The sequence below is a fragment of the Musa acuminata genome, chromosome BXJ3-11 (assembly GCF_036884655.1).
Source record: "Musa acuminata AAA Group cultivar baxijiao chromosome BXJ3-11, Cavendish_Baxijiao_AAA, whole genome shotgun sequence".
Taxonomy (NCBI): domain Eukaryota; kingdom Viridiplantae; phylum Streptophyta; class Magnoliopsida; order Zingiberales; family Musaceae; genus Musa; species Musa acuminata.
In genome coordinates this window covers 24,998,324-25,070,412 of record NC_088359.1, presented here as the reverse complement: position 1 = coordinate 25,070,412, position 72,089 = coordinate 24,998,324, and the positions used below count along the sequence as shown (strand labels likewise).

At 35.6% G+C, this 72,089-nt stretch overlaps 6 protein-coding genes and 1 non-coding gene across 11 annotated transcripts in view; 4 read left to right on the top strand and 3 right to left on the bottom strand.

The window, feature by feature from the left end:
- The first annotated feature begins 14,543 nt into the window (after positions 1 to 14,543).
- On the top strand, positions 14,544 to 14,615 carry TRNAQ-UUG (transfer RNA glutamine (anticodon UUG)). Its single transcript has one exon. It is a non-coding gene; the product is annotated as a tRNA-Gln (tRNA).
- Positions 14,616 to 14,698: 83 nt separating this feature from the next.
- Positions 14,699 to 18,379, top strand: LOC103973749 (BTB/POZ domain-containing protein At1g21780). The gene is made up of 4 exons (XM_009388395.3): positions 14,699 to 15,023; positions 15,105 to 15,250; positions 17,225 to 17,340; positions 17,506 to 18,379. Exons 1-4 carry the CDS (start codon positions 14,890 to 14,892, stop codon positions 18,106 to 18,108), a joined length of 999 nt encoding a protein of 332 aa, XP_009386670.1. The 5' UTR covers positions 14,699 to 14,889; the 3' UTR covers positions 18,109 to 18,379.
- A 930-nt stretch (positions 18,380 to 19,309) lies between these two features.
- On the top strand, positions 19,310 to 31,871 carry LOC103973748 (uncharacterized). 2 transcript variants are annotated; one of them, XM_009388393.3, is made up of 11 exons: positions 19,310 to 19,605; positions 19,688 to 19,922; positions 20,038 to 20,185; positions 20,503 to 20,607; positions 23,251 to 23,408; positions 23,654 to 23,816; positions 25,769 to 25,905; positions 26,508 to 27,195; positions 29,264 to 29,376; positions 30,192 to 30,447; positions 31,422 to 31,871. In XM_009388393.3, exons 1-11 carry the CDS (start codon positions 19,398 to 19,400, stop codon positions 31,722 to 31,724), a joined length of 2,514 nt encoding a protein of 837 aa, XP_009386668.2. In that variant the 5' UTR covers positions 19,310 to 19,397; the 3' UTR covers positions 31,725 to 31,871. The 2 variants fall into 2 exon arrangements, with proteins under 2 accessions (XP_009386668.2, XP_009386669.2); XM_009388394.3 differs by lacking the exon at positions 19,310 to 19,605 and having other exon boundaries at positions 19,784 to 19,922; positions 20,027 to 20,185.
- Positions 31,872 to 38,587: 6,716 nt separating this feature from the next.
- LOC103973746 (small ribosomal subunit protein eS10z) lies at positions 38,588 to 42,107 on the bottom strand. Of its 3 annotated transcripts, none has more exons than XM_009388391.3 (7): positions 41,988 to 42,107; positions 41,839 to 41,887; positions 41,457 to 41,742; positions 41,235 to 41,370; positions 39,465 to 39,516; positions 39,086 to 39,164; positions 38,588 to 39,015 (listed from the first exon to the last, which is right to left on the bottom strand). In XM_009388391.3, the coding sequence occupies exons 1-7, from the start codon at positions 41,988 to 41,990 to the stop codon at positions 38,979 to 38,981; spliced, it is 642 nt and encodes a 213-aa protein (XP_009386666.2). In that variant the 5' UTR covers positions 41,991 to 42,107; the 3' UTR covers positions 38,588 to 38,978. The 3 variants fall into 3 exon arrangements, with proteins under 3 accessions (XP_009386666.2, XP_065029720.1, XP_009386667.2); XM_065173648.1 differs by having other exon boundaries at positions 38,588 to 39,000; XM_009388392.3 differs by lacking the exon at positions 39,086 to 39,164.
- A 1,352-nt stretch (positions 42,108 to 43,459) lies between these two features.
- Positions 43,460 to 48,000, bottom strand: LOC103973745 (VAMP-like protein YKT61). Of its 2 annotated transcripts, XM_065173417.1 has the most exons (7): positions 47,684 to 48,000; positions 47,164 to 47,261; positions 46,021 to 46,125; positions 45,616 to 45,681; positions 44,226 to 44,312; positions 44,049 to 44,095; positions 43,460 to 43,727 (listed from the first exon to the last, which is right to left on the bottom strand). In XM_065173417.1, the coding sequence occupies exons 1-7, from the start codon at positions 47,892 to 47,894 to the stop codon at positions 43,658 to 43,660; spliced, it is 684 nt and encodes a 227-aa protein (XP_065029489.1). In that variant the 5' UTR covers positions 47,895 to 48,000; the 3' UTR covers positions 43,460 to 43,657. The 2 variants fall into 2 exon arrangements, with proteins under 2 accessions (XP_065029489.1, XP_009386665.1); XM_009388390.3 differs by lacking the exon at positions 44,049 to 44,095.
- Positions 48,001 to 51,237: 3,237 nt separating this feature from the next.
- LOC103973754 (NDR1/HIN1-like protein 10) lies at positions 51,238 to 51,906 on the top strand. The gene has a single exon (XM_009388401.2). The coding sequence runs from the start codon at positions 51,238 to 51,240 to the stop codon at positions 51,904 to 51,906; it is 669 nt and encodes a 222-aa protein (XP_009386676.2).
- Positions 51,907 to 64,601: 12,695 nt separating this feature from the next.
- The window catches only part of LOC103973744 (mRNA-decapping enzyme-like protein), an 8,935-nt gene continuing 1,447 nt past the window's right edge, over positions 64,602 to 72,089 (bottom strand). The window contains exons 4-8 of the mRNA XM_009388389.3: positions 70,411 to 70,555; positions 69,461 to 69,517; positions 66,199 to 66,322; positions 65,519 to 65,992; positions 64,602 to 64,981 (exon numbers count right to left, since the gene is read on the bottom strand). Coding sequence (XP_009386664.2) covers positions 64,925 to 64,981; positions 65,519 to 65,992; positions 66,199 to 66,322; positions 69,461 to 69,517; positions 70,411 to 70,555 — 857 coding nt within the window. The 3' untranslated portion in view covers positions 64,602 to 64,924. The remainder of the gene's footprint in view (positions 64,982 to 65,518; positions 65,993 to 66,198; positions 66,323 to 69,460; positions 69,518 to 70,410; positions 70,556 to 72,089) is intronic.

Here is a 72,089-nt window from a genome sequence, read left to right as displayed (position 1 = left end):
ATTATTATTGAAATCATATGCATGAAACTCATATGAGAAAGTATCTGACCGTATAAATAAACTCTTACATTAGTTGACTTCTTTTTTCATGTTTACATAAATAATACCATCATAATTAAAATACCCAAAGATTCTGTATTTTAAATATGATAATGTCAAAAGTCCATCCTTCTCTTAGTAGCCATTTTGCCAACTTCTCTTTAACATTCGTTATTTATTGTTTACCACCTTTGTTTGTGCTCTATCTCTCATTGTTCTCTTATCCTTCTTCTCACTCAAACCCTCCAATACCGTCAACCGTGCATTATCCATCTGAACTCGACGATATTTTTGAAGATATCATCAATGATGACCTATAAGAAGTTGACTATAAAGGATCATATGTGCCCGACATCACTATCGAAGAAGTTGTTAGATTTTGTGCCCCTTTATAATTGGATATGATATATTATGTAACTAATTGGATTCTGATGACATATATTGGCCAATAAAAAAAAATTATATTAAAATAGAATTCCTTACGGGATACCTTTGATGGGAGGAACTCTCTTGATAACTTATCCTAGACCCTCTGCTCTCGTCTTTAAATAGATAGAACCTTTAGGGACTAGACAAGAGATGTTATGCATCTCATAGAGGATTCAGTTGAAGGATTATAGTCTCTCTCTCAACTCTCATCTTCTTAACCATCAATTTAAGTGGTCTTGTGAAAGGATAGGAAGAGAGGAGAATAATCTAGTTCTTTTTGTAAATTAATAGCGATCTTGGATCTAAAGACGGTGTTTTGCAGATCACACAGAGATCTCTTTTTCAGATGGCATCAAAAGGTATGCATCGTAAAACCAAATCTAATTTTATTTTATTTCAATCCTAATATAAAAGATTGTTTCCTCATTTAATATAGCATATTATAGATTTTATGCTAATAATTGGTATTAGAGCCTAGGTTTTTAAGATCAAATATATTAGATATATTATTTTTATTAACGAAGCTTGAGTGATCCATATTTCATTGATCTGAACTCCTATCTATTATGTTTTATTGCTTGCTTGCTGGCAATGTTAGATTTGTTGTAAACACGATCTCCATGACCGTGAAGCAACAATGGTCAACCGCCGACCTTGTTGTGTACGACCAGTGAATCTGTTGGCGGCAACGGCTATGCCAAGCAGCGTGCGCACTGCAGCAGTCGTCACAGCAGGCGGCAACCGTGTCTAAGCGGCACACGCACGTGAACATCACAGCGCCCATGCGATGATCGCACACGGGCAGAGCTCACATCCATGTAGCGGCTGTATGAGGGCAGACAACCGCCCAGGTGGTGGCAGCGCATAGGTAGGCTACGCCCAAGTGGCAACCATGCATGGGCACAAGCCACACTTAGGCAACGGTTGCGTGCGGGTAGGTCGTGCCCAAGTGACGACCACGCATGTGCAAAGGCAACGCCGCGGCATGGAAACCGTGAATGCGCAAGCGACAGCGGCACAATTAGTAGGATTTTTGACATATTTACAATTTTGCCCTCGAGGCTATTTTATCAAATTACAGTTTTGCCCTTTATAAACTTCATAATTCCAATTTATGTCTTGTCAATATATTTACAGTTTTACCCTTATAAAATTAGAAATTCTAATTTATATCCTTAATTATAAAATTGATAAATGTGATTTATTATAATTATGATTGAATTTGATCATGATTATATTTTTTTATTCTTTGATTGGATTTAATTTTTGATTAAAAATCTATAAATTATGGTTTACTTTTATAGTTTTCTCATATGAAATTATTGATTATATTTTTACATGTGATAAATAAAATATAATTATTATTCTTGGATATTCATTTGGTTATTCACATGTATATATTTGAAATTATGAAATAATGTTTATCTTTCACATAAAGGCATGATTTATATATTATCACGATTATCATATAAGTTTTTTTTTTTTGCTGATTAATGTTCAATAATTATTATGGTTGTTATTCTATTATTAAACTACTTAGAATAAATTAAATTAAAAAAATTTGATGAATATTATTTGTAACTCATCTCCCTAAGTTTTATCTGACTTGTAACTACCAAAGTAACTTGGGATGATAGGCTTTTAGGATGTGAATTACAATAAATATTTTATCATTTATATGATATTTTAAATTATATTTTATATTATTGTATTGGTCTTATAGCCACCAAAGTGACTTAGACCAATAACTTACAAAATAACATTAAGGAATCAGTCCTAAATGACATCAAATAAATAATATTCACAATTGTACATATAATTAAGAGATTTAGATAATCCTAAAAGAGAATCTATTTTAAATAATTATGTGATAAGGTAGGATGATATTGTTTTAGATATCCTTCCAATTTAGGGTTATATACCCAAAGATAACAATATTATTATATAAGGATGGTATCAGTCCTCCATAGATGATCTTGAGTTAACACTAGATATATCAATATTTACCCAAAGGTGTAATATAGATGAAATCAATAGTTAATCAAATTTTGAAAAACTTAAAGCATTAATGTTATTTTATATTTTATAATGATACTCATGTCCATATATTCTTATGCTTTTAGTATCCATGTACTCTTTGGATCAAATTATTCATAATGGTTAGAGCATGTGTCATTTACATTGGGCATATTAGATCTTAACTTAGCATTATTTGTTAAAAAGCCTATAGACTTGACTGATGAAAATACTATAGAATAAGTTAATAAAATAAAGGCTTGGGAAAAATATGATAGGCTTAATTTAATGTTCATAAGAATGATGATTGCAAATAACATAAAAACTTCACTACCGATTGCAACTAGTGCACGAGAATATTTAAAGGTTATTGAAGACAGATTTAAATCTGCTGATAAGTCATTGGTTGACACACTAATGAAACAACTGACTATGGCTCGTTATGATGACACTCAAGGATTTAGGATCACATCTTCAATATGGCAGATAAAGCTTCAAAACTTAAAGCATTAGGCATGAATGTTAATGAGTTTTTCCTTGTGCAGTTTTATTCTCAATCCTCTTCCTTATTAGTTTGGCCCATTCAAGATTTACTATAATACAAATAAGGATAAGTGGGACTTGAATGAGTTAACTAGTATGTGTGTTCAGGAAGAATTGAGATTAAAGCAGGAAAGTTCATATAATGTCATAACTAATACTCAAGGAGTTGATAACAAGAAAAAAAAATTGAAACATCATCCATCAAAGAAATTTATTGGGTCTAGAAATGTTAAACAAATAAAAGCTTTTATGATAAAGTGTTTCTTTTATGGCAAGAAAGGACTTGTGAAGAAGAATTGCATTAAACACAAGACTTGGCTTAAAAAGAAATATATTAACTCGATCTTTGTATGTTTCAAATCAAACATTATAGAAGTTCCTTCTAATACTTGGTGGATTGATTTTGGTGGTTCAACTCATATTACTAATAATATGTAGAAATTTTTTTCAACTCAAAATCCAAAAGAACATGAAAGATTCATTATTATAGGAAATCGTCTCAAACTAAAAGTCATATCAGTGGGGACTTATCATCTACGCTTAGAGATGGGTCATCTAATGGATCTTGTTGACACATGTTATGTTCCTACTATTTCTAGAAATTTAGTTTCTCTATCTAGAATTGATGAGTTAGGATATTGTCTTTCTTTTGGTAATAGTAAACTCAGTATATTTTATGATTCAATAAAAGTTCGATTCTGGAATTCTATGTGATGGTTTATATAGAATTAATTTGAATATTGAGTTTGCAAACACATTATTGACCATACAATTAAATATTAGATTAAAACATAGTTTTAATAATGAAAGATTTTCTATATTGTGGCATAGACGATTGGGGCATATCTCCAAGAAAAGAATTAAAAAATTAGTGAGATAATATTTTGAAACATTTAGACTTCACTGATTTTGATGTTTGTATAGATTACAGTAAAGAACTCCTTGAGATTATTCATACTGATATCTGCGGACCATTTAGTGGAGAAAGGTATTTCATCATATTTATAGATGACCTATCTAGATATGACTATGTTTATCTAATACATGAAAAGTCTCAAGTTGTTGACACTTTTAAAGTGTACATAAATGAGGTCGAGAAACAATTAGATAGAAAAGTTAAAATTGTTAGATTTGACAGGGGTGATGAATTTTATGGCAGATATGATGAATCTGGTCAAAACATTGGTTCTTTTGATATATTCTTAGAACAATGGGGTATTTGTACTCAATATGTATTATCAGGTGTGCCATAGCAGAACGGTGTTGCTGAAAGGTGAAATCATACTCTTATGGATATAGTTAGGAGCATGACGAGTTATTCTTCTGTACTTGAGTCAATGTGGAGTGAAACTCTTGGGATAGCTATGTATATCTTGAACAAATTTCCTAGTACGTCAGTTCCATTAACTTCATTCAAGTTATGGATGGGTAGGAAGCCCAGTCTGAGATATTTATATATTTGAGGGTCTCCTGAAGAGATAAAAGTATTCAATCCATATGAAAAATCTCAAGTCGTTAACACTTTTGAAATGTACATAAATGAGGTTAAGAGACAATTAGGTAGAAAAATTAAAATTGTCAGATCTGATAGGGGTGATGCATTTTATGGCAGATATGATAAATCTTGTCAGAATATTGGTCATTTTGCTATATTCTTATAACAATGGGGTATTTGTGCTCAATATGCATTACCAAGTATGCCACAACAGAACAGTATTGCTAAAAGGTGAAATCGTACTCTTATGGATATGGTTAGGAGTATGACGAGTTATTCCTCTATACTTGAGTTAATGTGGAGTGAAACTCTTAGAATAGCTATGTATATCTTGAATAGGTTTCCTAATAAGTTAGTTCCATCAACTTCATTCGAGTTATGGATGGGTAGGAAGCCCAGTCTGAGATAATTACATATTTGGGGGTGTCCTGAAGAGATAAAACTATTCAATCCACATGAAAAGAAATTGGATCTAAGAACTATTTTTGGATAGTTTATTGGTTATTTAGAAAAATCCAAGGAATACATATTTTATTATCTTAATCATAGTATGATGATAGTAGAATCTAGTAATGCAAGATTCTTAGAAATTGATGAAATAAGTGGGAGTGAAAAATCTCGAAGGATCAATTTTGATATTGAGGATATTCAGGTTAATTCTCTCATATCATCTCCTATTCGAGAAATTATTATTTCTCAAATCAATAAAAGTATTGACGAGGGTGAACAACAAAATAACATCGAAGAACTCTCACATGATGTTGATGTCACCACTGATGATCTTGTAGAATAATAACAATTGACAACTTTGAGAAGATCTCAAAATAAAAGGAAACATGTAATTTCTGATGATTATATGGTATATCTATAAGAATTAGTTTATGATATAGGAATAAAAAGAGACCCCTTATCATTTTCACAAGCCATAGAAAGTAACGATTCTGAAAAATAATATGATGTAATAAAAGAAGAGTTAAAATTAATGGTCTAGAACGGTGTTTGGGAACTTATTGAATTGCCCAATAATTATAAAAGAGTCGGTTGTCAATTGGTTTTTAGGACAAAATATGACTTAATAGGCAATATCAAACGATATAAAGTCATACTTGTGGCCAAGGTTTTTCTCAAAAAGAAGGTATCGACTATGACGAGACATTTTCTCCGGTTTCTAGAAAGGACTCATTAAGAATTGTCATGGCATTAGTAGCTCAATATGATCTTAAGTTACATCAAATGGATGTGAAAATAGTATTTCTGAACATGGATCTCCTAAATGATTCATAGAAAAGGAAAAAGAAAGTTTTATGGCCTTAAACAAGCTTCTAGATAATGATATATAAAGTTTTATAATACCATTACTTCATTCAGATTTTAAAAAAAAATACTATTGATTAGTGCATATAACTGAAGGTAAGTGGGAGCAAGTTTATTATATTAGTCTTATATGTGGATGATATTTTACTTATTAGTAGTGATCTTAGTTTATTGCACAAAACCAAGATATTTCTCAACAAGAACTTTAAGATGGTTGATATGAATGAGACAGCTTATGTTATTAGCATTGAGATATTCAGGGATAGATCTCAATGATTATTAGGATTATCTTAGAAAGAATATATTAATCATATCTTGGAGAGATTTAATATGCAGTTTTGCTCAACCAATATATATATGAAAATTTTAGCCAAAACCAATGCCCAAAAAATGACTTAGAAAAATATCAAATGAAGAATATTCCTTATGGGTGCATAGTTGGAAGTCTATTATATGCTCAAACCTATATAAGACCAGATATCAGTTTTGTAATTGCAACGCTGAGAAGATGCCAAAGCAATCCAGGAATGGAATGTTAGAAAGCTGTAAAGAAAGTAATGAGATATTTGTAGGGGACGAATGATTATATGCTCACATATAAGAGATCATATCAGCTTGAAGTGATAGGATATTTAGATGCTGATTTTGTAAATTGCCTTGACAACAGGAAGTCCACTTCATGATTTATATTTATGTTAGCTAGTGGGGTAATTTCTTGAAAAAGTGTAACAACTAAATTTGTGGCATCCTTTGAAGCCACAAATCAAGCTTTATGGCTATGAAATTTTATCTTAGGACTTGGTGTGGTTAACTCAATTGTTATACCCTTAAATATATTTTATGATAATGTTGCAGTAGTTTTCTTCTCTAAGAATGACAAGTACTCTAGTGGTTCTAAACACATCGAGATAAAGTACTTGGTGGTTCGAGAAAAAGTCTAGAAACAATAAGTATCAATTAAGAACCTGAGCACCACTACAATGATTGTTGATCTATTTACTAAAGCTTTACAATATAAATTATTTATAGAATATATTGTTAGAATAGAGCTCGTAAGCAAGCTATAAAAGATATAGTGATACATGTTTAGATGGATGCTATTATTGATTTTTTTTGCTTAATTAAAGTTATTTGTTTCTGCTATCCTATTTATATTTATGTTTATACATATTATAGTTGAATATAATAATAAAATTTTCTTAACAAGATAAATTATAAGGGTCATTATGAATTATATTAGGAAAGACTAACAATGTTATGGTACATATTATGTTTATTGGACTTAATGGCTTATTTTAAAATTTATGGTCATGTATAAAATGCTTTTCAAAATTCTTTGGAATCCAATTAGGTAAAATTATTTTCAAACAAATTTTATTTTATTTTGAATATCTTTTATATCTTACTAGAAAGTGAGAGAATATTAGATTTTATGGTCCTTTATAATTGGATAAGATATATAATGTAACTAATTGGATTCTGATGACATACATTGGTCAATAGAAAAGAAGTCAATATTAAAATAGGATTCCTTAGGGGATACTCTTAGACATGAGTAACTCTCCTAATAAGACACTCTACTCTCGCTTATAAATAGACAGGACCTCTAAGGATTGGACGAGAGATGTTACGCATCTCATAGAGGATTTAGTTGAGAGATTAAAGGATAGAAATAGAGGAGAAAGAATTAGTTTTGTTTGCATATTGATAGTGATCTTGGATCTAAAGAGGGTGCCTTTGCAGATCACACAGAAATCTCTTTTTCAAATGGCATCAAAATGTACGTATCATAAAATCAGATCTAATTTTATTTGATTTCAATTCTGATGTAAAAGATTATTTTTATATTTAATATAATATATTATATATTTTATGCTACTAGCATTATTTTTAAACGGTGATCCGTGGCACAATACGCTGACGACTCATGAACAAGACGAAGATCAAGGAGGACCTTTTGAAGATTTTATTTGGAGGAGGATGCCTCTGAGGCAAAGTACCAAGCAATTTTTTTTGGCAAAAGGTCATGGTCTACGCACCCTCCGATGAGGTTCTTCAAGACGAAGAAGAAGTGCATGCGCTGTGGGGCATTCAAGACTCCAAGATGGAAGAAAGGACCCATCGGACCGACGCAACGCTTGTGGGATTCGCTTCGAGTATGGTCGCCTACGACCTTAAATGTCATTTTGATGTCTTTGTAAAGCGTCTACAAAACAATCAAGAAGTTAGTTCTATTCAATTTGATGTCCGTCTCTTATACTATTCTAAACAAATTGTCATAGTATTTATGCTTTATCATGGCTGAGTTTTCTAAGTGGGAAGTCTTTAAGTCGACTACTATCTTTATGCACTATCTCTTATGGTAACATCTTTGTTTCACATTTTCTCAATATAACATTTATATGTCTCATTGATATGTCACCATACTATCTTAAACTATTCCTTCATATTTTATTTTCTATGAAAATTATACCTGATTATTCACCAGTGAGATTATTTCTTATCTTATGTTTTCTAGTAATTTCATACATCCACTCAATGTTTTCATTTTAGTGACACAATTTGTTTTTAGATATTATTTCTTGAATATCCAACACAATGATCTTATAAAATTATTATTTTAATCTAAAAGATATAGAATAAAACTCATAATGCTCCTCTTCATTTTAATCATGTCATTTTTTTACTTTATCAATAATATCTCCAATATTTTTTTTATTTTTTTAATAATTGATCTAAGATACTTAATACTTTTTCTAAATAAAAATTTGTATTCATTCAACTTAACGGCACTAATACTTGGTATTATTAAAATTACATCTTATATGTTCAATTTTAGTTTTGCTTAATTTAAGATGTTTTTAATTCTCAAGACTTGTCTCCATAACTAAAGTTTAGAACTAATTTGATTTAAACCCATCTACTAAAATAATATTATCAATAAATAAAATACATCAAGGAGGTTTATCTTATATATTCTTTAGTAAAATCATCCATTAGCAATGTGAAGATGAGGACTTAATATGAGCTATTAATATGGTCATATACTAATAGAAAACTCATTAAATATATTGTATATAGTTTTATTATTAACGTATAAACTATCAAACATATTTTATATAACACTAATATAATTAATAGATATATTTTTTCTAATGATAAGATTGCTTCTTTATAACTTGAGAAACTAACGTTCTAATGGGAATAATATTTTTAAGTATTTAAAAATAAGACTATATACATTGACTCTTCTCAAATTCCGCATTGGTGGAAGCCATATGCATCTTTTTATCTGTTTTTCTACAAAGCTCACCATAATCACTAAAAATTATATGTTTTTATTAAATCAATAAAATGATATGCATATCTTTCTTCTTTCTGTCTGTAGATTTTCAGTAATTAGCTTAATAAATAACATCAATTATTAATCTTTAGGACAAAAACCTAAATTTATTTTCAAAAGTATTTGCTTTACACCAAATACGGTTTTTAGTCACATTAGGAGGATTTCATAGTATGGTTTATAATCTCAATTCCAGTATAATTAGAATAGTTTTAGATATCTTCCTTATTTTTTATCAATTGAAAGTTCTTCCAATATTTATTAGGTAATTTTCTAAATCTTATTTTTTAAAAAAGGAAACTAATCAATCAAATTATTCCTTGATTTTCTAAACTCTTTCGGGGACCAATCCATGATTACTAAACCTACCACTGTTATCAATTTTTAGGTCTTAGTTATTTGTCAAATTTTCACTATATATTTTAGAAACTTAATTTCTCCATCTTTCCTTAATTTTGTTATGTATCTAAAATTACCTAATCGTTGCTCTTTCTTTTTATAGCCTTAGCAATTTGAAATGTATACTTCTCTCCATGCCTAACTTATATAAAAGTCATTATATGTTTTATGTCTTGTTATATTGACAGTTTTTTATTTTTTATTTTGTCTCCTATTCAGATGTTATATTCACACACGCACACACACAGCCCTCCTGACCAGTTTGTTCATAGGCTCAATGATTTGTGCGTTTACGGACGTTGCATCTGTCATTTAGACTTTTCTATTTGAGTTGGCATGAATTCCATGTTAGATATTTCTCTAAGAAAATATATATGGCAAATAAAAACAGCGATCAGAGTGGCGCAGCGGAAGCGTGGTGGGCCCATAACCCACAGGTCCCAGGATCGAAACCTGGCTCTGATATAATACTGAGATATTTAAGACTTTTGGAGAAAACATTTTACAAGTGTCGGTGCTTTTGACGAGCCCAGAGAGTACTTTGACTCCGAATGGCTTGCTCTGGTGTTGTTGGAGATCGTGAGCGGGCGGCGCAACTTCAATGTTTCGGATGACACTGGCCGGAAGAAGCAGCCCACGCAGAGACCGTCGATGGGGAAGGCTGTGCAGATGCTAGAAGTCGTTTTGGGCATAGACAGGCCTCCTCCGGCTCCGAAGGCCGCAGACGGTGGTTTGCCGGCTGTCCGGCTCAGCCGCGCAAACACCAGCATCACCGTTTTCGCTACGTCATCTCCGGCTCAGCCTTCGTCGAACTCATCGCATTCGATCGCAAGCTCATCATTGGTTTCCAAGAGGAACTTGGACGAACCAACGTCATCACCGGTCGTCGCAGACTAATCTTCCTCATGGAATGCTATGGAGACTCGAGGTGTTCGATCTGAATCGTGTATGACTGATTACATGGAGTCTGCTAAACTAGATTTTTAAGGTTAATTACATATTAATATTAATATTGTTAGTTATTTAGTTACATTTAGTATCTTAGTCTTTATATTTTAAAAAATTATATTAATATATCTATAATTACGAAAGTAAAATATTTAAATTCATTTACCTTAACATCACTAATTTAACTGATCGAAGCACGAAAATAAAAAATAAAAAGATATTTAATATTTTAATTGGTAGTGATAAATGATATTAATGGTGACAAATGACGACACTATTAGGGGCCATGGGTGACTGTTATTGATAAGGATAGCAATTACGAGAGATTGAGAACCACTCGACAATTAAAATGAGTACGACAATATATTCAACATCAAATTCATAAACCCATATTTTTCTACCATCATCAAATACATCCATTAGGAGCTCGATAATTGAACACTTGTTAACCTTCCAAAACTTCCCTTCCTTTTATGAGCCCTCCATCTCTTCCTTTTCATGCCCATGTTAGAATTGACGTGACAGTAAGGAGAGCGACAAGAGCTCTAACAACTTCAATTTTAGATCGAGCAATCCGTCTAATGGGTCAACAATGAAACGATCATCATCTTTGCCATAAATGTCACAGTGACCACCACCACATGCATTGATGCCAATATAAATGCAAAATGGCAAAAGAGCTCCTCGATAATTATGTCCAAGTCGATATAGATATAAAGTTTCCCTCATCTCTTATCGTTGTTGTTTTCATCCATAACAACCACTCGCGGATCTAGCGATGTCAACATCCGTCATCCTCAATTGAAATATTAAAATTATTATTTTATTTTTTATTTTCATATTTTTATTGTAAAACTGATGTCATCAAATAAATTGATCTAAATGTTTCACTTTTATAACTATATAGATGTTGATGAAACTTTTTAAAGTATAAAATGCTAAAGGTAACTAACTATATGAGATAATATATAATTAGTCTATTTTTATATAATATTAAATTTATAGTCATATAATATAATATGATGCGATTCTCATCATATTAATCAAATTTATTTGAGATAATTGAAGCCGATTGCTATATTTGAAATAGATTCTCATTTGGGATTATCTAAATCTCCTAATTATATGTTCAATTGTAAATATTATTTTATTTAATATCATTTAGGATCAATTCCATAATGTATTTTATAGATTATTGATCCATGTCACTTTGGTGGCTATAGGACCAATACAAAAAGATAAAATACAGTCTAAAATATTCCATGGATAAGAACTTTATTATAATTCATATCCTACAAACCTATCATCCCAAGCTACTTTAGTAGTTACCGATCAGATAAAACTTAAGATGATAAATTACAAATAATATTCATTAAAATTTTTTATCCTAATTCATGTTGTCATTATGAATATTAATTTATTTAATATCATTTAGGACTAATTTCATAATATATTTTATAAATTATTGGTCCATATCACTTTGGTGGCTATAGGACCAATACAAAAATATAAAATACAATCTAAAATATTCTATAAATGATAAGACCTTTATTGTAATTCACATCTCATAAATCTATCATCTCAGGCCATTTTGACAACTACATAAAACTTAAAGATTATAGTCCAATAATAGAATAATAACAATAATAATTATTGAATATTAATGCTAAGAAGTTAAATAATAGAATAATAATCATAATAATTATTGAACATTAATGCTAAGCAATTCAATAATAAAATAATAAACATAATAATTATTAAATATTAATCAGCAAAAGAAAACTCATATGATAATCATGATAACATATAAATCATGCCTTCATGCCTTTATATGAAAGGTAAATATTATTTCACAATTTCAAATGTATAAATATGAATAACTAAATCAATATCCAAGAATAATAATTGGATTTTATTTACCACATATATAATCAATAATTCATATAGAAAACTATAAATTAAATCATAATTTATATTTTTTTAATCAAAATTAAATCCAATCAAATAATCAAAAATATAATCATGATTAAATTTAATCATAATTATAATAAATCACATTTATCAATTTTTATAATTGAGAATATAAACCAAATTTCTCAATTTCATAATGATAAAATTATAAATATTTGATAGGATATAAATCGAAAATATATAATTTATAAAGGGCATAACTATAATTTGGTAAAAATTAGACCTGAGGGTAAAACAATAAATATGTTGACAGAACATAAATTGGAATTACGAAATTTGTAAATGGCAGAACTATAATTTTGTAAAACCCTAGCCTCGAGGTCAAAATCATAATTATGCCAAAACCCTAATCTACCTTGTCGTTGTCGCTTGCGCGTGCAGTGCTACCGCTGCGGCGGTTCCAGCCTGTGCCACTACGTGTGGCGCTGTCGCTGCTTGCGCGCGGCTGCTATGGCGGTTCTAGCCTGCGTCGCTGCGTGCAGCGCTACTACTGCTTGCGCGTGGCCGCTGCGACCTTTCCTGCTTGTGGATAGTGCGCATGGCTGGCTGCGGTTGTTACCAGTGCACGATCACTACGACGGTACCTACCCGTGCGCAGCCACTACCGTCGCCCTCTGTCCACCGGGGGCAACGACTGCCGCCATCTACAGCCATCGCCCTTCCACAGGCACTGTGTTCACAAGTAGTGCAGGATGCCCATGGTGCCGCTATCGCTCACAAGGGATGGTACACGGCCCTTCGTCGACAACGATCAACAGAGATAATCATCTCAATAACATCGATGATAGTAAACAGTAAATTCAACTGCATTGGGATGCTACTCAGATGTACACTTAGCCCCTAGAGGTCATGTTTTTTTATAGGTGAGAGCAAAGGCTTTAGGATAAATTATCAAGAGAGTTCCTCCCATCAAGGTTATCTCTTAAGGAATTCTACTGTAACATGGACTTCTTTTCTATTGGCCAATAACCATAATCAGAATCCAATCATATCTATAATATATCTTACTTAATTAAATAGTATCATATAATCTAAAAGTTTTGATGCAACAAATGAGATTATTCAATCTTCGTTAGTGCTCATTTGATATGTATTTTATAAGATTAGCAATTGCCCACTTTCTAATTTCACAAGATAATTCTTCTAGCGCAAAAAAAAACGAAAAAAAATACCTTTAAGCTTTTGTTAAAGGGAGATATGACAAGTAAGCTATCGTTGACATGTCATCCTCGTATAGCGATACGTCATCTCCGCTCATCTCTACGTGACCAAGATTCCAATCTCATTCACCATGGAGCTACTAAGGAAGTCTACTCAGATGATTCAAGTTTATGAGGCTGACCTGTTACTGATTGCAAAGTTGATTTAGTAAATCATTATCCTATATCTCTAAATTTGACACATAATTTTACCATCTTATTATTGGCTGGATAACGTGTATCATCATTCCTGGCGTTTATCACGATCTCAATCTGATGATTATTTGTTGTACCATAAAAAGATCCTCATATTTTTGACAATAAGTATTATTTGACTAAACTAATTGATCCAATCCTTTCGGTGTATATAAACATAAACATCAAAAGAAATCTAATACTTCTCCTAAACGGTCTCTCACTATTTTTTTTTGTTTCTTTGGCACTTAACCTAAGACATTAGAAAGTGCATCTTGGTTGACTCTTAACCCTTCTCCGTATCATATAATCAAAATCTATTATAATATTAAAAATTTAATTTTCTTCAGAAAAAAAAGATAAAATCACATACATCGACTTTTACATATGATATGTCATGTAATTATTGATTTATGAGATTCTCGATAAAAGATGTCTTTTCTTCCTAATATTTTTTTTGAACATAACTTTAATTTAGTCTGATTTTTAATATTCGTTTAGGAATAATCGTGGGTTGAATTTCCTTAAAATATCCATATTTCGTCGGAATTGTACTCGAATATTTTCTGTTAGGGTTTAATTTGCCCTCGTGGTAACCTTTTCTTTTAATATTAATTATATATATAAGTTTGTAAAATGAAAGACATAATTGGGTTCCATGGTGTAGTGGTTAGCACTCCAGACTTTGAATCTGGCGACCTGGGTTCGAATCCCGGTGGGACCTTTTTTTTCTAAGCTAATTTCATGATCCTTTTCTTTGTAGCAGCAATTAATGTATTATAAGATACATATGCCTAATGCTTAGTACACATATTTCCAATTTGATCACGGAAACATTTCATCTATAAAAGATGGAAGGTGATATGATCCGTTCCTTCATATAGCAGCAATTGCTTTGGGAGGAGACATATTATGACTACCACCCCAATTTGTGTTGTGTGTTGCTAAGAGTTGACGCGTCACCGACCAGCCGACGCTGGGCAGGCAAAGCAGTGGAGATGAGCGGCGGAGAGAGGAGCGCGAGCGACTCCAAGGTGGAAACCATCTCAAGGTTGGCGCAGTGGAAGATCGAGAGCTTCGGGCCCTGCACCTATCGCCGCTCCGACGCTTTCAAGATCGGCATCTGGAACTGGTTCGCTTCCTCCCTCGACCCCTCTCCTCTGCTTTCTCGATTCAACATCCTCTCTTTCTTGCATTCATGTTGGGGATTCAGGTACTTATCCGTCGAGAAGAATCGGTACGTGCACATCCGGTTATTCCCGGAGCCATCCCGCGTCTCCAAGGAGCAGCCACCCGTCGCCAAATTCGTGCTCCGTGTCTCCAGCCCTGCGCCTGGTCGCCGCCCCTGTATCTCCCCTGGTATTCCCACCTCTCTCGAGGATCTTTAATTGCCTTGTCTTTTGGTCTTAGATCGTTGGATTTCTTGGTCTAGGCGTAATTACTTGTTAAAGGTGGAATTTTTAGGACTGATGCAGGTAAATTCTTAATCTAGGTGTAAATTGGTTGATTCCTTTGCCTTTGGTTGTGCAAATTAAAATTTCGGCGTGGAAAAGGTGAGGTCACGCCATTAAAGATGTGAGTTTTTAGGTTGAGGACATGGAAAAGAGGCGAGTGCGAGATTAATTAGCTTGGTTGGACTTTGTTCCAAGGATTGGACATTCTTATCTTAGCAAAGAAGGTTGACCTTAAGCCCATGAACACTTCAGACTGATCTCCAGATCTGAATCCAAATAGATGAAGCTTTCATCTCAACTTAACGGCTTCTTGGAACAAACATGTGATTTTTTTTTTGTTGAGGGACATGGGAAAAAGGCGAGAGCAAGATTGATTAGCCTGGATGGAGTTTAATGGAAAGATTGGACACTCTCGTTTTAGCGAACAAGGGTATCTGAACCCAGGTAGGTGAAGCTGTCATCTGATTTTTGGGGGTTCTTGGATAAAACAAGGGGATATACAACAGTCTTTAACTTTTAGGAAAAGTTTCTCCAGTCAGCACTCAGGGCCTGCTGCAGAGGACGAGAATGTGTTTCAATATATGCCTTCTCTACAAGCAACCTTGAGCTGGCTGTAAGAGAATCATTTCTGTGACAGATTTCCACTTCAGGCAACCATGTTAAAGAAAATTACAGACAAGAGGAATAGATAAAGAAGCTTGCCTCTGTTGCTTTCTTTCTTTGCTTCTCCCTTTCCTCTGTCTATTCCTGGCTCACCTCTTTATCCTTTTTTTAAAAATTGTGTTCCTCTTGGAGTTGTGGGATCTGAGTTTACTTCATCGAGTACGTAAAAGGATTTTGAATACTGATACAATACACATAAAATCCTACAGGTAATCATTCAAAACTTGCAGTAATGAGGTTCTGGGCTGTGCTTTCATTGTGAGGCTAAATGCGAATCATAATATCTATTATATTCAGATATCTATATTCACTATGTTGGCAAAAGCCAATAATTCTGGCCAGGCCCTCATGTAAAGAGACTAAGGACCTTAAAGTCCTTCCACATATTAATGTACAAATGACATGATTCATAATTAGAAATGGGAAATAAATGTATTGATGGATCATATGGAAAGAGAAATTAGGACACAGAGCTTTTGCTATACGTTACAAAGTAGTACTCATACACAAACAATCTGTAGGATCCGTTCTTACCAATATCAAATTGTTTTGTCAAATTAAATTTCATGGTCACTACGTCTAGAATCCATTTCCACCCTGCTTGTTCTAATCCCTTGATCAGGCGATTTATCTCATGTACCTTATGTTTGGACTGAGGGTTGTCATTCCAATGACACACCTTCTGCTGGCCTGTGAATGGCCAGTATGTTTGTATATTATTCCCCACCATTGTGCAGACATAGGCATTCAAGTGTGACAAAGTAAATGGAGAGAGAGAGGAAGAAGCTAACTTTATGATCTTCGCTGTTATGAAGTTTCCATTTCCACCTTGGATTTGTTTTCCACCTCTGCAAAACTTTAGAAAGAAGGTCAAGCGGCCTCTAATTGAATTTTGCATGTGACCCAGACAGGCTTTTGCTAGATACATGGTTGAACCATTCGATATAAATAACTATGCCAATTAATCGTTCGCCACAAAAAAAAAAATCAAGCAGACTCAGTGTCTGAAACAGTTGCTGAATGGAATATACTAGGGGTAGACCCTGTACATGAGGATGAACCATGGTCTGGACCTGTTTTTCAGGTTAGTTTATGTTACATTTTTAGTTATAATTTTCTTTTGTAAAATCTTCTGCTTTGTACATGTAACAAAATTAGGATTGTTTTCCTGGTTTTGCATCTTTCAACATCCACTGACTGATTAACTTGAATGCAGTTAATGAGAAGCTGATCCGGAGCAGTGAAGATTTTGCTTGGGCCATTGATTCTAACTTTCTTGGGCGTTTTACAATTGATGTAGAGTTTCTGGACTTGAAGATACATCCCCTGGATGTAAGTGTTCTGAGTTGCAGATTTTGTGGGTTTTTGAACCTTTATCAGCTGTGGTTATATATTTTCTTTTATATTTTTGGAGAACAAAAGGACACTTACATGAAAACTTTTTGAGAATTGAACTAAAAATTTTTTCTTAAACAGTAGATTTATTTCCAATTACAGGGTGGTGAAGCTTGTTCAATATGGCCTAATGAAGGGATGTTGCAGTCTCTTTCAAGCAAAAGCACTTTGCGATGCCTCTCTCGTATGCTTGAAGATGGTATTCATGCAGATGTTACCATCAAAACATCTGATGGTGTGCTGAAGGCCCACAAGGCTGTGCTTGCTTCAAGCTCTCCCGTTTTCGAAAGCATGTTCCTGCACGATCTCAAGGAAAAGGAGTCCTCCACAATCAAGATAGAGGACATGTCACTAGATTCATGCTCAGCTCTTCTTGGTTACATATATGGGACAATTAAACAGGAAGACTTCTGGAAGCATCGCCTCGCATTGCTTGGTGCAGCGAACAAGTATGATATTGCTGACCTCAAGGACTGCTGTGAGGAAAGTCTTCTGGCGGACATCAATTCCAGCAATGTCCTTGAAAGGCTCCATGAAGCATGGCTGTATCAGCTCAACGAACTAAAAAAAGGGTGTTTGATGTACTTGTTTGATTTTGGTAAGATATATGATGTGAGGGATGAAATGAATAACTTCTTTCGCCATGCTGATAGAGAGCTGCTTTTGGAGGTGTTCCAAGAAGTCCTGACAGTTTGGAAGCCTTAATAACATGTCGTGGTGAGATCGTCAACTCGTTGGAATTTTCCAGGACTCTGATATCGCCTTGCTATGGTAGAGGATTTTTCTAAAGTCATTTAAAGTATGTTTTTTGATTGTCCAATAGGTGGTTTTGTAAATTCATATATGCTTTTCCTTGCATGGTTTGCGATGGTGGTTACCATGTAACTGGGTTGTGGTGCTTTGTATGTGTTAATTGTCCTTTTCGTTGTAATGAATTCTGGTTCTATGTGAGAATATTGTTATTATTGTTCGCTAAGCATGACATTGTTAATTACAGAATGTTAATTGGTAAAATGGATCATTATAACTGGAGGGATTTCTCTTGGTTGTGGGTTAATGCAAATGGAAATCAATCATGTGGAATGAGGACAGCATGTGTTATCAAATGCTGAATGGTTTGAGTACATATGCCTTATTAGTAGGAGTTAAGCCCCACATTCCATATTGAATGTTGGGAACCTGGTTTAAGCAAATGATGAACTCAGGGAAAATCTCCTGGGAGTGATATTCTTTTATGAAATTATTCTGGAATCATTCAGAATTATCTTGAGAAACTGTCAAAAATATAAAACTTTCTCTTTTCCTACTCTGCTCTATTCTGTGTAACATTCATTATATCCAAAAATATATCAAAACTCTTGTCTTATATATCTTTGCTACATATTTCATACAATACCTTGAAGATCATTCGGCAATAAAAAAGAAATAAACATAAGTTTAAACCATAGTTAAAAAATTATTTTAATTTTACAGCAATTTAATTATTAAAAACCACATATATCATAATTTATAAGTATATTTATAAATTATAAAATAATTAGATGATTCGTTTCATAGATATATCAAGTATAAATGAGCTCTACTCGTGAGTTAACAAACGAGCTCATTGATAAATTTATGAATTTGTAAAGATATAATATATGATATTAATGATTTTATTAGTGAAATCATATTATCCTGACTGTCTCATTTACAAAAAAAAAAAGAAAAAGAAAAAAATTAATTTGAAGAAAGTTATAAAACATTAGTCTCTAATACCACAAGTTATGTATTTAAAGTCCTATTTAAGGTCTAAAACAAAAAAAAAAGACATACATATTTTTTATTTCCCTATTTTAAGCACGTGTAAACTGTATCAATTTAATCTTTAATTAATTAAACATAAAAATAAATATTAATTCCTCGAGCACGAGATCGGTCTCCGTCGACTCCGATCTCTCCTTATCGTAAATTGTGTTCAGCGGCTTCGCAACCAACCCCAGCATCGCCGAAGCATGCTCCGCCAGTTCTCCGTCCTTCCGCCGCCGCCGCTGCCCTCTCGCTCTCCTCCGCTCCGCCCCGCTCCTCGGCTCCTGCTCCCCTCCGATGGCTGCTCGTTGAACCTCCTCCACTCTCGCCGCCGCCGCCGCCGCCGCCGCCCGCTTGTGATTGTCCTCGGTTCCGGTGGCGGCGACCGGTGGAAGCTCACCGATCTCGATCCAAGTATGTGGTCCTCTTCGGAACCCTAAAGTCGACGCTTCGTTTCGGGTTTGCTGATCTGTTCTTTCGGTTTGCTTCTTGATAGATGCGGTGCAGGATAGGCTCCGATCGTGGCTTGTCAAAGCGCGGACGCTGCTCACCGAGGTAGCGACGCCCATCGTGAAGCCCGGGCAGGGGCGGAAGCCTGCCACCGCGCGGGAGCTGGAGAACATGGCCGTCGAGGAGGAGGTCTTCGTGGCCTCTGAGATGACAGTGGATCGGAGGACGACGAACGGCTTTCTTTCGTTCGCCGCCGCCGTCTCCATCGAACAATTCGCTAGGTGAGCCGGAAGCCTTCAGCTTGATCTTTCAAGATGTTGATGTGGTGTCGTGGTGGTGGTGGTTTTTAGGTCTCATCGCTGAATTATGCTCTGATTTGTGCAAGGTTTGGTACAGGATGAACGGTCTGACGGGGCGGAAGATGCAGAAGATATTTGAAGCGCTCGCCCCGGAGACCATTCGGACTGATGCTAGGAGCCTGGTGGAGTATTGCTGCTTTAGGTACCTCTCGAGAGACAGCTCTGATATCCACCCTAGCTTAAAGGTCTGTGGGTATATAGTCCTCTCCCTCCTTGCAATGATTGGGTGAATTAAAATCGACTTCTTTTCTTAAGCTTTCCCGTTCCCTTTAATAGTTTATAGTAGCTTATTAGTCTAATGCCCAGACTGAACTGGCTAATATTTATAAATGGTAATTTTCCTACCGAAACGGAACCAGCTTCTTTTTGAAGGCATTGGTTGACATTAATCACCATTTCAGGAGTTCTCTAATGTTTCTGGCAACCGTTTTTTAGCTGATATCCAACTTTGTGTCTATTATTCATGTTAGTTACTTTTCAAATCTTGATTGGTGAACTGCAGGAGCATGCATTTCAGAGGCTTATTTTTGTGACTATGCTCGCTTGGGAGCAGCCATATGCCAGGGATGGCGGATCACAATTTTTGCAGGATACTTCTTCTTTTCAGGTTTGTTTTGTCAACTACTGCATGTTTAAATCATTTCTTTTAATCTTTCTGACATGCAAAATGCTGGGTAATTGCAGCATCTGAGCACCAGTAGACTTGCTCAAAACCTGCTTCCTTAGTAGCAAGAAACAACTCTTTTATTATTTAACCGTAAGAAAGTCCTACCTGTGGAAATGGAGGATCATCATATATTATTACTTTGCTTCTTTGTTATATCACCTAAATTTCTAATGGTCAACATTGTTGTATTGCTTCTTTAACTTAAAATTATCTAACTAAATTCTTCCTGAATCCTGTATGTTTTCACATTTGATTAGCCTAACACTTTCATGAATACTAATTTTGGCCTTAAACAAGTCCATTTGAAAAATCAAAACAAGAATTACTTACTATAAGGTCTGCTGTTCATAAGATGAATGAAGTAGTTTTGCCGTCTGAATAAGATGCATGCTTATTCTACATGCTACTTTCTTATCTGGCTTGGAGTACTTTGTACTTTTATGTTATGTTTTACAGAGGTTTAAAAATGACCAAGGCAACAGAGAAGTCCTTTTTTAATGTACTCTATATTGCTTTTAATTTATTAATTTAAATGTTTGGTCTGATGTTTGCTTATACAATAAAGGGCTGAATGATCCATCCTTCTTAACAAAGGCCGGATCCCTCGCTTCAGTTCACAAACTGTATATTCCTTTGTATGTCCTTTAATACAATTCATTTCAATTTTGCGGCCGAAATGAAATTTGACAGAAAAGGATGCATGTATATTTTGTAACCTTTTCCTTTAGGTCTTCAGGATGGTATCACACTCAAGGAAATCGTGCAAATTTTTTAACTAGTAATTAAATTTGAGTTTTTACAATTTTCTTACATTTAATTCATAGGATTGGGATTGGCCAAAACAAAGAGCAGAAACTTGTAAAGAAAGATGAAAGGTTAGATATGGTAGAGTTAATTATAAACGTAGTAAAATACTTATTTAATGCATCGTTCATTTATAATAAAATACTTATTCAACACATTCTTATTTAATACATTGTTCTCAACTGATCTTTCTTTCTGAATTATCTTGTGGAAAAAATTTCTATTTTCATGCTTGTCATTCAGTGTATGCTGGGATATAGCTTGAGCTGAGTTTTGCTAAAAGTTTGTGTGTATGCTGGAATATCAACTAGATTATCAGCATTTTTATGATACTTTTGCAATAAGTTTATTTAGAAAATTGTGTACAAATTTGTTGTTTTTTTATTCTCTAGAACCCTGGATAAGAAATCCCTCTCTTTGCGTATGTCACAGGATTGCAATGTTTATAAAAGCGCTAGGTGCGTGCCTAGCACCTGCTCAAGCGAAGCAAGACACTCCAAAATATTAAAATTTTAAAAATATATATTACAATTGATAAATATGATCATAAGATAAAAATGCTACATCAAATTGAAATTATACAAAGTACTAAATTATCTATGCAATGTATTTATATTAATGTGATATATGTGGCTAAACATAAATATGCTAAACAAGTTTAATTGATGGAAACCTATGCTAAAAGATTTCTAACCAATACTAAATAGTTCTAAAAAGAGAACCGAGAAGAGGTCTAACCGGTGACTATAAAAGAAGGTGGGGAAGGAGAGGGCAGCGGAGGAAGCTGCGGACAAATGAGGCGGCAACAGATGAAGGTGGCAGTGGCAAATGAAACTACAGACTAAGGCAGCGGTGTCGGATGGAGCTACGAACAAAGGTGACGGCGGCGGATGTAGGGTTTCACTTCGAAGACAAACTGCATCGCGCGCGTGCGCTTGGGGGTGGGTGGAGAGGGGGAGGGGGGGGACAAGTTTTGAGTTAGGGCACATTAGTTGGTTCGATTGAACCAACTTACTGGCTCAATCAAACCAGGCACGAACCCTGACTTATCTTCACTGGGGCACTCGTCCAAGGCACTTGACGTCTCGACGATGCTTCATCGAAATGCCTCACTCAGAGGTTTTGCAAGGTGCTTGGGCAAGCCATGGATTACTTACCAGCAGCCTTGCTTCTCTGTCCTCTCCTTTTTTGTTCCCTCTCTTTCTTCCTCTTCCTCTATCTTTTCTTCCCCAAAGCCATCACATCCAGAGGCAGCAACAACAATAGTGTCTGCAGAAATGACAAGTTCAATGATTCATCGGCATACAATAAGTTTTCCCATCCTTGTCGTCTTCTCCCATGATGCATACATGTGTATGATGCGTACATGTGTAAGCCGTTGACAGTGGCACTTTCTATTCTGGTCCATCCTTGTCCATGTTACCCCTCCCTTCCAGCAGATTGCCAACACAATGAATTGGCTAGAAATCCAGCTATGGGATGATAAGAAACAATATATTATTAGTCATGCTAATATAATTAGTCTTATATATTGTTCATGCTAAAATTTATTTATGATAGGAAACTTGCAAAAGACAGATCTGTGGATAATTCATGCATGACCATTGGGGCTACTGGATTATATATGAGGAAATTTTGGAGACAATTTTATACTGGATGTTTAGCAAGTTGAAATTTTAACTTGGTCTACTGTAAATTTAGACATGAAAATTTGTTCAGCTGAAATATTTTCAAGTCAAGAATCAATCTTCTCTCTAAAGATTGGTAATTTTTAAATAGGGCCAATTAGTTGGAGAAGATGCTTTTGTTCGAATAGCTCCAGCTGTTGCAGGTGTGTCTGATGTATCAACAGCACATTCTCTCTTTAAGGCTCTGGCTGGAGATGAACAAGGGATTTCTTTGAGCTTGTGGACTACATACCTTGCCGAACTTCTGAAGTAAGTTTCGCCCCAGTTATTTGTGCTTTACATTTGTTTACGACTACATGCTTTGTCCCTTGTTTTCTTTAGATGTTTATTATTCTTTGCAATGAATATTTATGAAGTAGACAATTAATTGTTCTCATTGCTGGTTGAAACTTATATCCTTTTATCTTCATGTTTCACTTGATCTGAAATTGGGGTTTATACATTTGCAATTCTTTCTTGTTTGAAAACTTGCTCACAACTTGTTTTTGGTATAGGGTACATCAGGGAAGACAATCATATGAAAATGGAGATTTCGTGTTGCCATATGAGCAACTTCTATGCATAGGTTCAAGCAGGAAGCGGCCTGTCTTAAAATGGGAGAATAACATTGCATGGCCTGGAAATTTGACTTTGACAAATAAAGCGTTATATTTTGAGGTAAAACAGCTATTATGTCTTGATGAATTCATCAATTCAATACATTCTTTCTCTGCCTCTCCTGCCTGAAGGTTTTCCTGTGCTGATCCTGTTTTCTTTTTCTTCATTGGAAAGCTTGTGTGAAATTGCATCATGCTGCTGTATCTTTGGATTTTATTACCATAATAAAAGCTTGTGAAAAGATTCAACTCTTAAGTATGTGTGTTATGATTTATATACAGGTAATTAAACATACAACTAAGGAGAAGGAAATAACTTAAGCTTGTAGCATATGTCCATTTGATAATATATTACTGTAATTTGGTGTGGCATGACATCAACTTTGTGAACTAGAAAGGTGAATTCTCACAGGGATAAAACACAAAAAGATAAAAAAAAAGTCTATAGTTTCCTTCTTAAATAAAAATCACTAAGTTTTGATGCCTCATCTCATACCCTAAGGGCAAGTCATAACATTATGGAACTCTATGTATTCCTTTAATATCACCATTAACTAAATACATGATTTATTTTTTGGATAATGGGGAACAGCATTATTTGCCTACATATAGAAGATAGCATGCATCATATACATGACAAGCATGATCAGAAGGTGAAGCTCTGTTGCGAATGTGAAGTTTGACCAAAAGGCTCTGCTTTAATCCACAGCAAACTTTATGCTAGATCTTATAGGAACATTTAGTTTTCTGACTTAATTATACTGAGTATGCCAATATTTAAATCTGTTTGTGATCGTAATATCTGTTGATTTTCTGCTTTCTCTCCATGTTGATCCTTACTAATGGATCAATTTTTCTAAATATTGTTCTCTATCTTCTTTTCCAATGGTAATTGTTGTTACGTTATCTCATCCATTTCTGTCTAATGACTTATTCTTAATTTACTGTGATTAATGAGCTATTTTCCTGTTATATCACTATTATATTGATGTTGTAATATGCTTGGCTATGGTTCAGAGTGCTTTTAATTAACTTTGGTAATTATGAAAAATTGTCCAAGTGTTCATAATCTAGTGTTTCTGTTGCCATCGATGAACTTACTGCTAATCATTATTAGAAAAGATCATAACTATGAAATTCATTAGCACAATTTGGATAAATAAACCAATACTCCTAATGATGATTATGCCTTTGATTTCTGCTTGGATAAGTAACATGGAGTAAGAATCATCATATACGGTTACCACTATTTATTGTTACTATTGTGCAGACACATGGTCTGGGCAGGACAATTAAACAAAAAAATGATCCAACACCAACAAAAGGCTAAGAAGCGCTCTGTGGTTATATCTAGCATTTCTATCGATTTTGAACAAAAACATAGAAATATAAAATACCATCAAAGGTGCATCTCCAGTAAAAATAAGAAAGTAAAAGCAAGATAGAAATAGAAGAGCTTTTACCTGCCATTGGCCTCCTCCCTGACGGTTCTCAAGTGGTTAACTGCTCAGTGGGTAGCTGGTCCTTGACAGCTGCAAGGATAAGCAGGATGAAGCATGTCTACTCAATATGTATGCTTCATAACGAGAAGGGGGCTTTGTTGGAAATCTGGAACTCTTGCTGATTAAGGATTGTAGGTGGTTCCAACTTCCAATACACGATTTAGATCAAGAATTGCTGAAGCATTTATCTTATATGCCAGACTCCTCAATGCTTACATGGGTGACATTAGGCTGCATGTAGTAACCAAGTTTTCCTTACAAGTTAAGATAAACTTTTATGTATAAACTACAATTGAGGTGCAGTTTCTTATTTCAACTCTTTTGATTGTGCAAGCCTTGTGTACCCCAGTAGTCTTTTTATTCATCAAACATCTAATAGCTCAGATATCTTGAATTTAACAACCTTAACGTTAGCATACATAATGTTATTTTCTCACTTGTCATTTCATCCAGTTAATTTCCTATAAAGATATTAGCCCAACTGTTTTCCCCATTGCATTGATATTGGCAGGCCATTGGACTGACAGGTACTAAAAAGTCAGTGAGACTGGATCTCACATGTCATGGTTCACGGATTGAGAAAACAAAAGTTGGACCATTTGCATCCAAACTTTTTGATTCTGCTGTATCTGTTTCTTCCGGTTTGAAGTGAGTATGCTTTTCTATGCTTATGCATCTTTAATTCTTTATCCACCAAGCATCTCATATGCAACTGTATATGGATCATACATTAAGGTAATCATAAGCATAAGACCGCACTTTATGAGTTGAAAATGGTGCAGAGACTTATACTGCATGAATATGCAAGATCCTGTAAGTTGAGGAATGTAGTATAGATATTTGTGTTAGTTTTGCATTGAAGTCTGGTTCTGGTGTGGATGATAATGAATATGAATGAACATAATCAATAATATGATTTTCACAATTCTCAATTATCATATAGCTAAATCTTTGTTTCTACAGTGAATCATTGGCTTGATTCCTTAGAGGTTGTGCTATAGTTTTCCTTGTTTATAGTAATTCTTTTCCTCATTAGAAATGAGAAGGTTAGGGGGTGGTCCATGTGGATATTTCCCACCCTTTGGGAGCTGTTGCGTATCACATTTATTCAAGATTCATTTGAGAGCTTGTAATTTATGATATTCCAATTTGTTCTTATTTTTTAAATGGATCCTGTAATATACAGTAATTGCATTATTGTACAAGTACCAGATATTTTTGTGGATCTGACACTCCCTGTTATTGATCAGCTCTGAAACTTGGATCCTGGAATTTGTTGATTTTGGTGGTGAAATGAGACGAGATGTTTGGCATGCTTTTATACGTGAGATTATTTCGTTATATGAGTTTCTACGTGAATATGGACCAGATGATGATGATCCATCAATCCATGATGTATATGGTGCTCATAAAGGAAAGAGAAGAGCTATTAGAAGTGCAGCAAACAATATTGCAAGGCTACAATGCCTTCAGTTCATTAGGAAATTGTCAGAGGATCCAGCTAAACTGGTTCAATTCTCATATTTACGGAATATACCTTATGGTGATGTTGTTTTCCAAACTTTAGCTGTAAGTTTTTGGGGTGGGCCACTTGTAACAAAATTTAAGCATACAAATAATCTACCAGTTCAGCGGATGAAATCTGTTGAAGACCTTTCTGGTAGCAATGTTCACTTGATTGACATAGATGGTAGTGTGTACTTGCGGAAGTGGATGAAATCTCCAAGTTGGTCATCTAGCTCATCAGTCACCTTCTGGAAGAATTCTTTGGTTAAACATGGGATTGTATTGGCTAAAAACCTAGTTGTAGCTGATTTGAGTCTCGTAGAAAGGGCAGCATTGACATGCAAAGAGAAGAGCCGAATAGTGGAGAAGACTCAAGCAACAATTGATGCTGCTATGATTAAAGGAATCCCAAGCAATATTGATCTTTTCAAGGTATTAGTTTCTCACTCCACAAACTCCTTAGTGGTGTTATTGATAGACCACTTGCTGCATACTGTGCTGGCTAAACTTTTATCATGCACTATATGCTATGTTGCAAAATTACGGGCATGGAGAAACTTAAGTGAGCATGTATAATTTATGTGAGGATCAGAATTTCATCTTATCCTGAAGATGTACCAAATACATTAAGAGATTCTGTAGTAATGTATTTTAAAATACTTAATTTCATCTAGTAGCTCGTATCTAACAAGTATTATCTCCAAATCTTGATTGATGCCCAAGTAAATACTGCATATTAAAGTAGCATACATTACATATCATTCACATTTGTTTTGCTTTTTCAATTTATTTTACAATCTTGTAGTTTCTTTTATTTTCTCCAAAGTTCTTTAGTCTAATCACAGTTAACATTGGTAGATGAACCATGTAAGCTAGTTGAGATTACATAACTTGGCTAGTTAGTATTATGTCCTGTTAGTAATAAACATAATTTTTAGAATTGTCGTGACAACCAAGCTTTGGGTCACTCTGTTACTGGTTGGACCACTGGGTTACTTGGTCAGACCACTTGCTTATTAAATATATCTATAAAAACTATTTTTAATTTTTTAATTTTTAAAATTTTCTCCTTTCTTCTTCTTTTCTCCTCATCTCTTTTCCCTTCTTCCTTCCTATACTCCATGCTCTTTTTCTTCTCCTTCCTTATCTGTCTCTCTCCTCCCCCTCCACCGCCCCCCCAAACCACCACCCCTACCCCTCTTCTTCTTTTTTACCCTTCCCTTTCTCCTTTCCTGCTCTTTTTTTTTTCTTATTTCTACTCTTCTCCTCCTCTTGTGCATGAGAACAAGACATCCATGGGAGACTGTTCAGGCTGATTACTCAATTTGTTAACTAATGGTGATCAGTGAATGCAATTTCATCTGGACTGGTACATGCTGGCCAGTATTTACTGGTCCAGACCTAAACCGACATACAAACCATCCTAATTCTAGGTGGTCCAGGCCTGGACCAGGTGGTAAGCCCTTTTTCTATTCTTTTTAACCCTATGCCTGTGGACTTGCATCTCGTATGCTGCTCGCCGTCCTTGACCTATTGGTGGCACTCCTCTCCTATTCATCCTTTATCGCTGCCTCCTCATCTTCCTCCATCGCTGCCACTACCTCCTCTCATCATCCAGCACCTCCTCCTACCTACCTCTTCTTCTTTGCCACCACCTCCCTCTTCTTTGTAGCCTCCTCTCCTTTTTACTTAGTGCTGAAATTGTACTCGTTAATGGTGATATTATTTAAATACTCCTAATTTAATTTAATTTGATTTAAAGAACAAGGGTATTATTGACTTTGGAGTATATTAAAATCTAGCCAGTTTTGCCAGTTCATTAAAGATGCATATTGTGTAACTCTCATACATTTCAATTTTTCAGAAACTTCTACTTATGATCCTAGGGCACTACTGTGAGAAGTTGTCCAGAACCTCAGTGACCAATTGATACACCCACTTCCATGACATTTTCTTGCAGAGTATCACTTCCATGTATCTGCACCCACCATTTTTCTCACCAATGCCTACTTGAGGTTAACCATGTTGATAACCATGTTGATAAAGTATTACATACTTGAGGTTAACCATATTGTGTAACTCTCATACATTTCAAATTTTCAGAAACTTCTACTTATGATCCTAGGGCACTACTGTGAGAAGTTGTCCAGAACCTCAGTGACCAATTGATACACCCACTTCCATGACATTTTCTTGCAGAGTATCACTTCCATGTATCTGCACCCACCATTTTTCTCACCAATGCCTACTTGAGGTTAACCATGTTGATAAAGTATTACATACCTGATGTTTCCTCTTATGGTTTATTTGTTGCTTCTGTCAATTGTCATTCAGTTGTGTTTTCTCTTCCATTCTCTGTTATCATCATACTCCAATAACATGGGAAATAAATTGTTGAGCTGACTACAACAACTTTGTTGAAGTTAAAATATGTCACTTATTTCCTATGTTGTATGCTTCTTTTAGTTGAATAACTTGTTCCATTTTTCTGGATCCTCAGGAGCTAATGCTTCCTTTGGTAGTCGTTGCCCAGAAATTTGACAAACTTAGGCGTTGGGAGAAGCCACGTGTGACTATATCTTTCCTTGTTTTTGCCTATACCATCATTTTCACGTAAGCGTTGTCAGTTTCATTTATTCTGAATGCTTGGAAATATATGTTGTTTTTGCTGCTGAATGTTTACTGATAGGATCACCAAAAAAACAAGTTCTGCTTGAGTGCAAGCCCAGGCTGTCTCTGAACATGCCTTCCTATGCATAGGCATTTTAATTGTCTTTAGTATAGTCTACCTGTAAATTCCTACAGCAAAAAGTTTGGGCAAATCATCTATATGCTTTCAATTTCTATTACTTTTTTCTTTGTGAATGCTTTTGTCAGCATCTTGATCTTTTTGCACTCTGATATTTCTGTCCTTCCCTAAATGGTGGTCTAGTGCAGGATCCGATCAATGCCGGATCTAGGGAAGTTGAACATGTCCAAGCTTACCTCTCAGACAGGGAAGCTACTTCTATGAATTGAACATTAGCATTCATATCGTAAAATAGCGACCTTATCTGATGCCAAAGCTTGCCCTCCTATCATGTTTTAATCACATACATGATTTATGCACTGTAGCATACACAATATGTTGAGAAGAATGCAGTTTGTTTGTTTCTTTTTCTTTGGCTTTTTTTTGTTGCCATTGATTAATTAATGTTAATAAAGATTGTAAGTAATTCCACTCTAAGAAATGTTTCAACTTGTTTCTTTTTAAAAATTATATCAACATTTACTGGCACAATTCAAGGTATATTTTGAATTATTTCCTGTTATATGATTCACTAATATGTTTGGGAAGAAGTTTACAATGTCTGATTGCTTGGCCATGTCTGTTGCCCTTCCTTTCAAAAAACTACTCTAATGACCACTTCTGTTGTCCTTCCTTTCAGAAATCTACTCTCATATGTACTCCCAGCAACACTAATAGTTATGGCTACCACCATGCTATTACTGAAGGGTCTCAAAGAACAAGGTCGTTTGGGGAGATTTTTTGGTAGAGTTGTAATACGTGATCAACCACCCTCAAACACAATCCAGAAGATTATTGCTCTTAAAGAGGCCATGGCATACGTGGAGAATTATCTTCAGAACATAAATGTTATTCTCTTGAAGATTAGAACTATTATGCTATCAGTTCAACCTGAGGTATGCTAAGGCAGCTTTCATTATTTTTCCTAATGTGATTTGAAGAAGCTCTACAATATTCTTCTTGCACTAGACATGTTTATCGATTTAATTCTAAATTGGGTTCTAGTACTACAAAATTCAAGCTTGTTCAGTAATTTGTGTATTATCTACCATTGAAAACTTCCTATTTAACTGCCACTCATATAACATATCAATGAAGAGCATAGTCAATTAAGAAAAATGCAGTTGTATATATGATGTGTTTGGTATCAATTTTGGTATTTTCTTTAGGACACATCATATTTGTATTCTTAAATTTAAATTTCTTCATTGTTAATCCATATGCTAACACTAGGTCATCAAACACATGATAGAATTTCTAATGCAGTTTAAAATGTTTGTTTGTTCCTTGCTCCATAAGTTATTTGAGGGAACCAATTTTTCACCTCAAAAACCCTTTCAAGTGCACTTTGCTGAGTATGTAATCAAGTAATTGCTGCAGACAATGTTGACTAAATTTTATGCTTTAGTGACATCCCATGAGTATATCCAACTTATAGGTTACAGCACTAGATGGACTGCCCTGTGGATGATCAGAAATCTATGTTTCATAACAGATACTGCTGATGGATTTCAGCATCTTATATGTGATTCGAGTCTTTAGAATACTCCTATGCATCTTAAATACAACTGAACTAGCTACCATCTGCATAATACCTTGAGCAAAATTTCATCTTTGAAACCTAAAATGGAGTAGATTTCTTGATACTTCTCAAGCATTTGATCAGCAAATTTGATTTGTTTCTAATGTGTAGAAAACTCCACCTTTCACGCCCAGCTGATGAACTAATTGCATGTTACCTTAAGCAAATTTTCCATTTTTGAACCTTAAAATTGATAAGATTCTTAATATATTTCTAACACATATCTGCTTAGTGATTGCTACAAAAACTTAATTTTGACATTAATGGATCTATTTGGGTTTCTTGCAGGTAACATTTGAAGTTGCCGTCGTGCTACTTGGTTCCGCAATCAGTCTCCTTGTGATTCCTTTCAAGTATATTCTTGCTTTCATTATCTTTGATCTTTTCACTCGTGAGCTACAATTCCGAAGGGAAATGGTGATGAAATTTGTGAGCTTTCTAAGGGAACGGTGGGCAGGCATCCATGCTGCCCCTGTGGTAGTATTACCATACGAGAGCCCTGAAACTGTCACGGAAGGAGTCAACACAACCAATCCAGATCGCATAAAGTCTGGGAGAATATTAGGAAATGGGAGTGCAGCGAAGTCATAGCATACAGATACATGAAATGTAAAATGAAATACCGTTGTTTGTATATTATAATTAACAGGCATTCATTAAGGATGTGCAAACTTTATTCTGTAAATGCATGCAACTCTTCAATTTTTAAAGATGTATAGAATCATATTTTTTTTGTCCCTTCCCAGTAGAATCAGGATAAGTTGGTTCTATTTCCATGGGATATTAACGTGCAACAGCCTCATGCAGTGGGTATAATTCAAGTTTAAATTCGGTATTGAAACATATAATTCAATATCGGTACGAAATGTCATTTATTTTTGAACATTTTTTACATAGTTTATTCAATGATATCGGATGGTATAAGTCAGTATATTGATGAGTTGCAGAAATTGATATCAGGTTGAGATTTAGAACTTTGAATAACTATCTATTTCTTCCTTGGTTTCTTCACATTGTCTCCTTGATCAGCACATGTTTAGATTTTTCGAATTTTTTTTATTCAAGATATTCTTTTTAATCATAAACCTTCAGTGCATCAACACAATGTGTTGAATCAAAAAGTTTCTATTATACATTATCGAGATTTACTACCTTAAGTTTTCTTGTAGGAGAACGAATAGATTTGACTTGTCTCCATTTTAGAATTCACATCTTTGAATGACACCACATCTTTGAATCACATGTTAATAGAATTCCCAACTAAAATAGGAATAGGAAAATAAAAAACATCCTAAGAAGACTCTTGATGCTACTTGACATAGGTCGGTCTCTCTCTCCATTTGAAAGCAACAATGTCAGTCTAATAGTTTGATCCCATAATGAATCAAAACTTCACCCTTTAAATCTAGAGGTAAATGAGCTACTTAAAAAATAGTTCCTCTTACCCAAACTTGATCTGATTCTACTATCAACAAAATTAGTGCAACCAACCGTTGGATAGAGCAAAAGGGTCAAACTCATCAAATTCCTAAGGATTAATGTCGAGATCTTGGTTACCAAAAGATATGTCAGGAATTGACCCGATAGTGGAAAACATCATCTCTATATCAGGTTGAACTCCTAACGTTAGATACCATAAAGATTTGTATTAGATTGGTTATAGACTATCAAAGAAAAAGGTAGAAAAATCATTAAAGATGTGTCAAACATTATAATGGTTAAAAAACCTAATAACAAATTGAGAATGTGTGTTAATGATATTGATTTAAATAGTATCTATTTGAAGGATAATTACCCACTGCCTCGAATAGGCTGGCTAACTGATGCCAATTTAGGCTAAATAGTTCAATCTCATGAATACCTTTTTCACGTATAATTACTTGAATGATTTTTAAAGACTAAGAGAACACATTACTCGAATGAATTTTAAAGACCAAGAGAACACATCATTCATCACGAACAAGAAAGTCATGCCCTTTGGATTAAGAATCATTTGTACCACACACTACATAATTTTGAACATAATATTTAGTTACAAATCAGATGAAATATGAAAGCCTATGTGGACAACATATTATATAGAGTATGGCAACCGATTTATATCTAGTTGGCCTAGTTGAAACTTTTGTATACCTTAAAAAATTTAAGATATAATTAAATCTGACTAAGTATATATTTAGTATCAATTTGGGGATATTTCTCAGGTTCATTATTTACCAAAGAGGAATTGATGTGATCCCGAGAAGATAAAAATCATTCAAAGAGATGAAGATGCTCATATTGGTGAATGAAATATAGAGGCCTATATTGCATACCACAACATCGAGTATTTTCCGATCTCAAATCAGAGACAAGTGCTTCTCTTATCAAGTAGCTCTTGAGCCCCTTTGTTGTCAACTTGCTCCTTGTTTGAGAGGTTGGGGGTACTTAGAAACTAATCTACTATGTTAGCCTTATATTGAACAAGGTCTAGTTGAAATATCCAATTGTTGAAAAAGTTACCTTATCTCTTGAAGCATAGGTCATATTTTGAAGCATACACTATCCATAGCCACTTTGGTAAATCCTCTCATAACCCAATGCCTTGGCAAACTACTTATGTGGCTAATCGAGCTTGGGATTTTGACATTTAGCTTCGAGAATGATGATTAAGGTTTAGGCACTAACATATTTTGTCTCGAAACTTACCACATCAAAATCCCAAGGATCCTTCCCTAAGTCGAAAAGGGACTCTCTTTATGGATGAATTGGTCGATTGGCAAGATTGCCTCTTTAGCTTAAGCTTGTCGTCTATTCAACAAGCTCATCCTTAACCTAAGAAATTTGCAAGAAATCAAGGCTTTCATCGATGGCAACGATGGAGCATGATATCAAACTCACAAGAGCATTGGCCTTTTGTTCTTCTTTCAAGATACCTATAATATTTTTAACCTCACAAAATAAGTGTTTATCACATTTATTTCCATTGAGTACCTCATCATCGTGATGTTTAGGGCTCAAAGTCATCTCTCATTTGGTTTCTGATGAGTTGATAGTATTATACATAATCAAATTGTCAATGAGAAGCTTCTTGGCAAGGCAAAGCCTGTAAGAAGTATCTTGTACTTGTTCGCGTCAAGAACCAAGTGACTCAGACACATCCAATCATGTTACCACATTATCAATGATCATCTCTAATAAAGATCCATCAATCAACTATATCTAAGATGTCTTCTCCCAAGCAAGACACAGAGTATTATTAACTAAGATGATTAAACAACTATGCTGGGAGCATATTAGCAACCAAATTCTAGAAGGTTCTTCACCAAAGGTTGATATTGGCTAACTCCTAAGAAGGATTAAATGACTTGTACACAATTATATGATCAATGATAAAGGTTTGCTTCAATTAAACAATAATTAACAATTCCTTCAACCTATTGATTGTGTTCGATTCTTTGCAGAATGAGGAATATACCTTCTTAATACACTTTCACTAGCTTTGAGTCAGTATAGGTTTTTAATTGTTATGGCCCATTATTTCATTAAGTGGGTGGAGACAAAATTGTTAGCCTCCATCATAGAGAAAGAAGTTAAGAACTTCATCTGAATGAACATAATCACTTAAAATCCCAAAAATAATCAAATAATCATCACAAATAATGAAATATAGTTCAACAATTAAACTAGAACACATCCACTTTGGAAGCATAGTGGGATAACACTTTAATGCACTTGGTATATCTCCAATTTCAAGAAGTTTTATCCCTAATTGTAACTTAGTTCATAATATGTTTCATGTCGAGAAAAATATGTTAGCACATTTTTCTCACTATCAAAACAAAAATACATATCTCATTTAAATTAAGAAAAATATTTTAAATAAGAAATGTCCTAAGCAAAGACTTTGGATTGTCGTTGAACTCCTTCTTTATCTTTATCTTTACTTATGCATCCTTAAGATGCTAAGTCCAAAGATCCTTCTACATTTTAAAGTTTGGGTACTTTGCCAAAATCAAAATTATAGATAGATTGTATCTATGCTTGTAGGATACCAACCTCATTCTGAGCTGCCCTTTCTTAAGATTGACTGACTCCTTATAGGTCAAGATGGCATCCTTATTTCTTTTTGAGTGAAATGCCTCTTTGGCTTATAGACACTTCGCTAGCTCATGACTTGGGCTTCCAAAGCTTGAGTATAGCCTTGGTCCTCGATTTACTTGGTTATGACTTTTGTTGCTTTGAGTATGTCATGTTGCTCGACGTAGTCACACCTCAACTACTTAGTGCTTTTCTATGCCTTGACAAGAGCCATATTTGGTTGAGTTATATTGACTATGTTGATGATCACCTTTTAAACCATAAGACCAGTCATACTTGATTTAAAACTAACTTATACCAAAAGAGCTAATATTGCTCAAAATACCGTGAACTTATGATATGGTGCAGAACTCGAGCAGCTTCCACTTTCTCCTATTCGAAAAATGATATTATGAAAGGTTACAAACATGGTCCCTCTAATGCCTAAGTTAGATTCTGACGTAGATAAAATAGAGAGAGTGTATTTCACCTTGAAGTACATGCTTGTGATCTCCTTTTATAGCTGGTCCTTCCTTAGTCGCATTGGTTAAGAAAATATTCCTCATAATGAATAATATTTTTTTTATTTTATTATTGTGACTTATCAATTCGATTGGCTCTTAATTGATTTCAATGTGTGGCAATTATGTGTCGAGCTGTAGATGAAGGAAAATATTCTCTATATCTATGGAAAACCTCCTTGCGGTTGGCATAGGCCTCCAATTCAACCACCAATTCATGAAGTGAGTCTACCTCATACAAAGAATTGATGATGACCCTCCGAGTCATAGATTTGGTCAATCAAGCCCATTAGATATAAGTTACCTTGCAAGGAAGATGTCTTTCAGTAAGATTTGTAAAAACTAATAGGAAAAATGAATTGAATAAGATAGAGGCGAAATTCACCCTAACAATATGCTTAGCTAACTTAGCAATTAAGATATCTAAGAGTAAGGAGTAGACCTTCTTAACTATATGAGAGACCAAGGCCTCTCGAAGATAGTGTGCAATTGTCTTCTCATCTTTCTATGGCTCGATGATAATTGAAAGATTATATCTTAACTATATTATTTCCCTCATTTTAGCATTGGGAAGATCTACGACATGGAGATCAATGAAAGGGGTAGGTCGTTTATATGCAAAGCTCCTTTACTAATTATCACCTTGCCTTCTTTTGAACCATATTAGCCTTATATGTTTTAGACTCAGGGCATGAGTGACTCCTTGAGGTATCAATAGGACTTGGCACTGAGACACCTTACGTTTTACCATGACACCCTCTTCCTTGGTTATGAGTCACTCGAAGTCGCTTTGATGGGATTTTTGTAGAGTAGCTCCATTATCTTAATAACCTTTTTCACAAATTGGGCCTTCTCCATAACTAAGATCTTTACCTTGTAGCCCTTCCTCTTCAGAGCCCGAGGCTAAGTAAGATTCATATTTGTCTCAAAGGACAAGAAGAGTGCTAACAAAGCATTAGCAGTTGCATAGGGTTCAGTAACAATAAAACTTAAGCTAGCTTGAACATGTCATCCCTCATCCATCACCTTGATGGTTAAAAAAGATGATAGAAATTCTACTTGTCGGAATATTTATCCTTTCTTTTAAAGGTTAGGAGTAGGGTCAAGCTGAGACTATATAAATTGATCACTCAAGATTGAAGTCGTAGTCTTGTCCCAAATGAATAAAAAAGAAAAAACCCTATCACCTCTTATTGAAGCTCGGGGTTTTCTTGACCTTGAACCCTTCTCGAATTGTAAGATAGTACTTATTAATCCTTTTGTTGATCCTAAAGCAGAAACGGGAAAGGTCTGATGTAGGGTTTATGCTGACATAGTAAAGCTCCCCGATAAATGCAACGAGATAGCATGATAAGTTAGATGTCATTTGAAAAAGTAATATCCTCCATCTTTGAAGGTATATCGAGATTAAAGGTAAGGGGATGTTGAGCCCCACCTCCAATTCATCATATTATATGCAAAGATATTTAGACATCGACAAATATGATCAAATGCTCAACTAAGGTATAAATTTTCGCACTTAAGGTGAACAAAGAATCTAAGACAAGAAATATAATAACTCTTAAGAAATGCAAGAGTCTTGTTCATAGAAATCTTGATGACCTGAAGGTCTCTCTCAGTCTTCGAAGAGGAAGATGAAGACTCACTTCGTAACCCCGAGCTTCTGGAGGTCAAAATTTCCAATCCCTTTGGTCAAATAGGAGTTAATAAGTTGGGTATATGAAGAACCACTCGAAGCTAGAGGATCCGAAGACACCCGACCCAAGGAGAAAAGGGAAAGCTTTTAACTTGAAATTCTCAATACGAAGGATTGGGAGGCAAAAGACCTAAAGGGCACAAGTGAATCCATCTTATAGTGAGGCAACTATATATAAGGCGAGGAGATCTTTCAGATATTAAATAGCCTTCCAAATTTCGAACGTCATTTCACCTTTGGCTTTCCGCCCTGAATTCCTTTGTCTTCATAACTTCCCACCTCTTCAAAATTCACCAATAATTATCAAATCCAACAGATAAAATAAAGATATGATCTATGCTGTCAAGCTAGAGATTTGACCCGTATTATATTATTAAAGGACGTGACTTGCTCCAACATGGAATATATAACATAATAAAAACATCAAAAATGCAACCAATGTACCCTTCTAGGGCATTAAGTATCAGAAACACATGATGCACCCTCCTTGAGCAAAGCTTAGAAAAATGTCGATGCAGTATTCTTACACAAAGCATCATAAAGCGTTCGATGAGCCTTTTTGATAAAAGCATCAAAAAGCACCTTCCTTGGGCAAAGCATCAAAAAAAACTTTAATGCATCCTCGAGTAACTCAATATCGAAAAGCACTTGATAAACACTCCTCAAGCAAAACAGCAGATGCTCCCTCCTTAGAAAAAGCATCGAGAAACATATGCACCCTTCTCAAATAAAGTACTAAGAGTATTTGATACGCCATTCTTAAATAAAGTACCAAAAAACGCCTAATATGATATTATGGAGCAAAGTATTAAGAGGTATCAGAGTGCACCCTCCTCGTGCAAAATATCAAGAAACATCCATATGCATCCTCTTCAAACAGAGCATCAAATAGTTTTTGATCCATCCTCCTCGAGCATAGCATCGAATAGCTTTCGATGCATCCTCAAGCAAAGCATCAAGAAGTGTCCGATGCATACTTCTTGAGCAAAGCATCAAAAAGTACATGATATGTCCTTCTCAAGCAAAGTATCAAAAAAACACCTAATGCATATTTCTTAAGAAAAGCATTGAAAAAAAAATGAAAAAAAAACATGTTATACTCTTATCCAAGAAAGCATTGAAAAATGCTCTCACTCATAAAAGCATCATTGAAAAGCACCCAATATAACCTCCCTAAGTAAAGGATCAAGTAGCTAATGCACCCCCTTTTTAACAAGACATTCAAACAAAATCTTCCCTGGAACATACACCACCAGGTGCCCCCTAGGCATAACTGTAATATCAAGCATCTTAGAACACCGTCGCACTTCAACGCCACCACCCTCATCTAAATCTACCACATCAGCAAGAATCAGAATGCCCAAATATTTTTCAATTCAGGAAACATTTTCCCTCAATGCTTGCAAGTAGCGCACCCATTTCTTAGACTCTCACTCTACACCCGACATGGGCCTTGTTGCACGAGAAAGCATGTTGACTCCAACTCGAGATTCGCGTCTCAAGAAGGGCTCTCATATTGCAACAAGATTTTGACCGTAAACCACTGTGAGCTCGAGCCGACCTTCCATCTCAGCATACGCCACACCAACAGCTAACAAGTTGTAACCTTCAATTAAAGAGAAAGAAATTCAAAATATTTCGGATGCTTTTAATAGATAGAAGATATATGGTTTCACCTTTCAGCATTACGGAGTGTGAAAACTCTCTCGATTCTCAATAAGAAGCTCAAGCATGATCTTGACAGGAAACTGAAAACTAATGTATGGATTAACAGAGTTAGCATACATGTCAATGAGCAAATTCGCCAAAATGCATATAGCCAAAAGGCTCTTGTTATTCCACCTCTGATGATGAATACGAAAGAAGAATAATTTTGAGAATCTCAAAAGCAGTCTGTGTGATATGCAGTCTTAAACGGAAAGTTCGTCCAAAACTCTAATCCACCAATCACTTGGGGAAATATGAATCTTGACCTAGCTATGGAACATTGGAGGCTTGATGAGATACGACACCGGCAGTTGCCTTAGAACTACTGGTAAGAAGCAGATGCAGCACCTGGTCCATATCCTCCACCTCCACGGCCAAATCCAGTCCTGCCACCGACACCCTGTACAGTGTGGAAACGAATTTATAATTACCACATCTCCGTATAAAAAATAAAACATAAATTACAATACACAAACTGGGACCACAAACGAAATTTCCAGTATATTAAGGCAACTATTAAACCAAGAGAGTATTCCAAAATCCACAATCCTTTGGAACAAGTATCGCATGCTCTGCATGTCCAACCTAGACTTGCAGACAGCTATGGAGTAGTAGAGAAGACAAAGTAAGAAGACTTTGTAACTTCAACCACAATAGTCACAATATGAAACACAAAATTGCATATAACTTTGTAGCTGGTATAAACCAATGAAAAGCATTTTCTCATTTGCCACCAAGAACAAAGCTTCTTATACAGATTAATCTGAATTTTTCCAAAAGAATTCACATCAAGGATATGAAACTTAGCAGCAAATACAAGATTATGGCATCATGGGATAGGTATTAAGTAGTCCACAACACATGGACACAGGAATTAACAATTTATAATTTATGCCCATTGATAATAATTGCTTAAATTTATATATGAAGATATGATTCATGTGATTTATAACCATCATATATTTGCCTCACTGGAAATCTAACTGATCCACAAAACACATCAAATTCAAATACAAATAATAAGAAGAGATTCATAGTCTTAATAAGCGAAACTACAAGATCAGCACCTATCTCCATATTCTTCATTTAATAATCCCAATGGAACTTCTGTAAGTATCCTACAATAATATTGTATTAACATTAACAAATAAAAGTTGATGCAGATATCCTAATATGTGTTCAAGTATCTGCTGCATCCATACTCAATATAGACATGGCAAGCATTTTAAAGTTTGTGCATCCTACATCAGGGGCAAGAGTTGAGCACAAGAAAAACCAAAATTAACAAAAAGGAGAGAGCTTTTTTTTTGCAGGGGTTGGTGTAGAAACGAAAGAGAATACCTCAATCCTCCAGTATAGGCAAAATTGCATCAGTTCAATGTCATAGTTCTACCAGACAGGATTAGATATAAAATATTTCAGTTTTTATTAGATTTCATAATGATGCTAAGGATAAAAGATGATACCTACTCAAAAGATGATGACAGTTTTGTCTTGTTAGTGTGTGCCATGTGCTCATATAAAGAATTTGGAAAGATTTACATGAGGATGCTAATCATTGTTCCCAAACAAAGGTGATGTTCTTCAACATCACAACATCAGCCATTTTCATTGGGATTGTTATGAGTAACTATTATAATAGAACCATCTCCAAGGAAAAGCCACATATGCTGAAGTGGTGAAGCCTATGTCATCTCCACACCCCTTGGTTATTTCATGTGCAAGACATATCTAGTCAACCCCTAATGAAACTGAAAGATATAGCTAATTAAACCAATAATACGCTCAAACTAGAAGAACAACAAAAAGATAGCCCGATGGGGACAAAGCACTAAGATATCCAGATACGAAAGGATCAACCATTAATAACAAAGACTGAACAAACCAAAGAAACCAAAGGAAAAAGGCTGGCAAGGAACAGTCAGGTGAAGAACAACTCCGATAAATAAATACAACTAACAATATCTCTTTTTATCAATCATGAGAAAATACAGAAAAAAAATGTGCTTCGTCTACTTATAAGCTGCAAACCAGAGAAAATTTATCCCACTCTGTTTTACAGAAATTTCAATATACAGAACAAAGACAAGCAAATAATGCAACTATATTAAATTTTACCCGGAAAGATGGTTGGAACTCAGCAGGTGCACCACCCTTGTCCCCTAATTCACCAGGCGGCCCAGCACGAGGGCCACCACGGTACCCATCCCTGTCTCCAAACCTTGGCCTATCTCCTTCAAACCGGGGCGGTCCCCTGCAGAATCGTGATGATGATCAACACAAGCTACGCACTGAAAAAAAAAGCAAGCCAAGCCCTTATGGAAAAAGCCGCAGTAGCACCTGGGGCGATCACCAGGAGGACCAGAGCCAAATGGGCGGGTCGGTGGTGGCCTTGAAGACTTCTTCAGGGTTGCAGGAACAATCTCCGATGGCAGGTTAAGAAGTGTTCTCAGGTACTCAATGCCATCATTCGTAAGGTACCAGTAGTAGTGCTGCCAGGCAAAGGTCTCACGCACATACTCCCTCGATTTGAAGCTCTGCATGAGCTTGATCACCTGGAGGTTCGGCACATCGATCTCCGGGTGCTTCCCGAGGTTATAGTCCTTCTTCGCGTACAGCACCCCCTCTATCAACAAAGAAACCAAGTAAAAAATGCAACCTCTCAAATAGGCTTCGACCCAAACAAGACGGCATGGAGAGGTTGCGAGAGAGAACAGCGTACCTTGGAAGAGGTATTTGCAGATTTCATGGCGGTTCTTATTCGGGATGATCTGAGAGAGATGAACAAGGAGGAATCAGGGGAAGAAGGAACTTGGATCGAGGCGTCAAAAACAGATATTGGCGAGGAAACTGAGAGCTTAGGGTTCTTACCATGGCTTCGGGCAACAACGGGTCTCCGCAACTGGAGGAGGAAGAACCAAGCGCGGCGGAGGCGGCGAGAGGGGATAAGCAAAACCCTAATCCTTGATTTCGTTAAGGCGACCACAAATGGGCTGGGTTGGGCCGATATACATAGATACATATATTATATATGTGCGCGGTAATGTGTATTTTTAATCGCGCTAATAGAATTGGAGGATCTCAAATTAATTAAAAGGATTGCAATAATATGATTATTGTGAAAGTAATAAGTATAGTTTAAAGTAATTTATGGACCACAGAATCGCATATTATAATAAATATTATGTGAATATAAGCCAAAAGATAAATTCTTCATCCTTTTTAATTCCTTGAAAACTATTATCTTCTAGTACGTAATTATCTAAAACCGTATAATTATTTTTATGACACATGATCGTAAAGAGAACTTCCAGCATCGTTCCGCGGAAGTGTAAACACGAAGATAAATAACAATGTAAAATACAAAGACTATTTATAGGGCAAAATCATGCAGTCAAATTCTATTTTTGATTGTTTTTCCTTGGAAAAAAAATTCTATTTTTGATGTAGCCAAACATTTCCATCTTTGAATGTTTCGACTTTTCACCATTGTCCAACAAAAACTTAATATCACATTCCATTGTTTTGACAATTGGTGGATGGGGGAGTAGTTAATTACAAGAAGGATTAAATCGTAAAAAACACTGTGCTTAGTAGCGATTAACAAGCATTATTGCAATTTCTTATTTTTTTTACTTGTGTGGTGCAATCGAAATAATTTCTCATTTTGCTACAATTATAATAATATTATGGGATATTTTGACGAATTCAATAGGGAAAGTATTCATGGTATAAATACGAGTAATCAATCATATACATGAAATCAAATTCCTTGCACTGCTAGAGAGAGAGATCAAATACGTGGAATGCCTAGAGCCATTATCGAAGGCATAAAGCGGGCAAGAAGTCTCAAATGGGCACTGGCTTAGCAGATTAAAGACATTTGAGAACTTACCTCTAAAATGAATGTAATTAATTTTAATTACACAACTAAACAGTCAACTTTTTGGCTCAAATTGGCTTCTTACGGTAGGAGATCTCAAAAAATCTCCTGCTGGGGAACTGATGCTAAATTGTTTTGTTTTCAGTTTTATATCGACCTACCTAGTGAATATTTAATGAAATAGTTCTACCTTTTTCTCAAAAAAAAATCTATTTTTGAAAATAAATTGCAATTAAGCTACAGCCACTCGAATCAAGCAGTTAAGTTACAGAAGTTGCAACCAGGAATCCATTATAACATCAAGGACTAGCAGTCTTGTGTGTTCCTAGGAACAAAAAAGCAGATCTTTATCCACTTAGAAGAGCTTCATTAGAGCATATGATCAAACCGGAAAACTAAATACTTATTAAAGACCCAGCCGAAGAAAAAATACAAAATGAATGACAAATATAGACTGTCAGCACTCACATATGGATCAACAAGAGCATTAATTCTTCACTTCGGTGATACAACCACATCGATGTAGTACTATTAGCAGAAAGATTACAGGGGCAGGATATACTGTAGTAACTAGAAGGAATAATGATAATAGTGATACAACCGTACCTATGTATCCAAACAGGAGTTTACACCATGGATTGTGATTGCTGTGATGGAATCAGGCCTTTCGGGCAATTTTACAACAATGTACAGCATTGGTTGGTTTTCCTAGCCTGCTTGTAAAACATCTGTTCATGAGGAAACAGATGGACCCAAAAACAGTCAGTGCAATATAAGTAATATTCTGTTCTTGAATTTGAAACAGGTGCGTAAAATGGAAAAATCCCAACCAACTTTGCAGAAATAGCTTTAGTAAACAACGTGAATAAAACATTATGCAAATGTAAATGTTCTTAAAAAGACCAGCATACTCTCAAATCTTGCTTAATAATCTGGATAGCATTATCTTGGTTAAATAAAAAAGCGAACAAAGCACTGGAAAACTCCATAGGCTGGGAATACACCCTAAAATAACTTGTGCTGTTTTTCAACATGGGGAATGAAGGTACCTTTTGAGGCAAGCTGGTTTTGAACAGCAAATCTTGTTTTTATTATTCTGTTTGGGAGCAAATGATATCAACAAATATTTGTGTATAGATTACCTATATGTTTGATAGTAACAATGCACTTTTCTTTTGGCATCAATAACAACAGATCCTCAAATCCTAATGCATGTGAATGATTACCTGTGATGCTGCACTTAGATCTGAACTCTTCTCGACTAGGCTATCCAACTTCTCTCCTCGTGCAAGCACATTATCGATAGTCTTATGCTGCATCGATTTCAAGTATACGAGGGTTAACTGGTCAGTATAGGGCCTATACACTATTAATAAGTTTCCTATAAGCTTCCTGCAAGCAGTTAAAACAGGGGACAATGTCCATTCTCTCCTCTTCTATAATAATATCATTTGTTACTGAGTTTAACATTCATGAGATGCAAGAATATAAATGGATTAAATTTTACATGGAGAGCCACAATGAGCTCAGTTCAGTACGTACATAAATATACCCAGGATCATGATTTCATATTCTCATTTCATTTTAATTGCTGGTGCCTGCAGTTCCAATATATGAATCACAAAAACCATATTACTATAGATTATTATAAAAATAATATGCTCAATGGAGGTCATCCTAACTGACAGTAACCATGCGGACCTGAACAAAGGATAATTAAAATCTGTAAATTTGATGCAAACAGTAGACTCAATTTTAGAGTATCGGTGATGAAGTGCAAATAAGAAACTAATTAACGTGTTTGTCCTCAGATCACCTATTGGACAATAAAATCTAAACTTCCATCTCCTTTTGGTCTGATCAAGTATAAAAAACTTGAGTACACAAACAAAAAATAGAAGTTGGAAGGAATGTCTAAGGTAGTCTTGCAAGTGAAATCCAAATGAAAATAAAAAGAGCCAAAGGGACATAATTGGAAATAGCAAACTGTTGTCTTCAGATCCATTATTAAAGAATAAAAACTTCTTTGCATGCTTGTGAGGCTAGTTGGATATGAAAACTTTTACAAATCAAACATGCAATACCTAGTTATTATTCAAAGCCATTTTTTAACAGACAGCACCAGCAAAGAAAAACTTAAAATGAGAAACTCTGGTCTTTTATCCATGTTTCAATCAAGCAAACTCCATGACATGAAAAAGAAAAGAATAAGAATTCACAAATGAAGGCAACTTAAATTTATCATAAGGATTACATAAACAAGTACTCCTCCCTAATAACATCAGCACAGTTCATATCTAAAAGGAGAATCCAGCAGATAGCTGTGCCAGTCAGAGTTTAAACAGACATACCAGAAGGCACAAACTTGCACTTTCCAAACATGATGTCATCTCTATACAGCAGAATTATAAAAGCTCCTTAATCTCTAGTCAACAATTCTCTCTCTTTGTTTTCATTTGTAAATAGATGTTTGGACAAATAAAGATAAAAAATGAATAATCCTTCTTGGTCAATATAGCTTCTGTTTTTGTCAGAAAAAGTAAAATGCTAAGCAATATACAAGGATCATGATTCAAATCTTCGGCAGCATCTAAGCTTGTGCACTAATATACTTACTAGAAGTATCTTAGTTTCATCCAGGTCCCTCTGAATTTTCAACAACTTGTCAGCCTCTGCAGGATCCTAATAAAAATGTAAAAGAAAGTTTATCATAGAAGCTTGCAAATATTAGTTTACAATGTAAAGATTATGTGGCACTAAAGTGGAAAAGAATGAAATTGTTGGACCAAAAGCCAACAGTTATTTCAGAAATGTAACTGCTGTGCTAGTTACTCCAGCATTTTTAGAACAATAGTAATAGAAAAGAAAAAAAGAGAACAAGCTTATAATTTACAATGCAAAAATACTTCATAGTGAACAGAAGTAAAAGAAGAAGATTTATTGTGTAATACTTACGGTAAGATTGATGTACAACCAAATACTGGCCATAGCTGAATATTACAATTAAAGAAAAACACAGACCTGAAATTTAGTGAAGGCTTCAGTTAGAAACGGCCATGGTTGATTAGAATCTGTCTGTTGAACTCTCCAAGAATCCCCAAAAGTCTTCTGATATTCATCTAGTACCTTCATACATTTACAATTATGTAAGACTTATGTGAGGTGAAAAGCTGCATTAAAAAGTTAATTAAAATGATCATCTTACCCTCCAGAACCAACCTTAAAAGTCAAGGTGAACCCTGAAACCTAAATGTTAGGACAAGACTAATTACTTATAACTAACGCCAGAACTTGTTATGAGGAAATAATATCTTAAATGTATTGGTCAAAATCGACTTGATCGTTGTCAAGTGCATACTAATTCTTTTTCACTAATATATTGCACATGCCCTAAATAATATACTGAAGCATTTTTTTTCACTAGATCATTCTTCCTTCTACTCTACTCCATGGCTTCAACAAGACCATTGCTTTTTCACAAAAATATTTAAACAAAGGTAACGATCATTAATTCTTCTTTTACCTTTTCCTTCCATGGCCATTGCCCAAAGCTTCAACCAACTCATCACTTCAAGCTATCACATAAAATTCATGCTCGGAGGTGCACACTACAAATATCCCACATGCCCTTTTAACAAAAAGGTGTACAAAAAAGAAGCATGAAGAACCAAAAACAACCACCTTTCAGATCAGCATTCAATTAAGTTGGTCACCTGGGTTTAATGGCAGCCGTCTAAACCCACGTGCATGTTCTTGTACAGTATGTACTTTGTGGCGTTTTTCCATGCTTCCAACACAATGGATACATAAATAATGGAACTTGAATAAAGAAAAAATTGGACGGGAATAATTTGTCACAGTAAACGCTTATGACAATCAATGGGGCACATTATAAAAAAAAAGAAGATCTTTTTTCCAAAAAGAAAGTCTTTTAGAAGAGATGCTGAAGTACAGAAGGATAAAATTTAGAAAAATAAAATTACTCTGATAGAGGAAGAAATAGAATTTACAGGTACGAAGTATCAGAGATGAAGCAAATCCAAGAAGTATTTGTACTGGGAGCAGGACAGTTTTCGGAGTAAACGTTTGTGAAGAACGAGAACGTAGCAGAATCTAGCAGAAAAACAAAACCGCACAATATGCAACAAGGAGACGATTGACCACCTTGTTTAAGAGAGAAAATGCACTTCGGACTGGATAATGATCGTCCATAAATGCCAAAGCACAAAGACCATTCCGATTGTAAGAGTGCACCTTGTACTCTGCGAAAGGTTAGAAGAAATCAGAAACAATTTATTAAAACATTCGATCACAAAATCAAAATAAAAACATAAAAAGATTATCTATAAAGATCATCTTCACAGCGGTAACAACTGCCGTCTCACGAAAATTCAAAAGAAAACCTTACAGAGTTCAGCAAATTAAATGGTACGTGTCCTACGCTTCGATCGCTTGGAAGATATAATTGGAACCCTAATTATCGTCTAATAGAAGAAATGATATTGGTGAGTTCTATCCAAGAGAAGAAACACCATAATTTTCTGACTGATTGAAATAAACATCTAAACGTGTTTCGCTGCAAAATGCCCAAATCGGACGAAACGAAGCACACAGAAAACTGGGCCGTATCAAAGAAAGCTACGACAAGACGAAGGGAGATGAAGCTAGATATCTGGGACGAAACCTTCGTGCTGAACGGACTGGCGCTGGCCCGGGGGCGTGCGCTTGGCGACAGTGCGAGCGACGAAGAGGATGAACTCCTTGGCGGCCATCCTCTGGAAGTAGCCGAAGTGGCTGACGTCGGAGGCGTTAGCGAGGACCACCGGATCCGACGGCCCTGAGGATGAGGAGTAGTCGCCGGCGGTTCTCAGAAGGAGGAGGGCGGTGATCTTCATCTTCGATCCGCCTATCCTCACAGGGAAACCCTAAAATGGGGTGAACAGCAGTCGCCGACTGTCCCCAAGAGATCGCTTTCTCTTTGCATGTCGTCGATGATGGAGAAGCGAATGAGAACAATAAAGGCGGAGGCAATTAAGGCGAAGATCGAATAATTATTTAATGAAATTGCTACGTGGCAACTCAATTGACTAATTAGTCCTACATGGCTTGATTACGGTACTCGCATGGCCTATAATTAGGCTATAAAATCAAAATTTATCGATGGCCAAAAATTATTGTGTACATTAATCAATGGCATTATTAACATAATGTTTAAGATTTATATTAAAAAAAAGGCAGCAACCAGACGGGCTATTCTTGAATACAGTTCCAGTATTTTATATGGTATGGAGTTAGTTGAACGAAAAATATTGATTCTTCAAAAATATTATAATTTGATAATGTCTTATTTTTTATTATCTTCCATTTACAATAAATAATCATAAATATTATAACGTCTTCTAAGATATTTAAGACTTAAATTTAAACAAAAGTGAAAATTTTGGTTTTTTTTTATCATATTTTTTACTTTTTGAAATGTGTCAAACTCATCGCTGCCTTCGCTTGTGAAGCCGCTGTTGCATCCTGTCGCCACGCTGTCTGCAGCCGTCGGCAGTACGCCTCCCTCCTCCGGCACCGCCACCTGCTCCATTCTACTGCTGCCGCTACCGCCATTATCGCCGCCATGGTCGCAGCCACTAGATTGTTCTGTTTGCGCCATCGTTGCCCTCCGCAGCGGTGTACGTGGACATCATCTCTGCAGCTTCCGCCTCGTTCGGTATCACCCCGAAACTTCGTCCATGTCATGTCGAGCGATTTCACCCAACTTCATCACTCGCGGCTTCGGCGTCGTCCATGGCCTGAGTCATTATCCGTGACATCCCGAGTCAGTCGCAATGTTTTCGTCGGCCGCAATTTGAAGACGGCTGTCGCGATGTCCCCTCACAGTGCAACGTCAAGGTTGACTGCAAGTCTCCGTCCACCGCATCGTCAAGTCGGCCGCAACAACTTCGGTCACCACAACTTCAAGACGACGACGACGACGTCTCCGCTTGGTGCAATGTCAAGTAGGCTTCAACGCCTCTGCGTGCTGCAACATGTCTGCCGCATGTTCCAAGTGACCAGTCTCCTTATGCTGCTTCCTCAGGGCAGGTAACACCTTCAGCTTTAGTCTAGCATGCGCTAATGCGCTCAGATGAAGTTAGCATGTCCCCATGACACATGATCTCACGTGTACTAGTCATCTAAATCGGTATGCTCTCGTACTCTCACATATGATATTTCTTATATGGTATTTCTTTGCGGGCGATTTAAGTTAGCATGACTCATATTTTTACGTTATATCTTACATATAATATCTTTTTATGTGAGAGAAGTTCAAGTCATATGATTTATGACACCTCACAATTAAGTCAATGTATGTCTCCTATGTTTGATACCCTATACATCAATAGCTCAAATCAATACATCTCAACACTCCTGTGTATCTCTTACATCAGATACTTTTTACATGGATGGTTCAAGTCTACATATCCTAATGCCCCCGTAGGTCTCCTACATCAACACCTCATATGCATATGGTTCAAGTTGACATGGACCCATGCCCACTTACATCTCCAGCATCCAACATCAACTATGTTGGTCAATCAAGTCATCATGCCCCAATGCTCACGCATCTCTTGTCCAATGCTTCATAATCCTCAATCGAATAAATCATATGGGTGCTTAGATACTTAACGTATCTCTCAACATTAAACATGTCTCAACTCGATAAAGTATATATACACTCGATACGACTTTTACGATCTATGCATGTCCCCATGCTCTATGCATCATAATCGGGCAAAACATACAATACACAAGATATGACCTTCGCTTTCAATATATCTTTTCGCTTTCAGTGTATCCTAAAACATACAAAGCGTCTTCCAACATTAGACGCACCCAATGTGGCCCTTATAACTAAGCCATTTCGAACCTTTGATGCATCCGATTCAAGCAAAAGTTTTTTATACAATTGATCTCTAATGCAAGCTATAGTTTCCAATATGTACCTTGCACTTCATCACAGAAGGGTCTTCCCAAAGCGCAATAGGAGGCAAATGGTGTGGGTAATATTTTGGGCCAATTGGGACTTGCCACATCAGCATAATATAATACAGAGAGAAGATTAGTCTTCAAAATATTTTTTTAAAGAATATTTTTATTTATTCTAAAATAAGAAAATCTCATGTATGGTTTGTGAGTCAAAATTATATTTTTGACCCTCACGTCAACCTCCAACTATCTTCTTGAGCATCCATCCGAGTGGTAGTTTTGTAGGTGAGCGAATTCAACTTGAGAAAAGTCATCATGAATAAGCATCCACCTCCTCGAAGATCCATTTCTCAAGACATAATAACCTTCATGAAGTGGACTCAATCAGTTTGACCATGGTGAGATAAATCAACAGCCAACCAATTCAGACATTAAGTTTTCCAAAACCTTTTATGGTCTCAATTAGACCCCTCTCATAAACTTTAAATATATCTACTCTCAATTAGTTTTAGCAATTCCCAATCTGATAATTTATTATTCTTATATCATGTTCATACCCATTTATGAGAACAACTTAACTATTACAAGTAGCAAGCCAGCAATAATTATCTAACTCATTTATTCATAAGCTTGCTAGTAGGTTCCATCTTCAATATTATTCAAGCTATCCTGTCAGTGAATGGCCTCTTCCAAGTATATCTATAACCTTCTTAATCGCACCCAGGTGAGTCTATATTGTTGCTACTATGCCACTCTATATAGCTACTCCTATTAACTTATCCTATAAGATCAATCTCACTTATGCATATTTCAACCAAATACTGGTATTAATTTACATTCCAAGAACAAAACCATTAATCACTCACTTTCTCTTGTGACTCAACCAATTTGCATACGTTCCTACTAAGCCTTTTTTTTTCTATTTTGGTCCAAGATTGGTGCAATCACTACTATTAGGAATGAGTATATAAAGAAAAATAATACTAAAGAGGATTATCTTGATCATGGTAATATACTATAATGATTCTCTATCATAATATTGTTTTATATTTATTCCAAACTGACAAAATCATATAAATTTTCTTATTTTGTAATGTACTATAGTGTCTATATCTACCCTTCCACCGCGTAGACTTACTCTCCGTTATATCTCTCACCCTCTTGTGCACATCATCCTCCTCCACCTCTCCGCCTGTGTCTTTGTCTCGTTTAATAGACATCTCTCTTTCTTTCGTCTCTCTCTTTCTTTCGTCTCTCTCTTCCATGCATCGATCAGATCTGACCGACGTCTACTATGGCCCGGCGGTGCCCTCGAGCAACGCTTACGGCAGCGCCCGCCGTTGCTCCAGCTGCTTCTGCTGCAGCCGCGGCCCGGGCAGCCTCTCGGCTATCCTTGGCCTCACCATCCTCATCCTCGCCTTCATCGTCTTCGTGTCCGTCCTCATGTTCGCCTTCATTCCTCCCGGCGTCGATGTCTACGTCAACGAGGCCTCCCTCGCCGAGTTCAACTACAGCAGCGACAGCCGCAACCTGAAGTTCGGGCTCAGCCTCGCCATGAGCATCCGCAACCCCACCGAGCGGATCAGCATCTACTTCGACAACGTGGAGGCGCTGGCGAGCTACGATGGCTGCCTTTTCGACTTCGTCGTTTTCTCCGCCTTCGACCTGGGCCACAAAAGCACGGCGAATCTCTCCCCGACGTTCCAGGGCGCACAGATCCTGCTGGGGGACTCGGCGGCGACGACGTACGCGAGGGAGAAGGGCGAGGGCTACTACTCCATCGACGTGAATGTGCGGGCGAGGCTGAGGCTCAACGGGTGGGTCTATAAGCTCCGTTACAACCGGCCAAGTATCGCCTGCAGGTTGAAGCTTCCGGTGCCGGGGAGCTCCGGCACCTTCAAGGCCACCGAGTGCCCCGTGTACTACTTTTAATTTGACGTGCAGTAGTACATTGGTATACTAGAAATGATCTCTTAACATAGTCAGTCATACTGATTTCAAGCTGAGTTATACCCATAAATGAGACTAATTCATCCATTATAGATTGATTCAACCGATTCAATCATTACAGACCAAAAATATATGGATAAAAGTATTTTGCAGATTTTTAGATCCTTTGCGATAAAACTTCAAAAGAACAGACACCTTCAAAATAATCATTACTCAATATTTGTAACAGTAAAAATATGATTGAGTGTCTTGTCATTCAATAATAATAATAATAATAAGGGCAAATTTCTTAGAAAAATCCATTGTTTGTTTCTTTTGTCTCCTTAGAGAGCCTCTATTTTGTTTAAGTCAACATTAGATCGGTACTAAATAAATATTAGTCAATAAAAAATAATAATTAAAAATTAATGTTAAAATGAAAGCCAATTATTATAAAAATAAAAATTATGATAACGCAATATGATATTATTGAATATAAAGGTAAAATAACATAATAAATAATAATAATATCATTAAATATTAATTTTAAAAATTCTTAAATTTTTAGAAACCCTTGGAAGTGACTTACAAAGCACTAAATAACCATTTATATGTTTAAAATTTTAAACTATTTAATTTTTAGTAATTTTAGTCCTTAAAAGATGAATTTTATGTTATTTTTAAATTTTAGCCAATTTAAGATTAATCAAGCATCACTTTGGGCTAAAGATCAGTTGAATATTATCAGAGAAAGTTTTCTTAAGTTTTGATAAAAAAATTTTTGAAGACCTGAATTACATTGTTTTTTATTGGGGGTTACATAATTTTTGCTGTCTCTTAAAAAACTAGTATAATCTCATTTGCCAACAGTCTAACTCACCTCCAATTTTTTTAATAAAAAACAAAATTAAAAAAAAAATAGAAATGACTCACAAATATCCAAATGACCAATTTTATATTTTAAGGCTTTAATATAATTTTTTATTAATATATTTTTTATTTATTTCAGCCTTTAAAAGTTTGAAATTTTATCATTTTTCATTTTGTATAATCTAATCCGAATTTACAACCACTTGAATTTAATCATATAAGAGTTACTGAACTTTTTTTAAAAATCAATAGAAATCAGAGTTACACTGTCTTTAAATGGGTTGCACTATCTTTTGGGTTCTATTTCAAAAAAAAGTGTAACTCGCCTCCTAATTTTTTTTTTTAAAAATTAAATTAAAAAAAATAGAAATGACTTATAAAGGCCTAAACAATCTTTTAAAAAATTTTAAAAAAAATATTTTTTTTGTTTATTTCAGCACTCAAAACTTGAAATTGTGTTATTTTTAAAATTTTGTCAAATTTAAGGTGAATTTACACCCACTTTCAGCCAAATTTAACTTGAATATTATCAAAGAAGGTTTTATGTAGTTTTAAGAAAAAAAATTTAAGGCATGAATTAAACTGTTTTTGAATGTAATCACATTATTTTTTTTGTCTTATTCCAAAAACAATGTAACTTGGTTAAAAAATTGTGCAACTAAAATATAATTTTTTTCCAAAAATTCCTAATTTTTTAAACTCTTGGAAACAATATAGAATAGCATAAATGATCACTTTTCTACTTTTAAGATTTTACAAATAAGTACTTTTATTTAATTTAGACCTTAAAATCTTGAAATTATGCATTTTCTTAAAACCCTAAGTTATACTTTTTTAAAATGAGGTTATATTATTTTTGAGTCCTATTTAAAAATAGAGTAAATTCATTCCAAAAAAAGTGTAACTACCCTTCCACTTTTTTTTTATAAAAAAATCATTGGAAAATCTTGAAAATGACTTGCTAAGGCCTAAATGATCACTTTTATATTTACAAGCCTTTAAAACATAGATATTTTTATTTATTTTAACTCATAAAATCTTGAAATTATTTTTTTAAAGAGTTTATTGAAGTTCAGAAATTATTGAATTTCAAAGTGTTTAATGATAGAGAATCAACCATCATTTGACATGCATTTGCCTCGCGAGATTTAGGTCATCCTCCATTCGTCTACATGCATAAAGAGTCAAAATAGATAAATATAAACTTGCTTCTCATTCATTATGGTAAAAAAGAGAAATACAAAGTTCCTTCACTCCCTTTATGACAAGGAGAGTAATCCTAAACCCCCTTTTTCTTTATGACAAAAGAAGGTTTTTATAAAAAAAAATTCCCTCCTAATGTATAAAAACATATCTTAAATAAAGAAAGAGGGACTCACTCTTTTAAACTACTTAAACTCACGTTTAGATACCTCAGATGACTAACTTAGCATTAGAGGGATAGAGTTGAAAAACCCTACTCGACCTTGGACTTCATGCTGGTGACACCTCGGGAGCATGATATTTTTAGCTCAAAGATATATCGAATATTCTTGCACATATGGGTCTGGACTATGTCAGGCTGACCAAGAGGATGTGTCCATCTCGACATTGGTCCCACAAGAGGATGTGTCCATCTCGACGCTGAAGCCAATAACTAGTGTCTATTCAGTGACCTAAGCCCCTCACCCCCGAGGATGAACTCGAGCCACCTACTTATTCACGTCATGATATTTCTAAACCTTGCCAATCATATGCAAATGCTCACGGACGTATTACAAGTTATTGCCCTTTTCCTACCTCAACTAGCCCAACACATGACATCACCATCTTAGCTATGATTGATGCCTTAACTATTATTGGCACCGACACCATTCGGAGTCCTCTCAATCGGTAAAATGCCAATATCTCAAGATTGCTCGAGGTTCGTGGAGCTGCCATCCAAGGAAGCCCCTTATTCCCCAATAGCAAAATTCAGTGCACCACTCCACTACTACTCTATTTCACCCAAGTCTGAAACTTAATTAGTGAAATCAATGGATGATCTACCGAGGCAAATGGGCCAACATTTAAACGAGATGTCATGAAAATTTCAGTAGTTCAAGAAAGGGAATCTAGCTAATATTACCTTAGATTGATCCTCATTCATCTAGAACATTCAAGATGAGGAAATCCCAACCAACTTTCATTTCTCGGAAACTTTTAATAGTACTATACAAACTTTTGATAGTATATATATATATATATATATATATATATATATATATATATATATATATATATATATATATATATATATATAATGTAACAAGGAATATAATGTGATAAAATGTTTATGAATATAATAAAGAAAAAGAGTACATATCATATCACATATGTCATCACTCGTATGATTGACTTGCATGATACCTATGACTAGTAATGAGTTAAGTTGATAGAAGCTACGAAGACTAAGATGGGATGCACCTCACCCCCTCTACAACTTATCCACATACTTCACAAATTCACTCTGCAATACTCAATGAAGTGATACCCTCGGCTTCAAAAATGATATCTTTGTCCTCTCCTTTGTCAAGTGACACCAAAGTGTATCAACTTGATCAAGTACGTATTAATAACTCTCCATCAATTCTCATACCTTTATCACAACCTAATAATACGACCACGCTTGAACATCACATGACAACATGCTCTAAAAATAATATCTTCAAACCTTATCAAATCCTTAACTTTCATGCTACCAAATGCTCTCCACCTGAACTTATTGTACCTATAACTATCACTCAAGCTCAAAAATCTCTACACTGGCACAAAGCCATGTGTAAAAAATATGATACTGTACTACATAATATCACATTGACCCTTATACCATTTCATTATATACAAAATATAATCGGATATAAGTGGATCTATCGAATTAAGCAGCACTCAAATAGAACTGTTATTAGATATAAAGCACATCTAATAGTCAAATAGTATCATCAATAATCAGGTGTTAACTGATGGGGATAAAAAGAGGAATAACCTTTGTATAGGAACAAATACTAGAAGACCAAAATACGCAGCGGAATAAAATGGAAACACAATCAAACAGAACACCAAGATATACGTGGAAAACCCCTTCAATGTGAAGGGTAAAAACCACGGGGCAAACTAGAGATAATCCACTATGAGAATAATGAATATACAAATCTCAATCTCTTGCCCAAAACCCTAGCAACAACCACAAGAGAATAACTGGGATACAAGGATCACGTCACTGCCCACAATATCTAAAACCTCCCCAAGTAATCACAGCAAGAGTCTACTGTAGATTTGATCTAACCTGAGATGAGAACACTACTAGATGATTGTGAACAGTCTCTCTGCGTTGTCCTTGTCTTCTTCCCTTTCTTTCTCTTCCTTTTCTGCCTTGATCTCCTTCTTCTCTTTGGAATCCCGTGGCCTCAAAGATCTACCTCGTTGCTGCCTTTTTATAGCCTTAATCTGCCTCTAAAACGCAGCCACCACACCTCCCTAATCTTAATTAGGGTTAGGTTAAGAGAGGGTGTGGGCTGTGGGCTGATAAAGCCCACATGGGCTGAATATGGGCCATCAGCCCAACAACCTCCCCCTTCAGCCCATAAGGGAGGCTGTCCCATGACTCCTCAATGTGAAGCCATGCCGACCAACTGTCGGCATATCTCCTGTCTTTCTTTTGGTAAGGTCTTCGTCAACATGTCTGCTCCGTTGTCATCTGTATGAATTTTCTGAAGCTGCAACTGCTTCTCTTCAAATACATTTCGAATCCAGTGGTATCTGACATCTATATGCTTTGACTTGGAATGAAACATTGGGTTCTTACACAAATGGATGGCACTCTGGCTGTCACAACGCACCACATAAATTTCCTGTTTCAGCCCCAATTCTTGTAAGAATTCTTTCATCCATAACATTTCTTTGCATACCTCTGTAGCAGCAATATATTCTGCTTCTGTGGTGGAGAGAGCAATACACCTTTGTAACCTGGATTGCCATGACACAGCTCCCCCTGCAAAAGTAAGTACATAACCTGAAGTAGACTTCCTCGTATCTATATCTCTGGCCATATCTGCATCTGTGTAACCTGTCAACACAGGTGGTCCACCTCCAAAGCTTAAACAAACCTTAGAGCTCCCTCTGAGATATCTAAAAATCCACTTCACCGCTGCCCAGTGCTCTTTGCCTGGATTTGCAAGAAATCTGCTAGTAACACCCACTGCATATGCGATGTCTGGCCTCGTACATACCATTGCATACATTAAACTTCCAACTGCTGAAGCATAAGGAACCTTTTGCATTTTCTCCTTCTCCTCATCACTTGACGGACTCTGTTCTGAGCACAACTTGAAGTGACCTGCAAGAGGAGAACCAACTGGCTTAGCATTGCTCATACTGAATCTTTCCAATACCTTCTCGATGTATTTCTCCTGTGACAACCAAATCTTCTTGTTTTTCCTATCACGAGAAATCTGCATGCCTAGTATTTGCTTTGCTGGCCCCATGTCCTTCATTGCAAAAGACTCACTCATTTCCTTCTTCAACCTGTCAATTTTAGACATATCTTTCCCAAGAATAAGCATGTCATCAACATAAAGTAAGAGAATAATAAAATCCTCACCAAACCATTTGATGTACACACAATGATCTGAAGTCGTTCTTTTGTATCCATTTTCTGTCATAAATGAATCAAACTTTCTGTACCACTGTCTTGGAGCTTGCTTTAGCCCATACAAGCTCTTCTTCAACTTGCAGACAAAATTATCTTTACCTTTGACTTTGAAGCCTTCTGGTTGCTCCATATAAATTTCCTCCTCCAAATCACCATGAAGGAAAGCTGTCTTCACATCTAACTGCTCAACCTCCAAGTCCTGGCTAGCAGCAATACCAAGAGTAACACGAATATAAGACATTTTAACAACAGAAGAAAATATCTCTTCAAAGTCAATACCTTTCTTTTGACCAAAGCCTTTCACAACCAATCTAGCTTTGTACTTTGGTTGAGAACAATATTCTTGAGTCTTCAACCTAAAAACCTACTTGTTCTTCAAGGCCTTCATTCCATTTGGTAGCAGCACCAAATCATAAGTGTGGTTCTTCTGAAGAGCATCCATCTCTTCCTGCATAGCAGCTAACCACTCCTCTTTCTGCTCACTCTCAACTGCTTCCTGGTAACTCTCTGGTTCACCTGCATCAGTAAGCATCACATACTCATCTGTAGAGTATCTTCTGGAAGGTTGACGTTGTCTAGAAGATCTTCTCAACTGAGGTTCTGCGGGAACTTGCTCTCCTACTTCTTCTTGCTCAACATGTCCTACAGGTAGATCAATATCAGGTTCTACACCATCTTCCTGCATATCTCCCCCATCACCCTGATATACTGGAGGAGTAACTGGGTCACAATCTGCTAATCCTTCTATAGAAGTCTTGGCTGGTGCCTTCTTCTTCAAATCCTCAAAGGTTTGATCCTCAAAGAAGATCACATCTCTGCTCCTGAACACCTTCTGCTTTTCTGGATCCCAAAGCCTGTAACCAAACTGATCATGTGAGTAACCAAGAAAAATACATTCTTTAGACTTACCATCCAGCTTGGACCTCTCATTATCTGGAACATGTGCAAATGCACGACAACCAAACACTTTCAAATGCCTGTAGGAAACATCTTTCCCTGACCATACATGCTCTGCAACATCACCATCTAGGGTTGTACATGGTGATAAGTTGATCACATCAACTGCAGTCCTCAAAGCCTCATCCCAAAACCTTTTGGGTAGCTTGGCCTGTGAAAGCATACATCTGATCTTTTCCATGATGGTGCGGTTCATCCTCTCTGCAATTGCATTATGTTGAGGTGTACCAGGAACTGTCATCTCATGTTGGATTCCATGTGACCTGCAATAGTCATTAAACAATCCTGTATACTCACCACCATTATCTGATCTTATGCATTTCAATTTCCTTTCTGTCTCCCTTTCAACCCTAGCATGAAACTCTTTAAAGACATTAATAACCTTATCTTTGGTCTTCAAAGCATAGGCCCAAACTTTCCTAGAAAAATCATCTATAAAAGTGACAAAATAAAGTGCACCACTTATACCAAGAACATCAACAGATCCACCAGGAGTTTTTGTCCTCAAAGGACCACATACATCTGTATAAACACGGTCTAAGGCATGTATTTTTCTAGACAAAGCAGTACTAGCAAATGAAACTCTATGTTGTTTACCAGCCAAACAATCAATACAAGGGTTCAGATGTATACCTCTGAGATCTGGTAATACCTCTCTCTTGGAAAGAGTTTGCAGCCCCTTCTCGCTCATGTGTCCCAATCGCCTATGCCACAACTCCATACTGAAGTCTTTCTCTGTAGCATTTAACTGCTCACCATAAGCTTTAGCCTGCAACCTGTACAAAGTATGACATTTCTTTCCATTAGCTATAACAAGAGAACCCTTACTGAGTTTCCATTGCCCTCTGTGAAATCTGCTTTCATAGTCTTCATCATCTAGTCTTCCAACTGAAATTAAATTCAGCCTCAAGTCAACCACATGTCTCACATCCTTAAGTACCAACTTGCAGCCAAGGTTGGTCTTTAAATGGATATCACCCATGCCAATGATGTCTACTGTGCCATAGTTGCCCATCTTGACAACACCAAAGTTTCCAGACCTGTATGTAGCAAAAAACTCCCTCCGAGGTGTAGCATGATAAGAAGCACCTGTGTCAATCACCCACTCAAGATCCTGACACACACAAGAAAAAATATCATCAGAAGGAGACAAAATCAAATAATCACCACCCTGCACTGTAGCTGTAGTATTATCCTTTGATTCTGTAGACTCCACTTCTTTTCCCTTTTTCTTGTTCTTCTTAGGTTGCTTACATTGGTTCTTGTAATGTCCTTTCTCACCACAGTTATAGCAAACAATATCTTTTCTTGATCTTGACTTGCTCCTACCCATACGTGAACTGCTTCTAGACTTTGACCTTCCTCTGTTCTCTGAGATAAGTGACTGTGAATCATTCTGAGATGTTGTTGAACTCTTTCTTCTCAACTCCTCATTCAACAAACTGCTTGTTACTTGACTCATAGTGACAATACCATCTGGCGCAGAATTACTGAGGGAAACCACCAGTGTCTCCCAACTTTCTGGTAACGAACTGAGAAGTAACAATGCCTGCAACTCATCATCAAGAGACATTTTCATAGAGGATAACTGGTTAGTAATACTCTGCATTTCATTCAAATGCTCAGCAATAGAAGCACCCTCTCTATATTTTAGGTTCACAAGTTTTCTGATCAAAAAAGCTTTGTTGCCAGCTGTTTTTCTCTCATAGAGACTTTCCAATTTTTTCCAAAGAGAATATGCAGAAATTTCAGTAGAAACATGGTGAAAGACACTATCATCAAGCCACTGTCTAATAAACCCAATTGTTTTTCGATCTAACCTCTTCCACTCATCATCTGTCATAGTTGTAGGTTTTGCACTATCCCCCTGCAAAGGTCCATACAAATCTTTGCAATACAAGAGATCTTCCATTCTTGGTTTCCATATCATCCAATTATTTCCATTTAAACTAATCATGCGAGAAATATTACTGGCCTCCATGTTCAAATATAAAAATTAAATCACCAAAACCCCGCTCTGATACCAGTTGATGGGGATAAAAAGAGGAATAACCTTTGTATAGGAACAAATACTAGAAGACCAAAATACGCAGCGGAATAAAATGGAAACACAATCAAACAGAACACCAAGATATACGTGGAAAACCCCTTCAATGTGAAGGGTAAAAACCACGGGGCAAACTAGAGATAATCCACTATGAGAATAATGAATATACAAATCTCAATCTCTTGCCCAAAACCCTAGCAACAACCACAAGAGAATAACTGGGATACAAGGATCACGTCACTGCCCACAATATCTAAAACCTCCCCAAGTAATCACAGCAAGAGTCTACTGTAGATTTGATCTAACCTGAGATGAGAACACTGCTAGATGATTGTGAACAGTCTCTCTGCGTTGTCCTTGTCTTCTTCCCTTTCTTTCTCTTCCTTTTCTGCCTTGATCTCCTTCTTCTCTTTGGAATCCCGTGGCCTCAAAGATCTGCCTCGTTGCTGCCTTTTTATAGCCTTAATCTGCCTCTAAAACGCAGCCACCACACCTCCCTAATCTTAATTAGGGTTAGGTTAAGAGAGGGTGTGGGCTGTGGGCTGATAAAGCCCACATGGGCTGAATATGGGCCATCAGCCCAACATTAACTTCATAAAAGTATTCAATTTAGTTGTTAAATCACCTATTATCCAGCTTATCTTGAGTTTGGCTATGACTTAAGGATAGCATATATGTAAATTGGATATTAATAATACTTTCTTACAATGGACCTTACAATGGACCTAAGCTGAATATATCTTTATGCAGCAACCTCTTGACTTCATCTACCCTAAATATTTAAGTCATATTTATAAACTATGAAATGCTATTTATGGACTTTACTAAGCTCTAAGAGTCTGATATACCGAACTTGGCTTGTTTTTGGTATTAACTTGCTTCATCAACTCCAAGTCTGATACCTCATTATTTTTACGATAAAAGAATAAAGATATTATATATTTATTGGTGTATATTGATTACATTATCATTATAGATAATAATTTCATTGAGATCAAGTAATTTCTTAAGCAGTTGGCAGATCGATTCTCTATCAAAGATTTATGAACCATAAGCCACTATTTTAGAGTGAAAGAAATATTTATCTTCTAAGACTTTTCATATTTCAAAATATATTTAAGATTTATTATCAAAAGTAAACATAAATAAAGTTAAAAAAGTTATTACCCTACTTTCTACTACTAAGTCATTCAAATTATATGATGACAACTCTACAATGAATCCCATACAATACCGACAAATACTTGGCTCCTTACGGTACTTATCTCTCACATATCCAGATATCTTATTTGTAATCAATAAATTATCATAATTTATATATCAGCCCTCCACTACGCATTAGTTTATAGTAAAATAAGTCTTACAATATATAAAATAGACTCAATTATGGATCTCTTCTTCGTAAACACTCATCATTTCATCTCCATGCCTTTGTCGATATTGTTTTAGCAAACAATATTGATGATAAAGTGTCTACGTTAACATACATTCTCTTCCTTGAAGTAAATCCAATCAGTTAGAGTTTTAAGAAACAAAAAATAATCGCAAGATCCACCATTGTAGCTAAATATCGAGCCATCGCCACCATCGCTGTAAAACTTAATTGGGTTACCAATCTACTACATGAACTTGACATTACCTTCCAATCTACTCCTGTAATACATTGATGATGATATCGGTGCCATATACTTATGTGTCAATTCAATATTTCACTCTGAAACATATTATCATCAATTTTCACTTCATCAATAATCAAGTTGTCAGTTATTAACTATGTGTTTCTCATGTATATAGTTATGATCAATTAGTAAACTCTGTCACAAAACTTGTTATTGTACGATATTTTAATTATATTGATCTAAGATGATTTTTCTCGTAAGAAATTAAATTTTATATGATCATGATAAAAGATAGAACCACGTGTGAAATGATATTTCTATTTTTTTTTATATTTTCAATTTATATATATATATGATTTGATATATTTGAGAATTAATTCGATTAGTTGATACGATGGTTTGACTATCCTTCCACAATATATTCATTATTTCTACAGCTAATTGGACACGTCTCTTCACTTCATTGGGAGGCAGTGTACGAAACGCAAAGATCGTACATGGCTTCCTTTCTCTCTCACCCCTCCATGGCACCCTTGGCCCTTAAGCAGATCCCCGTCCTCTCTCCTTCTGCAAGTCCATAAAATGCTTGAGCTATTGGCGGAAGCGCCTCCCTCCTCTCACCTCTGCGCACCGGCTAATTAGCACCCGGTGGCACTCCTGGCGCCAATCTATTGGTGACTTCGCTGTCACGAGGAGATTCTCCGTCCTCTCCTCCATGGCTAGAAGATAACTACACAATCTCTTCGTGTTTATGTCACCTGCGCCACAACTTGAGAACAAGGCAACCTCTGAGCTTGTTCAGGCTTGATGGGAAGGTGGCATTGATCACCGGTGGCGCAAGAGGCTTGGGCGAATGCACCGCCAAGCCGTTCGCCCGCGAACACGTGCTCGAAGCACGTGGCGAAGTTGGGCAAGCACGAGGTGCGGGTGAACTATGTGTCACCGCACTGTCACGAACGATCGTCGCGCACTCGCAACAACTACATGTACAGCTACTTGACAGCATGTTTTGTCTTGGTTTTGAGTCATTTTGCTTGTAAAAATGTAAGTTCGAACAAGCTGCAGCGTTACAAAGCGACCGCTCACCGAACCGAGCAAAACAGTCCCAAAACATCTCCGTTTTCGTGTGCCGCGGGCTAATTTCTGGAATCCGCCTCCGCTCACCAAAACGTCAGCCATCTCAGCCCCTTGGAAACCCCCGTGTGGCACAGGGCTGGATGGGGCTTCGGTATAGTACCGGGCGTTGAACACTCCTTCGTAAGTTCGCACGTTGCATTGACGAGAACTTGTGGTTGCGCCCGGGACTCGGTGAGCAGCTGTTTGTAGACTTGCAATTGTTCGTTCAACCTTTCTAAAGCCCTTGTTTTTCCCCTCTCCCTCTTTTCTCTTGTGCACGCAAGGTGCTCGCTGAATTGCTTGTAAAGCTTTCCCTTTTCGTGAGACTTCGGGACTTGTCCGTCGCTCGTTCTTTCGAACTAATCAACTTTTTCTTTTACAGGTTCTTCGGGACCTGCGAGAGATTGCAAGTGGGCTGATCTTTGCGGAGCAATATCGCAAGGCGAAGCGCGACTTAGGCAACGCAAGCTAAGTTCGCGTCTTGGCCGCAAGGGTGTCCCACATCTTAGGCAATTCCAGCTAAGACCGTGACAGCACGGGGTGACAATGCCGCTGACGACCAACTTGTTTGGGGTAGCTGTGGAGAGGACGGGCGACCTCAAAGGCTGAAGGCGGAGGCGGTGGTGTTGTTGGGCAGCGAGGGGTCGAGGTACGTGAGCGGCGTCAACCTGTTGGTGCGCGGAGGCTTCACCGTCGCCAGAAGCTTCGAGTAGACGTGTGGATGCACGTCTGTATCTCTTTTGCTTCAATTTGTCTAACTATCTTGTGACATTAATCTACAACGACTTTATTATTTCGAAATAAGAAAAGTTATTATAAAGATATGAACCAAAATTACTCGTAAGATAAGGTTCATTATTATGATTTATTTAAGGGCATGCATTGTACAATGATGGAAAGAGTCGGGTATAGCTTTGATGAAAAGGTTAATATTTAAATATATATAGTTAATTTTTATAATTGCATCCTTCTCACTATCCTGTGAAAGTATTTACTTCTTATCAAACATTTTTTCAAAAGTAAGTTTCGAATATGTGATAATCTTTTTATTATCGCAATATATGTGAATTTGTAGAATATTGATAACCAACAACAAAAATTAAAATTGATACAAAAGAAAAGACTGCATGCGCGCGCGCACGAACACACACACACACTATATATATATATATATATATATATATATATATATATATATATATATATATATATATATATATATATATATATATATATATATAATGATTACAAGAACCTAACTTGAGCATAAAATGCCTAAAAATATACTTAAATATTAACCTTAAAAATATACTCAATCGATTATTTTACTTTAAAATGTGATGACCAGACAACATAGCAGATGGAGAAATGCAATAAACAGTTAAAACGTATATAGGTCACTGCCCAAAAACAGGAAAAGAAAAAGAAAAAGAGAGAATGTTATTATATTACCAAAATCTCTTTTACCAAAAAATCCGCATTACAGAAATGATATCTAATAATCCACTTGAGTGAAGACGGCTGAAGTTTATGCTTACAGATGACAGTACGGGCGTTTCCGAACTATGACAGACCAAAAGCCAAACCACACCAAACCAAAAATTTTAGTCTTAATTCTTCACAACCACAGATAATAGAAACAAAAAAAAGTTCTAATGACATTACCTATGATTTGGAATATTTACAGTAGCCCACTCGTTCACAGAGAAAATGGCTGCATGCCAGCAAGCACAATCCTGTCTGTCAAGGATAATGCACATTCAGCATCTCCCGATATACCATGTCGATGAAATCATTATTCTGTCAAAAAACCACATACTTCAGTCAGAACTATCATCCACCAGTATGGGTATATCAAAGAGTAAGGGTTGCAAACAAAAAGTAGATGATAACGCCACCATTGTAGAAGATACGGAAGCTATGAATCAGCCAAATATTTCTAGAATGCTAGTTTGTATTGCCAATTCAAGCAGACAATTTTAAAGACAAAGGACGGGTCAAACTCGAGTCACAATCTGTAAAGCTGATACACCAAATGAGGTATGTAGAACTTTCTGTGTGATATACAGGGGCTACATAATAATTAAGTTGGAATAATTATTTGATAAGAATATGAAAGATCAGTCGTGCAGGATGGACAGAGTGGACTATACATGGAAAAAGAGAATGCCTATGGAGTGACAAATATAACAAGAGCAGAAAAAAGTCTCATGCTATGTGAATGATAGTTCCCGACATTGAACCAACATCATAATAAAACAAAGAAGTTCTAGGCATGATTATTTGCATTAAAGAGACTACTGAAATGTAAAAGAAGATAATCAACAGAAATTTTACCTGCACAAGTCTCAAGAATGCATCACGGACTTTATCTCGTGTAATGACTGGGCCATAATTTGGAGCAGGAGTTAAAGATGCAGAGGGAGTAGGTGGTGGAAAAGGCTGACGTAACGGAGTGCCATATGGTCGCTGCATAGTCACTGGAGGATGGATTGGTGGAACAGTTGGCACGGAAGATGATATAGGAGGCATTACCAATGCAGATGAAGATGGCATTGGCGAAAAAAATGAAGGTTTCACAAGATTTGCAGCAAGCTTACTGCTTCCAATGCTAGATTCATTAGTATCAATGGGAAGCATCAAAGGCGTGGTGGATATTGGAATGGGGGTGGCGGATATTGGAACGGGTGCAGACTGTATTGTTGGCAATGCAGTTGGAATGACACTTGATATGTGGGAAGATACAGGAATAGCTGCAGAAGGAAGTGGGAATTGCCCTGATATGGTTGCATTTCCAACATTCATAGCAGCCTGCGAATTAAGACCATTCACATGTCAAGGATAAGAAATGAGAGTATTTTTTTACTTCTAATAGATCAAGAAATTTTCAACTTTCACAAAAAAAAATGGTACAGTAATGCTAGTCACAGAAAGATGTGGACAAAACAAAAACAAATGAGCTGCGGGTATGACTAATCAATGATAATAAGGGAAGAAACTTCTGGTGGGGTACATACACTGAAGAAGACAGAGAGATCATCTTGGACGTCATTAATTGGTGTAGCAGCACACGAAGGTGGAGGCTCAAAAGGGCCTTCAGTGATTGATAAACTAGGCACTGCTTCGAGCTCTTCAAACTCACTGTCAGTGGAAAATAAATAGTGAGAAAAATTACTTCCAATCAAAGATTTATAGTATAGATATATCAGCATCACGATGCCCATAGAGTTACAGCCTCAAATAAGAAACCCCAGGGCACACATACATGCAGGTCTACACTGCAAAAATGATCACAAGTTCACTATGGAAGTATTAAGTATTACACTAATAACAACCAAAAGCAGGAGAAATATTTCAAAATTTATCCAAAAACGAACTGATCAATAAAATAGGTCTAAAATCCAGGACAGAGACGAGTCATTTTTAAGAAATAACTGATCATATAATTCAAGGTGGCGATAAGAATGAAACTCATGGAAATGGCTTCCGCTAGCTTTTTCTTTTGACAAATTGCATTGACATGCAACGACAAAGCACCAAGAACAATTGCCAGAGGAAAGACCAAGTTACTTTAGGGTGAAGAAAGGAGATCTACCATAATTTAAGTCTTCCAGAAAGTACATTTTACAACTTAATGCTTGCAGTTACCATATGAATCATCTTTATCTGGAGGATAGGATAAAAAGTTTTTCACTAGCATCTTAAGAAACATTTGCAAAAGTAACCGCTTGCAATTGGGCCAGGAGCTAAAGGTACCCTCCCAACATCTTAAGCAGCAAATACAGTTGCCATAAATGTATTAAGAGTTGAACTGCACAGCTGCATGTGTACATGGTCTAGTCTGCAGCTGCATATGCAGTCTACATAAGCATGCAATGTGATAGTGGTACAACATGATTCATACTTCCACATTACTATTTCAACTGTTATAGTAATTTAATAATATAAACACAATCAATGATAATATGATTTCATTCACAAACCTAGATATATCCCCTATTATCAATAGTTAAAATAACTTATTAAAAACTATAAACCATTCCTAAGGTGTTGATTGACTATAGCAATATTTTTTTATTTAGCTACTGAACATACATTCTTATTAGGAAAAGGCCTAAAGGTTAAGTTACATAATCCTAGTAAAAATGGATCAATGCGGCCTATCATACACAACAAAGACATTCAAGTAAAGAATAAGACAAATTGAAATGCTGAGGAATTTCTTCTCAACTTAAAAAAAGAAAAGCTACTCTATCGGCATGTCTATAGGTAATGATTAATTATAATATTAACAAAATTAATAAACATGGGCTTAGTTTGATTTGACTAATCAATTCATGATCTGCCACAAATATTACACCATAAGATCAAGAAATGCAAAGAGGTAAGAATGATCTATCTCCAACATATAATTCACATATTCTTGTGCAAGACCCCAAGAAGCCTTGTAGCTACAGAAAATAACACCGTGGCTTCAGGATAAAGGGAGAAAACAGGAAGCCAAGTGACAGTATCTGCAAATAAAGGTTGGCCTAAAACATTGCTTACCAAAAACTGAGCACCCACCATTGTTAGTTTTTTAATGTATATTCTGCTCGTACTTCATTAAAATGGATGAGATATATAATGTAATGCAATACCTGCCTGTCTGCATACCCTGAGCCACTTTTTGATACTTAAGTTATCAGCTATGAATATCAGAAAAGAACCTTCAAAAACCCATCATAGTATCTATTTAGATTGACAACTGATCAGAAACTTTATTCACTAGTTTGAACCCTTTTCCTGTGGCCAAATTGAAACATAATTACTGCTGTCCAACATACCACCTCAGCAAACACCTAAAATTACTTCCTAAAACAAATTTCCCCCTATAATTCCATTTCCCTGCAAAGAAATATCTTCATAGTTTTATAATTAGTCATTATTGTCCACATGAATTGAAGTTCTACTTTCCTCCTGACATCATCCTCTCTACAATCATACAAAAACTAGTTAAATGTCTAAATAGGTTTATATATAAGTCAGAAAGCTCTTTTTGTTAAAGAAAAACATTCCCTTTCTATTAAACTCCACTACCGTCTCTAATGTCGAGATGCAGCCCACTAGTTCCTAGTATTCAGACACTTCATTATGGATCCCTTTAGATGCTGATTCCACACCACTCAGAAAAGAACAAATTATTTGAAAAAAAAAAAATACGTGTCCCATATATTTAGAAGATGACGAATTCATGGAGACTCCCACAGTGTTTCTGTATCTAATTGGACATTCTTATATAGTTTATCACATTTAGCCTAGATAAACCAACTTCTGAATACATCTTTTAGATTCAATATGTTAATTGGAAAATGTACTCTAAATAAGGTCCACTCTTAAACATAATAGATCTTAATATGCATTAGAAACACACACTCTCTTCTAAGAAACAATACATACTAATAACTTTATGTTGCAATTGCACTAACTTTTTAAATGCATAAAATTGCATTTAATAATCTATAAAATGATGTACAGAACAATGACAGTTTACTTCTAATCCTATGGCACAATTTAGAATAATGATTTGGACTGGCAAAAGGGATTAACAAGATTTACTGGATTGGATTGGCAAAATCAAGCCAGCAGATGAACTGTCTGAACTTGCAGATCTAGAATCATCCTGATAGTTCCTTATATTATGAGGGTTTCATGAGATGTTAAACATTTAAATGATACTTGCAAAATTATACAATCTAATAAACAAATAAGCTACACAAAGAAATAAAAAAATCACGAACAAAAAAGTTTGACAATTAAAAAAGCTACGCCAAGTCTCATATTGATATACAGGGAACAACAATACAAAATATTTATAAAAAAATTTAAGCCAAAAGACAATGAAAAATATCCAACTCCTAAATTTCACATTAAACACCAAAAATAAAATGAAAAAGGAGGGGAAAAGAGAAAAACATTTTTTTAACTGACCAGATGACAGCTTAAGGAAAGTTATCTGAAGCAAATAAGAGCAGTTAGCAAAGTTCAAGGAGAAATAAACCTCAACGTCCATGGGCACAGGCTGTAACTAGCAATAAGAAAGATGACACATTACACAAAACAACGTAGCAATCAAAAGTTCTATATGATACGAAATAAAAAGTATTGCTAGCTAATTGGAGTTCAAGAAACAAAGCTTTCTTTTAAAGAATGGGATAAGGGAACATACCAACCACAACATCTACAAGCATTTGTAATGAATGAAGCAGATAAAATTTCACAAATGAGATCCAACGTTACCTTTTAGTCAATGGTACTTTAGGCTTTGGAGGTACTTTGGAATAAGCATTAAGGATTCTGGATAAAATATGCAATGTTAGTCTAGAGCACCACAAGTTCATTGCATAACAAATATGCAGTTCATATATTTTTTAATGATAAAATTTAAGAATAAAAAATATGCCACACAGATGTGAGGGCCCGGGGCATCAGAGTAATAAAATCAAGATATATTTTAAACAAAGATTAAGACTGAAAAATGCATCAGACTATGTAATTATAATAACGAGCAAAACCCACTCTCATCTGCAATAGTATCTTCTGGTAAAAAAGTGAAAATAAAGATTTTCTGCAAGCAACAGTTTTACCAAAAGCACTAATTTACATTTTTAGCCTTGACTTAAAGCCTCAAGTAATGAGTGCACACTTTTTCTTAGACACACCTCATGACTTAAAAGGTGTAGATTCTAAAAGCACACCTCTATAATGTTACATATTTTGTACAAGTTTCATATCCCCTATTTTATGCAATGGCAGAGATCAGATTAAGTCTAATTTAGATAAGGGGTTAACATTCCATTAAATACATCTGTTTGTTTTTCTTGGTTAACATTCCTTATCTAATTTAGATAAGGGGTTAACATTCCAAGTTCTAATCTAGAACTTGGTGACTTTTCAATAACAAGCTCACCGTGCCTTCCTACATAATTCCGCAATAAGGTTTATTATGACACTTTTAATCGGCAATTAAGTCATCTATGAGGAAAATTATCAGGCAGTGTGGAGATGACTTTGCATCTAACAAGTTATTGAATAACTACTAAACTTTAAAAAAAATTACTGAACTTTTTTAATTACACAATAACCCTCTGATGTACTTTTCTTTTTGCAAAACCCGAAGTAAAAGACAAAAACTATAAAGCAAAAAAGAAACTCAAGTAGTCAACTACCCAAAACAACAGACTTAGTACCTGCTGAAAAGATTTGCTACTGATTCACAGTCATGTGAATCATAAAACCATATACCATTTACTTCTTGAGCAGCATTTCGATATAAGAGATATGGAACCTGGACTTCATATTCAAAATCTCCCAATAGATCTTCCACCAAATTATCTGTTGATAAAAGGAATGCAATCATAAAAATAGAAGTACCAATCAAAGTTCATACAATATTGGAGATGACCTGAAACAGATTTTCAAATAGAGCTTTCTAAATGCAAACAACGAATAAAATAAGTTAAACTGCACTGCTTGAACAGTTGAGTTTGTGTCAACTAAAGAATTTTCTTCTAGCATAATAACACAAAATCACAGTAAAAAAGAATAGTTTCCATCAATTTTTGTCAGTACAACTTTGGCTAAGTGAGCACAAATAATGCGGCAATTATTTAACAAAATTATCACCACCCAATGAACGGTGAGCAAGCATTGACACCAAACTGAGGTTGATCCTTTGTGTCATGAGTGATCAGGGTTCGGGTCTTGAAAATGACATATCTGCTTGAAGGGGTATGACACTCCCCATATCAAACATTGGTGAGAGCCTCATGAAGAAGAAGCCCATTCTTTACTCTCTGATGATACAAACTACCATTTTTGAACTAAAATATCTGCATGTTCCATGTGTACATTATAGCATACTAAATAAACATCCAAAAACATCAGCATTCATCTTTTTGCACTAAGAACAGGTCTAACAGAAAACACAATAGATTTTTTGAACCAAATCAATGTACTAAAGATAAGAACTGATCTTAACACTAAGTACCTAGTAAATATAAACCTCCACATTATCACTTGCAGTTCATCATCATGCAACAATCAAAACTCTTGAGATTCCTACATTTGGAGAAGTCTACAACAAGAGATAAAGAAAAAGGGGGTGATGTCAAGATTTAGTCTAGAAAGAATCAAAGGCACCCAGCATGACATTTAGAATTTTAAGAATACTCCTCGGCACATCTATCATCTATTAGCAGGGACTCTCATTAGTTCTTCAGAGACTGTCATTTAGCATTAACTATCATTAGTTCATCCACATGCCTATCACATGCTTCTGGATGCATTCTCCATCCTCACACATATGCTATTTTTTATATAATCAAATTATTCTTCACATACACACACACACATATATGTATATATATATACACACAAATATATATATATACATATATATATACACACATATATATATATACACATATATATACACACACACACACACACACACACACATATATATATATATAGAAACCGATAAAGAATGAAAATTTGAACTTCAAAAAAATCTCCAGATATTCATAACATACTTGCCATTATCATTTCTTTAGTAGCTGCTCTAACTTGAGTTATACTAATCTTTCAATGTCTTGCATTTCCAGATCTTAATCTCCAAATAAGAAATCACACCATTATTAGACTGTGGTGGTTGAAATATGAATATTCTTGGTTGCCACTTTGTTTTGTATGTGTCTATATCTCCGGAAGAATAAAAAATTATTTTGCCACATAATGAACAGCACAAGTCACACAATCCAGACTAACAGAACACATAAGATTCTTCACCAAGTATATTGCATAAAATGGTGCCAGCTTCAGGTTGACAAGACTTGAATATATAAAAGCAACTGGGTATAGAATCAAT

Bases quoted from the DNA above. Each gene is read 5' to 3' on its own strand.
- LOC103973749 (XM_009388395.3), top strand. From the start codon at position 14,890: ATGAGCGGCGGAGAGAGGAGCGCGAGCGACTCCAAGGTGGAAACCATC. The intron at 15,251-17,224 runs GTATTCCCACCT...ACTTGAATGCAG, and splicing joins CCGCCCCTGTATCTCCCCTG to TTAATGAGAAGCTGATCCGG. The intron at 17,341-17,505 runs GTAAGTGTTCTG...TTCCAATTACAG, and splicing joins TGAAGATACATCCCCTGGAT to GGTGGTGAAGCTTGTTCAAT.
- LOC103973748 (XM_009388393.3), top strand. From the start codon at position 19,398: ATGCTCCGCCAGTTCTCCGTCCTTCCGCCGCCGCCGCTGCCCTCTCGC. The intron at 23,409-23,653 runs GTAAGTTTCGCC...TTTTTGGTATAG, and splicing joins TACCTTGCCGAACTTCTGAA to GGTACATCAGGGAAGACAAT. The intron at 23,817-25,768 runs GTAAAACAGCTA...TGATATTGGCAG, and splicing joins ATAAAGCGTTATATTTTGAG to GCCATTGGACTGACAGGTAC.
- LOC103973746 (XM_009388391.3), bottom strand. The intron at 41,743-41,838 runs GTACGCTGTTCT...CTTTGTTGATAG, and splicing joins CTGCAAATACCTCTTCCAAG to AGGGGGTGCTGTACGCGAAG. The intron at 39,517-41,234 runs GTAAAATTTAAT...CACACTGTACAG, and splicing joins AGTTCCAACCATCTTTCCGG to GGTGTCGGTGGCAGGACTGG.
- LOC103973745 (XM_065173417.1), bottom strand. From the start codon at position 47,894: ATGAAGATCACCGCCCTCCTCCTTCTGAGAACCGCCGGCGACTACTCC. The intron at 45,682-46,020 runs GTCTGTGTTTTT...CATTTTTATTAG, and splicing joins AAGCCTTCACTAAATTTCAG to GATCCTGCAGAGGCTGACAA. The intron at 44,096-44,225 runs GTAATCATTCAC...GCTCCCAAACAG, and splicing joins ATCTAAGTGCAGCATCACAG to AATAATAAAAACAAGATTTG.
- LOC103973754 (XM_009388401.2), top strand. From the start codon at position 51,238: ATGCATCGATCAGATCTGACCGACGTCTACTATGGCCCGGCGGTGCCC.